This window comes from Mus musculus, chromosome 10 (genome assembly GCF_000001635.26).
Source record: "Mus musculus strain C57BL/6J chromosome 10, GRCm38.p6 C57BL/6J".
In the NCBI taxonomy this organism is placed as follows: domain Eukaryota; kingdom Metazoa; phylum Chordata; class Mammalia; order Rodentia; family Muridae; genus Mus; species Mus musculus.
In genome coordinates this window covers 97011355-97083443 of record NC_000076.6, presented here as the reverse complement: position 1 = coordinate 97083443, position 72089 = coordinate 97011355, and the positions used below count along the sequence as shown (strand labels likewise).

At 39.1% G+C, this 72089-nt stretch overlaps 1 long non-coding RNA gene across 1 annotated transcript; it reads right to left on the bottom strand.

The window, feature by feature from the left end:
* Positions 1-22384: 22384 nt before the first annotated feature.
* 4930556N09Rik (RIKEN cDNA 4930556N09 gene) lies at positions 22385-47676 on the bottom strand. Its single transcript, NR_045358.1, has 5 exons — positions 47620-47676; positions 44138-44335; positions 43009-43151; positions 30948-31077; positions 22385-22871 (listed from the first exon to the last, which is right to left on the bottom strand). It is a non-coding gene; the product is annotated as an RIKEN cDNA 4930556N09 gene (long non-coding RNA).
* Between the last annotated feature and the right edge of the window lie 24413 nt (positions 47677-72089).

The following is a 72089-nucleotide window of genomic DNA, read 5'->3' as shown; positions in this document are numbered from 1 at the left end:
AACTGCATAAAACGTTGGCAGAACTTAGTAACGTGCACTGAAATACATTTTCTCTGGGATATTTAAAACAATATAGAAATATTTCACAGTAAGAGTGTATGGAGGATGGGGTGGATAAGGTCCTGATGGTGGAAATTTTAGTAATCAGAAAGACGTAATGGTTTTCAAGAAATTTGAATTAGGATAAGCTGAAGTTCCAACTATTGCATACATCATATTTCTAAAGATTATTTAAAGTCACATTAAAAGACTGCCCGTCTCATCATTTTTCCTAGTGATAAGTCACCAGAATTTAGCAATTTTTAATCATAAAAAGTTAACATTTTTGAGCATTAATGTTGAAACTCCATAGTAAATGCCACTTGACTCAAATTTAACATATGATTAGAATAAATGTCAGACTTTAAAATCAGGAGCTGACAAGTTGGCTCCTGGGTAAAGGCACTGTGTAACCTGGTGACTGGAGTCTGAGTTCCAAGACCCATATGAAGGTAGATGGAGAGACTCAATTTCATAAAGTTGTGCTTCTGACATCATGATGTGAGCCATGATATGTGTGCCACTTACACACATCATGAACACACCTCATACTCCACAGTAACAGTAATAGAGTCAAGAAAAATAAGCAAAAACTGGTAGGTGCTTCTTATACATTCTTCTTAATGGGATGGACAGGGGTCAGCAACGAAAGCTATTATGTGCATGGTTTTTAATTAATTATTTTATTTATTTACACTCTGGTCATTACCCCCTTCCCTAACCTCCTCCCTGGTTCCTCATTCAATTCCTCCTCCCCCTTACCTCCAAGAAGGTGGTCCTCCATCCTGGGTATCCCCCTCCCCTGGGGCCTCAAGTCTCTTGAGGATCAGGCATATCTTTCTCACTGAGGCCAGACCAGGCAACTCCCTGCTATGTATGTCAGGGGCCTCAGACCAGCCTGTGTATGCTTGGTTGGTGGCTCAGACTCTGGGAGCATCCAGGGGTCAGGGTTAGTTGAGAATGCTGGTCTTCTTATGGGGTTGCCATCACCTTCAGACCCTTCAGTCTTTCCCCCAATTCCTCCATAGGGGTCCCTGACTTCAGTCCAATGGTTGGGTGTAAGTATCTGTGTCCTTTTAAAACGTGCTTTCTTCCCCTCCCTCCTCTTCCTCATACTAGTAGTACTGAGTAGATGTATGCAGCAAACACTAAAACTGAGGACATTTCTTCAGAATTCATTAACTGAAACCTGCAAAATAAGGGAAAGAATGCTTTCAAATGAAATCCTCCGCTCTAATTAATCCCAGAGAGAGGGAGAGATTGCAATGAAGTTGAATACAAATTCTTCTGTCAAGCCTCACGTTGTCTTCCTACGCTCACCACCCCCACCCCACCCCCACCCCGGGCCAGCTGAATTCAACAATTAGAAAAGGTTTATACAGTCACACATTTAGAATATCACTGATACAGAGAACTTTATAACTTTGGAGTTTCACATGATCAAATCAACACTTAATCTTCCAGGGAGTGATGCTGAGGACTTCAGTTAGGAAGCTGATTATAAGATCCCCTGATCTTTGGGGAAGGTACCGTTAAATTGACCATTGGGCATATGCTTGGTTTTAATCCCTTACATTAAATTTTGCTGAGCCAATTAACAACACTAACTTTTCCCTGTTTTATACTGAAACTTAGTGTGATAAACATATTATCCATAGGAAATAGTTTTCATGTTAAAACAGTAGACATTTATTGAATTTTCTTTACTCCAAAAGCTCTTAAAATTATCTGAAAAAATTTTTTTAGTCTTCCTATACAAATAAATAGAAATGAACAATATTTAAGAAATGCTTTTTCTACTTTGGCCTGGAGGACATTTTGGATCAAGTTGTGGGGTTGCATTTCCCTGTACTTAGCAGCATCTCTAGGCAGCATTCCACTCATTATGACAACCACAGATGTCATCAGTATTGACACATGACCCACAATTCCACCTCCCACCTTCCAAGGGACATAATTAACCTTTGCTGAGAACCACTGCTGAAAGCTACTGTTTTTCAGAACTTGTAATATAGACAGAAAGACAGCAGAATACACTCTCTTAAAATATACCCTTTGGCTATGAGGATTATTTTGAGCTGAAAAATGTTTTTAAAAATCTATTAGGTCCAATAAAGTCCTGTATGGAAGGCAGCCATCTTATCACCAGGGATTGAGAGTCAAGGTGGACAGAATTGCTTAGAGAAAACCCTGGTAAGCTGGCTTTATTTTTATGGATACTTCTCAACAATTCACTAGCCTTGGTTATGTTTTCACAATTCCTACTTCTTCTCATATAACTAAATATACAATACACATTTATATAAATTACATATAATTTTTAAATATATGTATAATATTTAGATTATAGTGTAAATGAAACATACCATAAATATAAATATAATATTATATCTATATTGTAACAAATAATATATTTTAATAGGAATATTCATAATATAAATAAAACAAAATATTCAACACATAAAAATTCAAATTGCTCATCTTCTTTAGGTCTTCCCTTCCTCAGAGGTACCAATAACGTATAACATTTAAGCACATAAACACGTTCTTCTCCTTTTATTCTGTCTGTATCAATTCTATTTATAGGTGTACCCCAAAACTCTGAGTAGAAACATAAACATTTTCCTTCCTACACCCCAAAATGAACAACGGCCCTAGACAGCAGGAAGCAGCTGCTGAGACATGACACCCTTGTTCCCTTTTCACCATCAGCTTCTCCCCTCTCTTTTTCTTTCTCTCTCTCTCTTTCTCTTTTTTTTTTTTGTTATTTTGTTTTGTTTTGTTTTGCTTTGCTTTGTTTTGTTTTTTCGAGACAGGGTTTCTCTGTATAGCCCTGGCGGACCTGGAACTCACTTTGTAGAACAGGCTGGCCTCGAACTCAGAAATCTGCCTGCCACTGCCTCCCAAGTGCTGGTATTAAAGGTGTGTGCCACCACCGCCCGGCTCCCCCTCTCTTTTTCTTTCCTTCTATTTACAATAACAAGAAGGGAGGTATATTGGCATCAGGACCTCCCAACCCTATGACATCACATAGGCAACTACGCGACCTACAACATATTCCCAGCATCTACTTGGCTCACATCCCATCTTTACCTGCGTTATGTCATTTTCCATGTAAATAAGGAGAACGCCCCTCCCTCACTCTCTCTCTTCTTCTCTTTCTTCCACCACTTTCTCTCTCTCTCCCAATAAAACCTCTTCCACGTGGAACTGTCTTGGTCTAGTGTGCTGTTGAGACATGACCCGCCATTCTAACACATCAGTTTTAGTGCAACATCAGAAAAGCAGACTGGGTAGTCTTATCACTTTTGAGTATATTCTAAAGCCCTTGCATTGGGGAATCAAAAACTTCCTTCTCTTTTATTGAGCTGTATCTGAAATATTCATTGTTTTTATTTTTTGTTTTGCTTAAGAGAAAAGAGCTGTCTTTTCCACTGCATTGAGCGGAAGAGCTCTTCATTTTCTCCATTGAAAGGATTCCTTAGCATTGTCTCAAAGGACCCATTGCAACAGAGTACTTCAAGTTGACCAGTTCTCCATGTCAGATGAGAACACAGAGACTGTGAATAAACAGCCGAGGTGCGTCTTCCTTGTTAAACTCAGTGCAGAGCGTATGCAAAGGCAGTAAGTGGCTGCTTTTTATTGATGCTCTCTTTTACAACCACACAGTTTCATGTTTTAATGAGCCCAGGCTTAAGTAGTAAAGGTCTCTTCTGACGTCCAAGGCCAGCAGTGTCTCGATTTCATAATAGTCCAATTCTTATTGAGTTCAGGAAAGAAGAGAAGTCATAATAGTCATTTTAGAAACATTTGATGGAACTTCCAAGCCCTTCTAGGCACATTTACATTACCCCCATTTGCTCGGGGTGGAAAGGCAATTACTCTGTGGAGATGGTGCAGTCAAGTCTGTAAACAGTTATTACATTTCAATTAAAGCTGCATGAAACTCTACATATTTGGTTTGCAGGAAATTAATGCAAATCTTTTTTGATGTTTCAATTCGCAAGGGTGAACTATCCCACACATTTGGCTCTAGGCATAACACTCAGGCCCTTTCAAACATCAAAGACTATTTTCCCAACGTAAAACATTTGACCTGGGGTTAAATTTTCCTAAAATACCAGTCTGTACTTAAACGCCCAAGTTTTCAAGCTGTATGGAAGTTTTGCTAAAAGAAATCAACGTAAGGTAACTTTCTAGCAGGGAACACATTTTCTGTAAAGCTTTTAGTGTCCAACATGCACTGGATCTGTTCATTGCCTTGGCTGAGAATCCATAAATCATAAACAGAAACTAGATTTTTTTTTTGCTTATGAAAGATTGAGAGGAAATAAACTAACGTGCATTAAACACCTACTATATCCGCATCACTTTTCTGGAATGGTTTTATTAAATTCACCCATTAACACTGTATGTATGTATGTATGTATGTATGTATGTATGTATGTATGTATGTATGTATGTATATGAGTACACTGTGACTGTACAGATGGTTGTGAACCTTCATGTGGTTGTTGGGAATTGAATTTAGGACCTCTGCTCACTCCGGTCAACCCAGCTCACTCCAGTTGGCCTGGCCCCCTTACTCTGGTCAACTCCGCTCAGTCTGGCCCATGGATTATTTATTATTATCCATAAGTACACTGTACATTCCTCTTTATTCAGGGAAACTTCTTAAATTACACAGGTGGGTGGTGGTACCACAAATAGATGCACAACTTTCTTTTTTTTCTGAAGCCCTTGGCATGTCTATCTTCCACCAAATGAAAATATAAGGACTGTAGTTCATGTTCACAACCATCACATGGTTTTTTGTTGTTGTTGTTGTTGCTGTTTCTAGTGCTCATTCCCTTCCCTCGGACACTCTCTATAATAGCTGAGGTGGTCATCTACTCTTTGTATGAGTAACCTCCCCCACATTTCTGTTTTAGAAAAACACACAAATAACACACACACAAATGATCAAGGGACTGTTTTCAGCCTCCCTCCCCTTCTCTCAAGATGTGTTACATATGGTGGGGTGGGGGTTGGGCAGGCAGAGCAAGACTGCAGGCAGAATAGAGGACTTCACACTTCCATCGCTTCCCATGAAAAATAACATATGGGCAGAACATTTATTTGAAAGAACAGATTTGTTTCTAGTTGCTCTCCAGCAGTTGAAAGAGAAAGAAAGAAAAAGAAAGCCTTTTAACAGCCATCTGAAAATACTCCCCCAAGGAAAGAAATAGAGTTGATCTTTTTAGGGATTACAGAATTAACATGAACAACTCTGAGTCATAAGGAGTCCACGGAAATGTATTCCCGGCGCTCCTGCTGTCGTGAATCTACCTCTCCACTAGGGATGGCAACACAGTCTGTGCTCCAGCTCATGATTTGTAATTTTTGTAGAAAAGACATTTAAACATAATGCATTTTTCTTTTAGCCATTTTTCAAATGAACCCTCTATTTTATCCCTTACTCGGCTTTTTTTTTTTTTTCAACCTTCTCAACTTCCTGATACACATACTCCAAAAGTCATTCCAGAAGATGAGAAAACAAGTCCCTGACCTCCATCATTTGTATTCCAAAGGCCATTTGTTTCCCATCATGCCAGTTTTGGTTGAGATCTGGTTGAGATCTGGACTGATTCACAACTCTTGGCACTGTCAAATTCCTCAGGCCCAGAAAAAGAAAAAAAAAAAAAAAAAGACATTGCCAGGAAACAAATTAAAAAGTTCAATTTAAAATTGTATCTACCCTCCAAGCTCCTGGTTTATAAAAGTATTCACAGCTTATGTCCAGGCTAAGATTTAATTTAAACCACATGAGAATTAAGGGGGATTAGCCTCCTGGAAGCTTGCTAATTTTTAAAAACAGAAATCAAAAGGGAATGAGAAAGCCTACAGGCATATTTGAAGAATATAAATGTGAGGGGCTGGAGAAGTGGCTCAGTGGTAAAGAGCACTTTGTTGTCTTGGCTGAGGACCTGGGTTAGGCTCCCAGCATTCCCAGGGTGGCTCCCAACCAACTACCTCCCTCTTCTTACCTCTGCAGGCGTCAGGTATGCAGGTAGATGGTACATATGTGCGTGAAAAGGCGATGAGTAAAGGCTTTCATTGATGCTCCCCTTTTACAACAACGTAGTTAGTTGTTTTAATGAAACCAGGCTTAAGTAATAAATGTCTCTTCCAAGTCCAAAGGCCAGCAGTGTCTTAATTTCATGATTGTCGAGTCCTCCTGAAGTTCACAAAAGAAGAAGACACTGTTCTTGTCAGGCATTTTAGGAACATTTGATGGGACTTCCAAACCCTTCTAGGCACATTTACATTGATCCCCCATTTATGTGGAAAAAGCATCCACACATGCAAGCAAAACACTAGCACACATAAATCTTTTTAAAAGGTTTTTTTTTTTTTTTTAAAGAATGTATGTGAACTTTTCTCATATATCCAGCATAAGTGATCACAGAAATGGACCCTCCTTTTGTGGTTGCCATGGCGCTAAGAAAGATTCATCACCTCCCTGTAGCAAACTCTGATGAGACCATTCTTTCTCCCCATCAAGATTTGCACCTTTATCAACCCATGGTTGGTGGCTGTGCACGAGGTCCCACCTTACCTGGCAATTGCTCCTTTAATTAGCTGTTTAGCTGACCATCTGAAGACCTTCCTGAAGGAAGCCTTTTAAGTGAGAGCCGATCCTAGGAAAGGCAGAACGCAACTCAGACCCGAGGAGTCAGAAAACACAAATGCTCATCAGCACACAAAGTGGGCTTGGGATAAATGCAAAATTATCATCAAGTCCTGTTGTTGAGAAAAATAAAGCAATTTTTTTTGTTTTATTGATTCAAAATTGATTTTTTTCCATATAATATATTCTGATTATGGTTTTCCCTCCCTCAGCTCCTTCCAGATCTTTCCCACCTCCCCTCCTGCTCAAATCTACACTCTTTTCTCTCTCTCTCTCTTTCTCATTAGAAATCAGGCATCTAAAAAATACTCAAATACAACAAAATAAAATAAAAGGATAAAATCAAAACAAACAAACCAAAATAAGAGAAAAGAGACAAAGCCAAGAAAAGAAAAGGGGCCAAGGAAAAGGCACACAAACACACAAGGACAGAGACACATGCCTTGGCACACGGTGGATTCCAACAGAAAGACTAAGTCAGAAACCATACTTTATGTTCAGAAGACCTGTAGGGTAAAAGGGCAAAAAGGACCTTCAAAATCACTATTGGGTTTGCTTTGTGTTGACCATTAAATTGTAGTACAGAAGGAAGATGGAAAGTACATTTTTAGCATACTAATATCTTTACAGTTGGATGATTCCAGGTGGGTTTTCACAAATGCTGATAGATTCTTATGGAATTATTCTTTCATAATTTAAAAAATATATTTGTTGTTTTGTTTTTATTTTTACATTCCTCTCTCTGTGTGTCTGTCTCTCCCTCCCTCCCCCTTCCTGTCCCCCTCCCCTCCCCTTCCTCTCTCTTTCATTCTCTCTTTCTCTTTCTCTCTCTCTCTCTCTCTCTCTCTCTCTCTCTCTCTCTCTCTCCCCTCTCTCTCTCCCTCTCTCTCTCTCTCTCTCTCTCTCTCTCTCTCTCTCTCTCTCTCTCGTGTGTGTGTGTGTGTGTGTGTGTGTGTGTGTGTGTGTGTGTACACTGGCCATTTATGTCAGGAAACATCCCCAGCCTCATGTTTATCTATCTAGTAATGCATGGTCTCTCACTGAGACCCTGATGCGGCTTGCTTTGGGGACCTTCCTGTCTCAATATTTTCATGCTGGGATTCCAGAAGGGCTCAGACACATGGAGCATTTACATTGGGCAAGATCCAAACTCCAATCCTAACACAGAAGTGACAAGCCTTTTGACTCCTGAGTGAGCTTCTCAGCCCCTGAATTTCTCATTTTGATGTTGCTATTTCAGACTGCCCAGCCTTCTCATGCAGTCTCTTCTCCACACAAAGGCTAATCGTGGCTTTGACACACTGAGGTCTGCCAAAAGGAAGCTCAAAAATATATGTATGTCTGGACCCTCGATGCTCACAAAGGCTGTATCGTGTAAGTCCATGTGGATCTAGTACCCACCATATACAAACCTGAGCTGAGAAGTTACTGTTTCAAAACATTTCCTAAAACAGTAGTAACTCCTCTTTCCACTCTTTCAGAGCAAGAGCTTTGAATTGTGACCGTTCTTGATAATGAAGAAAATCTTCTTCACTCAAGTTGTATCTCTGAATCTTGACGATCTTCCTCTGTCTCTCAATTTACTAAGTAGTTCCAAATTATCGTTGAATCATATCAAGCCATGCCCAATTCTCTTGGGCTCAATCTTGTCTTATTTTTCTCTATAAAGAAATATCATGTAATATCTCTATTGAAAGCACTCTATAAACCTTCCGTGCCGTGCACACCTTTAATCCCCAGCACTTGGGAGGCAGAGGCAGGCAGATTTCTGAGTTTGAGGCCAGCCTGGTCTACAGAGTGAGTTCCAGGACAGCCAGGGCTATACAGAGAAACCCTGTCTCGAAAAACAAACAAACAAACAAACAAACAAACAAACAATAAATAAATAAATGTATAGATAAATAAATAATCATCCATACTATGAATAGGAAAAGCCACGTCCTTTGTAACTGCTTTAAAAGTTCCATGTGTGTTACACTTCTCCCTCTCTCTCTATCTCTCTCTCTTTTGGTTTTTCCAGACAGGGTTTCTCTGTATAGCCCTGGCTGTCCTGGAACTCACTTTGTAGACCAGGCTAGCCTCACTCCCGGCTTTCATTTCTCGGTCCTTTCACTCTATATTTCCAAAAATCATGAACAGTCATGGCTCAGTTTTTCTCTCTGGACACAGTGCCCTTCCTTCATTTATTCATGCAGGTATTCTCAAGTCATCCTTCATCAGCTATCATATTGATCCTTACCAGCTCACTGAAAATTTAGTCTCTCCAGTTCTTCTCAGCCCCTTCTTTACTTGACTTTATCACAGGGCATCAAATAAACTATTGAATTCCCTTACTATCTTTCACCTCTGTTAGCTTTTGTTCAGAACTAGACCATAAGCTCTGTGAAGGTGGGACTTTTGGGGAATTTACTAATCATTCTACCCAGCACCTGAAACTGGAACTGGTACAATATGATGAATATTGATGAATAAAGAATTATAAATGCTTTTTTTTGTGAAGGGTATTTCTTAGTGTGTATCTTATAACAAGATTAATAATTGAACTAAAACCTACTTAAAAGATGATATTAGTTCTACAGACTGAATTTAACCAATATAGACCAAATCTCTGTAGGGCACAATAGAAGGAATGGATAATGGCAAAGAATAATAAGCAAAGAATAGGAAAAAAGGAACACAGAATGGGCAGTAGATAAAAACTGGCTATTCCTATTGATTTGAAGGAAAATTAAAGTGATTTGCTGGCCAGAGACCTACCTTCTATCAGTAGCTCTTTCTCCTCCTTGTTCTATAGTATGTAATTGGAGTCTCTTACTTTCTCTGTAAAACGAGTCTAATAAACCCTACCTCTATAAAACTGCCTTGAGAAGATAAAATGATATATAGTGCCTATATCTTGTCTGGCATGTAGGAGGTGCAATGTAATGAAAGCTGCCCTGCTTCTCTGTCTGCACACAGGGGCTAGAAACAGATGCCCCAGCACCAAAAAGCAAAACAAACATTCAGATCTTAGCTTTCAAATGCTGTTCTCTAATAAAAAGAGCATGGCTAATTGACAAAGAGAAGAATATTTCAGGACTGGAACAGGTAAAAAATCAACTTGAATCTAGTGTATATATTACTAGAAAGTAAGGAAATGCTAACTAATGCACCATGTGTTAGAGGATGCATATCATAGATGGGACTGTGATTGTGTAGACCCAATGGAATTCTAGGAAATCTCTGCTCACTTCTATTGTGTATCAGAAATGATTTTAAAAAATGAATAAACAGAACCTATTCAAAGTTGGTGAGAAAAAGAATGGAGGCAAGTTTTCTCTGTTACCAAAGGAACAAAGGTGGTGAACAACAAGACCTTCCACAGGCAAACCTGGAACCATTTGACCTTGAAAGTAAATTATGTTAGCATTAAAATTCTGCCACTGTTAAAGATGATTGTAAGTTAGCTTGAGAAGAGCCTAGGAGATCAATCAAGCATATGTATCTATGAAGGAGATCCCAGAAGGGACTTACCATAGGAAGAGAGCCAATCCTAAAGGACAAATCAAGATCAAATGGAGAACCCATCAGTCCAGGCAACCTCTCTCTTGTTTCTTGTTGTGTACTTATTCTGCCTGAATATCGACTTCATCAGGGACCCAAAACCAACAAAACTAAGAACTGTAGTTTGATAACTATTGCGCAGGAATAAGAACCTTGAGAAAGTAGCCTATATCAAGAATTTTGACACAGTGATGAGAAACTAATACAAAGCCAACTGCAAAACTAAATATTCGTATGCCCTTGCTTTTGTAACTAATTATCTCAGCTTGTAGTTAAGTGGAGAGAGGAGATATCTTGAGAGAACAATCCGTTGAGTATGCACAGACTTTGAGAAGAAGATCTAGAAGGCAACACCAGGACACTACAGGATTCATTGATGGATGATACTAAAAGCAATGGAGAAGCTTTGTACCTGTATAGCTTACACAAATGTGTGCTAATTCTTCTAACAGCTCCAGCTTTGTAGTCATATCTACAAAGTCCCTGAAATACCTCCTTCCAGAAGACAGAGTTTTATTCACTTATCTATGTAGAATTCTGTTTAATAATTCCTCTTAAGGACAAGAACTTGGAAGCTGATACATCATAGCTTTACAGAAGAAACCTGGTAAATAATGCCTTCACTGGGTAATTAGAAACCCAGCAAAGGACATTCATACAATAAGGAGGTAGTGGGTTTTTTGTTTATTTGTTTGTTTTTGGTTTTGTTTTTAATTGGTTATTTTATTTCTTTACATTTCAAATGTTATCCCTTTCCCTGACCCCCCCCCCACAACACCCTATCTCATTCCACTTCCTCCTGCTTCTATGAGGGTGTGGCCCCATCCACCCACTTACTCCTGCCTCCTTACCCTCACAATCCCCTACAATGGTGTTTTGAGCCTTCACAGAACCAAGGGCCTCTTCTCCCATAGATGCCCAACAAGGCCATCCTCTGCTACATATACAGCTGAAACCATGGGTTCCTCCATGTGAGCTCTGGTTGGTTGATATTGTTGTTCTGGGGAGGTAGGATTATTACATCTGTGGCATTGTTCTTCAGCATCCATCAGTTCATTCATATCGTGTGAAATTTTCAAATATGTCTTTCCATATCTTCCTTAGCAGATCCTCTGCCACAGGGATCTATACCCAAATAGCACCAGGAGGGAGCAAGCCTCCAAGGAGTGCAGATAGGCCTGTGAGTGCAGGTAAGACCACCACTGCTATTCAGAGGAACCCACCTGGAACCTTCAGAACATAGATAAGAAGGGGCCACCTGGGACAGGAGTCTTAGAGTTTCCATATGGGCCCAGAGCTGATCCTGTGACACAGAGATACATACATAAATACTGCTAAGATAGATCTGGTATCCCAGGATTGCCTACACACCTGTGAGCACAGGTAAGACTACCACTTCTCTTCAAATTCCTGGCCCAAGAGGAACGATCACAGAGCCATCAGGACACAGGAAACAAGGATCAGCTGGGGACAGGATCCTTCTGGTTTCTCTCTCTCTCTCTTCACCCCAGAGCTGACCCTGTACCACATCTCTCAATACCTAAATTCCTCCTAGAAAGAACTGGTCTCCCAGGAGTACTGACACGTGGGCTTGCAGAAGAGAAAAGCCAAAGTCAGAGACAGCAAGACCAGCTATCACCAGAGAAAACCAGATGGTGAAAGGCAAGCACAAGAACATAAGCACAGAAACCAAGACTACTTGGCATCATCAGAACTCAGTTCTCCCTCCATAGTGAACCCAGGTTACCCCAACACACCAGAAAAGCAAGGCTGTGATTTAAAAATAACATCTCATGATGATGATAGTGGAATTTAATAAGGACATAAATAACTCCCTTAAAGAAATACAAGAGATCGTAGGTAAAAAGGTAGAAGACATTAAAGAGGAAACACAAAAATCCCTTAAAGAATTACAGGAAAACACAACCAAACAGGTGAAGGAACTGAACAAAACCATCTAGGATCTAAAATTGGAAATAGAAACAATAAAGAAATCACAAAGGGAGACAACACTGGAGATAGAAAACCTAGGAAAGAGACCAGGAGTCATAGATACAAGTATCACCAACAGAATACAAGAGATAGAAGAGATAATCTCAAGTGCAGAAGATACCATAGAAAACATTGGCATAAGTACCAAAGAAAATGTGAAATATAAAAAGCTCCTAACCACAAACATCCAGGAAATCCAGGACACAATGAGAAGACCAAACCTATGGATAATAGGTATAGAAGAGAGTGAAGATTCCCAAATTATGGGCCAGTAAATATCTTCAACTTCCCTAAGCTAGAGATAGAGACGCCCATGAACAAACAAGAAGCCTGCAGAACTCCAAATAGATTGGACCAGAAAAGAAATTCCTCCTGTCACATAATAATAAAAATATCAAACTCACTAAACAAAGAAAGAATATTAAAAGCAGTAAGGGGAAAAGACCAAGTAACATATAAAGGCAGACCTATCAGAATTACACCAGACTTTTCAGCACAGACCACGAAAGCTAGAAGGTCCTGAGCAGATCTCATACAGACCCTATGAGAACACAAATGCCAACCAAGACTATTATACCCAGCAAAACTCTCAATCACAATAGACAGAGAAACCAAGATATTCCATGACAAAACCAAGTCTACACAATATCTTTCCACAAATCCAGCCCTACAAAGGATAAAAGATGGAAAACGCCAACACAAGGAGAGAAACTACACCCTAGAAAAAGCAAGAAAGTAATATTTTTTCAAAAAGTCCAAAAGAAGATAAACACACAAACATAAAAATAACATCAATAAAAACAGGAAGCAGCAATCACTATTCCTTAATATCTCTTAACATCAATGGACTCAATTCCCCAATAAAAATAAGTAGAATAACATACTGGATATGTAAAAAGGACCCAACATTTTGCTGCATACAGGAAATGCACTCAGCTTCAAAGACAAACACTACCTCAGAGTAAAGGGCTGGAAAACAATTTTCCAAGCAAATGGTCCCAAGAAACAAACTGGAGTAGCCATTCTAATATCAAGTAAACTCGAATTACAACCAAAAGTCAATAAAAAGATAAGGAAGGACACTTCATACTTGTCAAAGGAAAAAAATCTACCAAGAAGAACTCTCAATTCTGATCATCACCCACATTCATAAAAAAAAAAAAAAAAAAAAAAACTTTACTGAAACTAAAAGCACACATTGCACCTCACACAATAGTTGTGGGGAACTTCAACACCCCACTCTGATCAGTGGACAGATCAGGGAAACACAAACTAACGAGAGTCACAGTGAAGCTAACAGAAGTTTTGGACCAAATGGATTTAAAAGATATATAGAGAACAGTTCATCCTAAATCAAAAGAATATACCTTCTTCTCAGTAACTCATGGTACCTTCTCCAAAGTTAACAATATAATGGGTCACAAATCAGACCTCAACATATATAAGAAGATTGAAAAAATCCCATACCTTCTATTATATCACTATGGATTAAGGCTCATCTTCAATAGCAACAAAAAAAAACCCAAAAATCCCACATACACATGGAAACTGAGCAATGCTCTACTCAATGATAACTTTGTCAAGGAAAAAATAAAGAAAGAAATTGAAGACTTTTTAGAGTTTAATGACAATGAAGATACAACATACCCAAACTTATGGTATACAATGAAAGCAGTGCTAAGAGGAAAACTCATATCTCTGAGTGCCTCCAAAAAAGAAAATGCAGAGAGCATACACTAGCAGTTTAACAGCATACCTGAAAGCTCTAGAACAAAAAGAAGCAAATACTCCCAAGAGGAGTAGAAGGCAGGAAATAATCAAACTCAGGGCTGAAATCAACCAAGTCGAAATAAAAAGAACTATATATAGAATAATCAAAACCAGGAGCTGGTTCTTTGAGAAAATCAACAAGATAAACACTTAGCCAGACTAATCAGAGGGCACAGAGACAGTATCCAAATTAACAAAATCAGAAATGAAAAGGGAGACATTACAACCCAAACTGAGGATTCCCAAAAAATCAGATTGTACTACAATAGCCTATACCCAACAAAACTGGAAAATCTGAATGAAATGGACAATTTTCTAGACAGATACCAGGTACCAAAGTTAAATCAGGATCAGATAAATTATCTAAACTGTCCCATATCCCCTAAAGAAATAAAAACAGTCATTAATTGCCTCCCAACCAAAAAAGCCCATGACCGGATGGATTTAGAGCAGAGTTCTATCAACACTTCAAATAAGACCTAATACCCCTCAAACTATTCCAAAAAATAGAAACAGAAGGAACTTGCTCTATGAATCCACAATTTTTTTCCATTTTTTATTAGGTATTTAGCTCATTTACATTTCCACAATTACTCTGTTACCTAAACCACACAAAGACCCAACAAAGAAAGAGAACTTCAGAACAATTCCCTGATGAACATCAATGCAAAATTACTCAATAAAATTCTTGCTAACCGAATCCAAGAATACATCAAAACAATCACCCATCATGATGAAGTAGGCTTCATCCTAGGGATGCAGGGATAGTTCAGTATACAGAAATCAATGTAATCCACTATATAAACAAACTCAAAGAAAAAAGACTATATGATAATATCAATGGATGCTGAGAAAGCATTTGACAAAATCTAGCATCCTTTCATTATAAAAATTTTAGAAAGATCAGGAATTCAAGGCCCATACCTAAACATAGTAAAACAATATATAGCAAACAAGTAGCCAACATCAAACTAAGTGGAGAGACACTTGAAGCAATCTCACTAAAATCAGGGACTAGACAAGGATGCCCACTCTCTCCCTATCTATTCAACATAGAACTTGAAGTTCTAGCTAGGGCAATTAGGCAACAAAAGGAGGTAAAATAGGGATACAAATTGGAAAGGAAGAAATAAAAATATCACTATTTGCAGATGATATGATTGTATACTTAAGTGACACCAAAAAATTCTAGCAGAGAACTCCTAAAGCTGATAAACAACTTCAGCAAAGTGCCTGGATATAAAATTAATTCAAACAAATAAGTAGCCTTCCTCTACTCAAAGGATAAAATGGCTGAGAAAGAAATTAGAGAGATGACACCCTTCACAATAGCCATAAATAATATTACATACCTTGGGGTGACTCTAACAAAGCAAGTGAAAGATCTATGTAACAATAACTTCAAGTCTCTGAAGAAAGAAACCAAAGAAGATCTCAGAAGATGGAAAGATCTCCCATGCTCATGGACTGGCAGAATAAGTATAGTAAAAATGGCTATCTTGCCTAAAGCAATCTACAGATTCAATGCAATCCTTATCAAAATTCCAACTCAATTCTTCATAGAGTTAGAAAAAGCAATTTGCAAATTCATCTTGAATAACAAAACAAACAAACAACAACAACAAAAAAAAACCCACCTAGGATAGGGAAAACTATTCTCAACAATAAAAGAACTTCCCCACAATCCCTGACCTCAAGTTGTACTACAGAGCAAAAGTGATAGAAACTGCATGGTATTGGTACTGTAACATGCAGATAAATCAATGAAATAGAATTAAAGACCCAGAAATTAACCCAAACACTTATGGTCACTTGATCTTTGACAAAGGAGCTAAAACTATACAGTGGAAAAAAAGAGAGCATTTTCAACAAATGGTACTGTTTCAACTGGTGGTCTGAATGTAGAAGAATGCAAATCGATCCGTTCTTGTCTCCTTGTACAAACCTCAAGTCCAAGTGGGTCAAGGACCTCCACATAAAACCAGATACATGGAAATTAATAGAAAAGAATGAGGGGAAGAGCTTCAAGGACATGGGCACAGGGGAAATTTTCCAGAATAGAACACCAATAGCTTATGCTCTAAGATCGGGAATTGACAAATGGGACCTCATAAAATTGCAAAGCTTCTGTAAGGCAAGGGACACTGTCAATAGGACAAAATGGCAACAAATAGATTGGGAAAAGATCTTTATCAATCCTACATTCAATAGAGGGCTAATATCCAATATATACAAAGAACTCAAGAAGTTAGACTCCAGAGAACCAAATAATCCTATTAAAAATGGGGTACTGAGCTAAACAACGAATTTTCAACTGAGCAATACCGAATGGCTGAGAAACACTTAAAGGAATGTTCAACATCATTAATCATCAGGGAAATGCAAATCAAAACAACCCTGAGATTCTACCTCACATCAGTCAGAATGGCTAAGAACAAAAACTCAAGTGACACCAGATGCTGATGAGGATTTGGAGAAAGAGAAACACTCCTCCATTGTTGGTGGGATTGCATGCTGGTATAACCACTTTGGAAATTAGATTGGTGGTTCCACAGAAAACTAGACATAGTACCTGAGGACCCAGCAATATCACTCCTGGGCATATACCCAGAAGATGCTCCAACATGTAATTAGGATACATGCTCTACTATGTTTATAGCAGCCATATTTATAGTAGCCAGAAGCTGGAAAGAACCCAGATGTCTCTCAACAAAGGAATAGATACAGAAAATGTGGTATATTTGCACAATGGAGTACTAGATAGATATTAAAACAAATGAATTTATGAAACTCTTAGGCAAATGAATGAAACTAGAAAATATCATCGTGAATGGGGTAACCTGGTCACAAAAGAACACACATGGTATGCACTCACTTATAAATCGATATTAGCCAGAAGATTGGAATACCCACGATACAATTCACAGACCAAGTGAATCTCAAGAAAAAGGAAAACCAAAGTGTGGATACTTCGGTCCTTCTTAGAAGGGGGAACAAAATACCCATTGAAGGCGTTACACAGACAAAGCTTGGAGCAGAGACTGAAGGAATGACTATCCAGAGACTGCCCCACTTGGGGATCTATCCCATATATTGTCACCCAGACAGGATTGTGGATGCAAAAAGAGCTTGCAGACAGGAGCCTGATACAGCTGTCTCCTGAGGGGTTTTACTAGTGCCTGACAAATACAAAAGTGGATGCTCTCAGCCAAGCATTGGACTGAGCACAGGGTCCCCAATGGAGGAACTAGAGAAAGGACCCAAGGAGCTGAAGGGTTTTGCAGCCCCATAGCAGGAATTGCGATATGAACCAACCAGGACCCCCAGAACTCCCAGGGACTAATCCATCAACCAAAGAGTACACATGGAGGGACCCATGACTCCAGCTGCATATGTAGCAGAGGATGGCCTTGTTGGTCATCAAAAGGAGGAGAGGCCTTTGGTCCTGTGAAGGCTCTATGCCCCATTGTAGAGGAATGCCAGGGCCAGGATACAGGAGTGGGTAGGTTGATGATCAGGGGGAGGCAGCTAGGGGATTTTCGGAGGGGAAACCGGGAAAGGGGGTAATATTTGAAATGTAAATAAAGAAAATATCTCATAAAAAATAAATAAAATCTTTAAAAAAAAGAAAGAAAGAAATTTTCAGATAAATGAAATTGATGGATATGCTACAAAATACCTGATCAGGCTCTTCATGAAATCCAAAGACATGAATGAGATGGAAAAAAATATTTGTAAAGTTGTCATAAGGAAAACTATAAGCATATGGCTGTCTGATGAAAATTTAGTATTTTATACCAGAATCTAAAATCAATAAAACACATCATGAGAAACACAGGAGATCTGAATAAAAACTGTAGTTTATTTCCTTGTAATGTATAAATTTTAGTTTTATATTTTTTTGTGACTATACTATGACTAGACACGGTATCATTACCAGGAAAAGATTATATACCAGAAAAAATATGTTTTTATTATTTTTAATTCTTATTTAAAACTAAACTCATTAAAATATTTTAAAGTCTCAAAAATTGCTCAGGAATAAAGAAGATTCTGCCTACGGAAAATATTTATAAATTATATTGCACTATCTTCTTCCCTATTTATTATATAACAGCAATGAAATGAAGTGTTTAACATGGAGGTGGTGTTTATGAAGTGTCAACATGGAAGTGATTCGACCAGACCAGCCCACTAAGCCAACGGAAACAAATATCCCCAACACAGACACAAGAAATTGAACTGATAATAGCTGAGAGTAGCTCCCGAGATAACTATGACACTGTATGTTCCTCAGCCTTTAGTCTATGCCCTTTGTGGAGTACTCCAATAGAGATATACATACAGAACAGATCATGGAGGAGTTAATGTGGAAACACTAACTGTAAAATAAAATCTTTGGACTCCTTCTTAACTCTTCTTTGTTTTGATGATAAATGGGGAGGAAAAGGTATTTCAGTGATGCCGCTGCATAAGTCAAAACTATCAGAAAAATTAACAACTGTTTGGATGACAAGCTAGGTTAAGAAAGACAGTGAGAAATATGCTTTGCCACTGTACATTGATTAACCTGGAAGAAGGTAGCAACTGTCCTGTGAGGACTGACAGTCAAGATCTCCATGTGGGGAGAAACAGAAAGCTCCTGCCAACTGCCAGGATTATGTAGAAGCCCTTGGTAGCAGATCCTGCAGGTCTAAGCAAGATGATACAGATGGTACTGTCTCCAGTGACATCCTGACTATAATCTTTGAAGAGACTCTGAGGTAGGGTGACCCACTTAAGTCACAGCTCTCTTGTTGACTCAAATAAACTATCAAGCAATAGATGCTTATTGGTTTAAACCACTCACCAGGGGAACAATTACTACAGACTGGTAGATAGTGTATAAAATACTCTTTGAAAAAACGAGCAATCAATTTATGTTTAGGATAAAGGCTTCGGGCTGTTAGTCCAATAGTAGATAAAAGTTCAATGGCGTTCAGGCACAAGCTTCTTGTAAAAAGAAACTTGTTTTATTGTATTTTATTTTATTTTATTTTATTTTTGTTTTTGTTTTTTGGTTTTTCAAGACAGGGTTTCTCTGTATAGCCCTGGCTGTCCTGGCACTCACTTTGTAGACCAGGCTGGCCTCGAACTCAGAAATCCACCTGCCTCTGCCTCCCGAGTGCTGGGATTAAAGGCGTGCGCCACCACGCCCGGTTGAAACTTGTTTTGTTCTTTTTCTCTCCCCTTCTGTTTTCTTTTTATTAATCATTCCATCCGTTTACATCTCAAATGATATACGACTTCCCAGTTAACTCTCCATAACTCTCCCATCCCATATCTGTCCTTTCCTCCCTCCCCTTTGCCTCTATGAGAGTGCTCCCACACTTACTACTCTCTCCCACCTCACCGCTCCAACATCCCCCTATGTTGGGGCATCAAACCTCCAAGGTCCTCCCCTCCCATTGATGTCAGACAAGGGGCCATGGAGCCCTCCCTGTACACTCCTTGGTTGGTGGTCTAGTCCCTGGGAGCACTGGGTGGTCCCATCAGCTGATGTCTTTCTTCCTATAGGGTTATAATCGACCTCAGCTCCTCTAGTCCTTCCACCAGCTCCCTCACCTGGGTCCCTGAGCTCAGTCATTTTATGGTAATCCAGACTTGTTCAATATTTAAACCTAGTATTTTGCTGCTCCTGTGTTTCTTTTCTTTGCTGGCCTCAGTCTCCTACTCCTGCAGCCTCAGCTTGCCTTCTGCTGAGATTATAAGTATTCACCACCATGCCTTGGCTTGCTATATTTTTTTTATGCACTTGTATGCCAAGGAACAAAGAAAGCTTGGTACTAGAAGACCAAAGTAGGAGTTGTTGTGGGAAAAAAAAGCTACCAGTGACAAACTTGACAGGACATACCAGATTGTTAAAGGACAATGCTTGTAAAATACTTTTGTCTTTGCAGGGGATCTTTGTAGGGTTGTGGTTTTATTTGTTACTTCTAAGCATCAAAACATCAGTGGTCCCTTCATGGAAACACTGTTGAAAAGCTGAATTTTCATGTACAAAGTGGAGAATGAGAACACAAAGGGACCATGTTCAGGATAGAAATCTAGCTATGTCTTTGCCACTTCCAACCATATGGTTTCAGGAGTCTAACGGTCTTCTATTTTTTGTGTTGTCTATGGTCATGTGAGGATTCGGATACATGAAACACATTGACGAGCATCATGGACCGTCTCAATGTCTCAGGACTATTTCAAAAATGGGAAGTAGTATGAACATTGCTTCTTTTGAAGGAAACAACTCAGCCTCAGTGCTTCGTTAACTCAGATAAATGATGTGAATATTCCAAGAGGATCATTTGTTGAAGACAGTACCAAGGGAATGAAGGCTAAGCACTCATTTTCCAGCTTGTCCATTCTTTAAGCCTGAATCTGGAGCACAAGATTATATCTTTGTCTCCCTCCACAACCACTATTTTATGAGAAGGCTGAAGTTCTACATTTTGTCCTCTATCACTGTATTTCTGAACAGCTACTTTAAAACCGAGAAGCAATTTAGTGTGCGTCACCTGCTCTATTAGCCCAGGCCAACACTAATGACATATTTTAATAGAAAAATGGCCAGTTGGGCACCTGAACTTTACCCTGTCGTGGATCATTTTTGGCAGCTGGGTTTTTATTCATCGGTTTGATTGAAATCTCTTTCCTGAAAGAAGCAAAGAGACTCTTCTTTGTTCCGGGCTTTCCATAAAGGCGAAATGGAAGTCTGTGCAGGCAGGCTGCTATGCCTGAATTTATTTATTTTCCCGGGCTTTGAGCCACAGCAGTAAGCAAACAGACTCTTACCTACATCTTTATGTGCGACATAGGAGAGAGCAAGTTTATAAGATTAAGTAACGGTCATCTGATTTGACTATGCCCAGCCCCAATTTAAGGCACTGAACAGATTTGTATTTTTAAAATTTCCCCATGTAATGCTTAAACACTTAGCCTTGGGCTATTTAAAAAAAAATAAATTTAAACAATTTTAAAAATAAGTATGTGTGTTTTTCTCTTTCGTTTTATACACACATTGTCTATAATATTGGAGGAGAAGAGACTGGCTGATTATTGTTATTATTATTATTATTATCATCATTAAATTCTTTCTCTTTACAGAGAATTGAGCTCAAAGGGTTTCCTTTTCCAGCTTCTTAACTTCTCTTCCAAGCATAATGGTTCCAGACAGACAGAATAACTGACCAGTGATCCATCATGTTTTTAATCATTTACAGTCTGATTCCTTCACTGTGGTGTCTGATATTTGGTTTTGAAGAATGCTTTCCTGGGGAACACAGTCAACCCAATAATTCAGAATAATAAATTGCCCGTGTTCGGAGGCCTCAGACAGCCTGTATTATTTTGCCCTTATTGAAAATAATGAGCGATCTGGAACATTGCCCTTGACTGGGATTTAGAATTTAAGATAATAAATAGGACTTCAACATACCGGAATCATATCTTCACAAGAGAGCAAATAGATTGGGGTTGAAGGGGAATGAAAATGTAGGGGACTGGAGGAAGAAGTGTCAGCAGTGGCACAGGCAGATCCTTGATTTTGTCTCCGTCTATTTTTTTAAGATTGAGAAAATTTTATGTCCCTTGACCTGTGGTGTCTGCTTCCTCGACTGTAAGGTTAAAGTTACAATCGGAAGCAAGCCATGCTTCCTAGCGTGGCTGTGATCATTCTGGAGAAGCTTGCTTCTCCTGTGCAGCAGATGAGCTAACCCCTAAATGGTCCTAGCTGAAAGGCTAGCTTGGAAGGTTACCAGCCAGTGTTGATGGCATAGCTATATCACAAGATAAGCATTCTTTTTTTTTTTTTCTTGAAAATGTTTTGCCTGCAATTTGATACAAATTAATTATCACATGAAATTATAACACATTTGTTTAAATGCTTGTAGAAGGAAAAACATCTTCGCATGTATTCACACATATCCTCAAGTACAGTTAATAATTCAAGTGGGAATATTTTTGCTATAGAAATAATATATTGTGTGTACTGATTAGGTCTTTATACTAAACTTAAGTGTTCTGAACTCCTACTTTGGTTAAGGCAGAGTTTATGACTTCATTTTATAATGATGCATGGTAATGCCACACTGGGTAATGCACCATAAGCGTTAAAGGAGTTACTAACTTTTGATTCCTGGGGATTATGCCTTGAGCAACCGTCTGTGTCCTCTGGATTTCTGAAGCATTGGACAGACTGCAGCTTGTAGATTGCCACCTGTTTCAGTGCGACTTGTAAGCTAAGGATGATTTTTATATGTCTGAATGTTTTTTTTTTAAGTCAAGGAGGAATAATGTTTTATGACATGTGAATTCGCATGAAATTTAAATTTCATAGTTGATAAATAAAGTTTTATTGGAACGTGGCCATGCCCATTTGTTTGCATACTATCTCTGTCTGCCTTTTTTGCTCCTTTCGTGTTATAACTGGAAGAAAGCAGCCGTATGGCTCTTGCTGCCTGAAATAGTCGTCTGTGGCACTTTGCAGGAAAAAGTTTATCTGTCCTACCTTGGAGCACTGTTGTGGAATGGGAAGTTACATAAAGAACTTGGCAACAGGGATGCAGAGGACACATTGAGCAATCACCAACCATGAAAATCCATGTGTGGCTATATAAACAGAAGGATGTCTATGGGCCTAATACCAACGTACAGACACATCCCATCCATTAACCAGGATGTGTGTCCATGTTGTAGTGTGACCTGCAAGCAGGCAGACTGTTATTCCCAAGAGTGACTTCAGCATCCATTCTTCAAGTGAAAATTTCCCATAGGAAATATTTCCTTATTAGATGTTGATATTATTCACTCCATGGTGGAGATCACTCTGTAAATAAATAGAAGCATGTCAGCAATTATAATGATGAAAAAACATGCATTCTAAAAGCAAGCCTCCTGCTCAGACACTAGGCTACTGAAGTAACAAAGATGGATAGTCTTAATCTGCATTGCAAGATGGAACCGGAGTTCTTTCCCTTCGGTCTTCCCTAAGGAAGCCTCCCTTCGCCATGCCCCTCTTCTTTTAAGATCTACGTAGGTGTGTGTTTTTTATTTTTCTAACAGTTTTATATTTTTAAAAATGTAGATAATTGCTACTAGCAATATCTTGTATTACTATTGTGAAATGGCCTCCCATGAAACAGACACAAGGTTAGGTTCTGGGTAAGCAACAGGAAATACATCAATGACGTGTTGCTTTGATTTTACGGTTTAACAAAAGGAAGCCAATGAAAAGTACATAGAAATTAAGTAGAGGATGAAATAGAAATTAAATAGAGGATGTTTAATTTTATGTGGTGAAGGAGGCAGAGGCATACTTGAGGAGCAGGAAGGGCTGCTCAAGGGGAGGCCTTCCTTTTGAAGCTGAGTGCTGAGTCACAGGGTGCAGCCAAGTGGGAAACTGAGAGAAGAAAGAAATGAAGTGAACCAGTGGCTTGAGCAAATGCCTTGTCTGGAGATGAGTGAGGAATCCCGTGATCTGGCCAGCAAGAATCAGCCGGTCAAGAAGCAAAACAAGGAGATACCTCAAAGAATACCTGGAATTCACTTACTTGGCTCTTACTTGTTTGGAAACTGGGCGGTTCTGTTCTCAAGTTTCACTCACAAGACCGAGAGAGAGGCTGGACAGGCGCTGGGAAGCATTGTGGAATATCTACTGTACAACCAACGCTGGGGCTGCTCTTCACAGTGAGTTAAAGAAAAGATGCCCAAGGAACCCTAGGCAACGGCTAAGGATGCAGCATGCTGAAGATACCATCCGACTTTAACGGTTTAAGCCAATGTATGTGAGGAGCAAGATGAGGTTTGGAAAGGAAATACTCCGTTTTCAAACAGAATTCATAAGAAAAAGTAATGAAGGAATGAAGTCTCTATGGGTTGAAAATTAAGGTTCTCATTTTAGGCTTTGGGGCAAACAGTTATAAAATCACATAGTGTCAAAGCAAAGATCAAAGCTAGGGCACTCCCTGTAAAATCCAGCCTCAGGGACTTGATCATACCGTGTTGTGGCTTTAGAGAGAGGTAAGATGCTGTCTCAGAGACCCTCTCATCTAGATAAAAGGCCTTCCTGCTCAGTACAGATCTGAATGTAGAGTATCACAAAGAACAACATCGCAGATATGAGTGGCTAATGGGTCCGACTACAATAAGAATTTATGAGAGACTCAGAAAGCATTTAAGGTAATTGTAATTGTGGAAGCATCTAGCTTCAACTAATTTCAACAGAAATCCTTTATGTTTTTGAAAGAGATGCCTGGCTTTCCAAAGTTTATGAGCAGAAAGACTGTGAAACCATTCAGCTGTGAACACAGGCAGTAGCTAATAAGGAAGAAGACTCACCAAGAAATATGGAAAGCTGGTTTCATAAAATGAAAAAGAACACCGCCCCCCCAAAAAAGACTGGAAATAGGTGTTCTGTTGGGTTTTAAAGCTGTTCCCATCCCCCAATTGCCTATGGTATGGGTTGCAATTATAGTGGTGGCTGTTTTGTGGACAATAAAATAAGAGATGCTCAAAGAATTTTTTTTCTTGCTTACAAGCCTTCAAATAAAGAGAAGCCATTCTCAGAACTGAGAGATTTTATTCTGAGATACCTCTTATCTGTTCTGCCTTAAACAAATGTAAATAATAATAATAATAATAATAATAATAATAATAATAATAATAAATGAAGGTATGAACATAACCTTTTAAGGGATACAAATTTTGGAGGTTTTAGGAAGCAGTAAGTTAATGTGCATATAGAAAAACTGTCAAACATTCAGCTAGTGTTCAGCCAGATGGATTATAAAAAAATGTTCCTTTATCTAAATATATGAATCAAGGTTTAAGTAAAAGAACATTTTAGAGGATCTTTAAGTCATGATTGCGAAACTAGTGGAAGTGACCAAGTCGCCACTCAAACTGATATTTATCAAATTGTTAAGTAAACTGTAATATGGCCATGTAAAAGATTATTCTTCAACAATGAAAGTAAGGTATAAGGACATAGAAAGATATGAAAAACTGTAAGTACATATTCATTCTTGTTTGGTCTCTGAGTTGGGATAAGTGCATTGTCCAAACACAACATGAAGCAGAAAATGGTTTTTTTTGTTTGTTTGTTTTGGTTTGGTTTGGTTTGGTTTTTTTTTTTTTTTTTTTTTTTTTTGGCTCCATCATCAAGAAAAGCAGGCTGGATTTTAAGGCAGGAACACTACTTACACATTGGTTCCCTCTGACTTGCTCCCTTGCCTAAGGATGGCAGCACTCACAGGGAAATGGTCCCTCATTTGTCAGGGGCTGGAGAGATGGCTCAGCAATTAAGAGTACTGACTGCTCTTCTAGAGGTCCTGATTTCAATTCCCAGCAACCACATGCTGGCTCACGACCTTCTGTAATGGGATCTGACACCCTCTTCTGGTGTGTCTGAGGATAGCTATAGTGTACTCATATACATAAAATAAATAAAATCTTTTAAAAAAATAGTGCCTCATTGACGCGATCACTGACTACTCTAATTTAGACAATTCTTCCGTAGAGGTGTCCTTTTTTTTGCTCATGTGATTCTGGGTTAGGTCATATGGCTGCATCATTGAGTGAAATGAGACACAAAAGGCCATATGCATAGCAGTGTAACTGCTAGAATAGGATATGTTAAAACCAAGTTTGACTGTGAAGAAATTATCAAGTTGTCTTTCACAGTGCACCACTTTCTATTTCCACCAATCATAATTCAGTTCTTCACCCTTACCAGCAATTGATGGCAACATTTTTTTACTGTTTTTAATTCTTTGGGGGACATTTTGTGTATGATTATATCAGCTGCGAGAAAAAATAAAGTCTTATGTCTTCCTTCTATTAGCATACACTAAGTTTGTAAGATAATTGATTTCATTACCATTTTCTACATAGATTACTCTGACATTTATTTACTTCCATTAACCTCTCCTGTTTGTATTGACAGTCCTGATAGCATATTTCCTATTCTCAAATAGTCTGTTTTACTTCCATCAAATTTTAAAATCTAGATTCTACAAATGACAAAAAAAAAAGAGCATTTATTTTTTTTCTCAGTCTGATGTATTTTATTTGAACTGATGTTCTCCAATTTCACTCATTTCCTTGCCAATGACACAATTTCATTCTTTATGGTTGAATCTATCTGTATACTTTTTAATTATTTATTTTATTTATTTACATTCTAAGATGTACCCTCTCCCAGTCCAGCCTCCCAAAGTTCTTTACCCATCCCCGTCCCCTTCACCTCTGAGAGGGTGCCCACCCTTGCCAGATATCCCCCTTCCCTGGGGTACCAAGTCCCTACAGGATTAGGAACATCCTCTCTCAGTGAAGCCAGATAAGGCAGTCCTCTGCTACATATGTGCTTGGGTCCTCAGACCAGCCCATGTATGCTCTTTCTGTATACTTTAAATTCTTTTTCTTGTCTCATTATATACATTGGAACTTTTGCTATGATTTTGAATGAGTGGAAGAGACACATTCTTTTACTGGAGGAAAGCATTTAGTATCTCACAGTCAAATATATCATAGTGTATATGCTTTATATTGGTGTTCTATATCAAGTTGAGGAAACTTCCCTCTTTGCCTAGCTGCTGAGTGAATCATAAATGGACATTAAGTATTTTAAAGGGGCTTTTCTTAATGTAATGATAAGATGGTATGGAGGGTTTTTTTCTCTTTATCTCTCTAATGTGCTGAGTTCCTTTAACTGATTTTCAAACATTGAACCATCCTTAAATATATCATAAAATCCTTCCTGGCTGATTTAGATAATTTTTGACTTGCTATGTTTTATTAAGTGTTTCGTATCTGTGTTCATGAACAATATTAGTTGTCATTGGGGATTTCCTTTACATTTCTTTTTTGTTCTTAAACTTTGTAGGGTTCATGTTTTTTGCTTCTATGTGAGCTATTTATTTCTGTTATATAAAAACATTGCCTTTGCTTTTTGTCAGTAATTTAAAGTATTGTAGCAATGTGCTTTCTTATGAGAATAGTCAAGAATAGCTGTGCTCAGAATCTGGTAACATCCAGGTGCTTTGGTTTTGAAATTTTTCTTGATTATTTGTTTACTGTTTTCTCTTTATTTCTATTGTCTCCTCCTTCTATCTAAAACTGTTTTTAGTTGGTATTTGGACCTACTGGACCATACTGATGTTATTGCCTTTTCAAACCTTGTCTAATTTTCATTTCATTATTTCCTGTAATCTCTGAGCATACCATAGCTTTATTATCTAGCTCCTCTGATAAACATTTTATTTTCATTTTACTATTTCTAATTTTTAACAGCTTTATATGACTAAGTAGACATATCCTTTTCATACCTTCTTGTCAGGTACTATGACTGAGAATTATTATCTAAGAACAAAAATTACAGTTTTAGTTTTAGGTTTTATCTGCCCTTTTTATTTTCTTGTCTTGCAGGTTTCTTTTAAAGTTCTTCTCTTTAACTTTCAGGTGGTATTTTTCATGAAAAGAGGCAGAGAAAGGCTTTCCTCAAGAGTCAATGACATTGATGGTCACTGATTTTCAAAGTGAAACATTAAATGATGATTGAGGTTTCCAGCCAATAGACATCTCTCAACAATGATTGGAAGACCAAGTATTTCACATCCAAGATTCCTTTTTCCCTCCTTGAAGAAAGTCATCAATCTCCTGCCATTGTCAATCAGTATCAAGGAGCTAGTGCATCAGTACCAAGGAGCTAGTGCATCAGTACCAAGGAGCTAGTGCATCAGTACCAAGGAGCTAGTGCATCAGTACCAAGGAGCTAGTGCATCAGTACCAAGGAGCTAGTGCATCAGTACCAAGGAGCTAGTGCATCAGTACCAAGGAGCTAGTGCATCAGTACCAAGGAGCTAGTGCATCAGTACCAAGGAGCTAGTGCATCAGTACCAAGGAGCTAGTGCATCAGTACCAAGGACCTAGTGCATCAGTACCAAGGAGCTAGTGCATCAGTACCAAGGAGCTAGTACATCAGTACCAAGGAGCTAGTGCCTGTAGGGTTTGAATAGGTTAGTTTCACCTAATCCTATGTGGTGGTTTGAATGAGAATGCCCGCTTAGGTTTGTATTTGGATACTTGGTCCCAAGTTTGTGAAATAGTTTGGAAAAGATTAGGAGATGTGGCCTTGATGAAGGAAGTGTGTCACTGGCAGACAGGTTTCAGATTTCAAAACACCTCCATCCTTCTCTGTGTGACAGCTTTCAGCCTCATGCTTGTGGATCAAGATGTGAGCTCTCAGCTGTTTCTGCCACCATGTCTTTGCTCCATCACCATGTACTCTAACCCTCTGAAACTGTAAGCCAATGAGTTGCTTTCTTTTGTAAGTTGTCTTGGCCACGTTCTTTTTTTACAGCAATAGAAACATAACCAAGATATCCTCTGTGTCCAGTTTGACACCCTTGTGCTCTCTACTCTGTCCCTGAACCCATAGTCTCTTATACTGATTTGAGAATATACCTGAAGTCTCCTGCTAGACTTACAATGGTTGGAACTGCTCGCTCAACTTTGGTACCAAATATCTTACCTGTGTCCAAAAAGAAACTACCACATTTCTGACAGTAGATGCAACCCTTTCTCTGCTTAATGAGATAACTCTTTAAGAGAGCATCTAGAGGTATGGAAAGAGATTCAACTACAGTTCTTGCCTTTCTCTCCAGTCAGAAAATTTGTGGCTTTGTCATCTGTATTAAGAAATCAGTCTACTTCCCATTTTCTACAAATGGACGCCGTATGAATCTATTGGTATCTTCTCGTGTGAGTGTGTGTGTGTGTGTGTGTGTGTGTGTGTGTGTGTGTGTGTCTGTGTAATTTTTTTGTTCCCCTTTACTTTCTTTAGAAGTAAAAATGGAAGGCATGTATTAAATCAATTTTTTTTATCAGAAAACCACTGAATCATTGCAAACATACAAAATAGAAATTTGAGGTATTCTGCTGTCTTACTACAGACAGACGGAGGACATATTTGTTACTATTCCAGATATATAGTTAGTTTAAACAAGACCTATATTTAGTATAAGAATTCATGGTATTAAATACCAAAGACCTAAACTATGTAATTTCTGTGACTCTCACTCCCTAAAACTGCTATAATCACTATTGTAAATATTTTCTAGTTGATAACACTAAAAGTTGATATTTTTTCGGTAACATTATTTGAGATCTTGTTAAAATCCATGCTGGCCGAACCTAGAAATGCTGGCATTCACATATCAAGACCATACATTATCCTCAATCCATGAATATTCATCCAAGCAGAAACATCAGTAATGCACCAAAGTATCTTTAGATCCTAGGTACTCAAATTTTAATCAATGTTTTGACAATGCTTAAACTTTTTTCAATTATGTGTCGCCATTTCATGATGGAATTCCTCATTGAATACTCTAGCCATTTTCCAGTTACTGTCACTGAAAGCACTGTTGGGGATGTGTCCTATTCAGAAGAGAGACCTGTCAAGGACAATAAAGCCTGAGGTCTGCTTGCCAGGATGAGAGGTCACCTAATGGAGTTTCTGTTTCATATACAGCATTGGCTTGGACTCTATAGCAGGTAGGTCACTCAGACGTTACCTTTGATGCCTGACCGCCAGAATGGTCCTTGTGCAACCTCAGCTGAGGCAGCTTGCAGACCATATTCTGCAGCATTCCAACTGATAGGCTTCCTGTTGCCCGGCCCTTACATTTTCTGATCTCATCATTTTTTCCAAACTTGGCCTTCCCTCAGAACTGTGAGTTCATTAAATTTTACTTTAGCTCATAGAGAATGACTATTGCTTGAAACGTAATCGGTACATCAGGTACCTAAATGAAGGGATGGAATTGTGATAGTTTTGGAAGGAATTGACAATATGAGCTTGGTGACCCACTGAAAGCTGTCGAGTGCTCCCTTTGTGTATATTCTCTACCAGAGTGAGACCTTTTCCATACCATCTCCCTATGCTGCTCAACTTGCCAACACAACTCTGATTTGTACCCTAGGGACAAAAATGTACACGATCCTGGCACTTTAGGCCTAGGGCGAATGCTTTGGCTGGCTATATGCTTTGAGGATTCCTTGTCAGTACCAATAAGAACAGACAACAGTAACAGGAGCTTACAAGATGCTGGTAATATGACCAGCAAAGTAAGGAAAAACATTCGTCTCAAATTGGGTCATCTGCTCTTGGGTAAGGGAAGGGGAGGGATCTCAGACTGAAGCTTTCACTTGATCAACCAAACCATGCAGTAATGCTGTAAAAGAATCCTCCTTGACAAAAGTCGGTGACATGATGGCTCACAAAGGAAATAAAGACTTAAAACTCCAAGTTTATCCTTGTCTCAAGCACCACAAGGAAAGAAGAGATTCATTGCCACAAGGCATTTCAATACACAACATTGTTTTTATTATATTTGTTTGTGTTCGTGTGTGTGTGTTTGCATGCATGTGTGCTTGCATGTGTGCCTGCATGTGTGTTCATGTGCATGTTTGTAGATGATTCGTTCATATGCTTGTATGTCATACACCTTCCAGTTGAGGTTCTCTCTCTCTCTCCAGCTTCTCATAGTTTACTAATTCTAATGCACAATACACTAAGGGAAGAGACACAGAGTTTATCTTCCTTCCTCTCCTCTCCTCTCCTCCCCTCCCCTTCCCTCCCCTCCCCTCTCCTCTCCTCTCCTCTCCTCCCCTCCCCTCCCCTCCCTTCCCCTTCTTTCTTTCTTTCTTTCTTTTCTTCCTTTTTTTTGTTGTTGTATCTGTATGGTGGGTCAACTCTAAGACCTCATGTATGTTAGGCAAATACTCTATAACTGAACTATTTCCTCAGTGCTATCTATCTATCTATCTATCTATCTATCTATCTATCTAATCTATCCATTTATTTATATTTTTAATTTCTCCTTTTGAAAGAAAGACTGACCTTGCACCAGTTGTGGCATATAGACAAGCTTTAGTGTGTACTCTTTCTGCCTCTGACTTCGGACTAACCACCAGACTCTAGAAGATGGCAGTAAAGAGCAGTGTGGCCTTGGTTTCCAGGGAATTGTTACCTAGAGAGGAAACAGGACATAAGCAAATTCAATCTGTAAAATACTGATTCATAACAGAAATGTTATATGAACAGGGATCCAGATAATAATGGTTGCTCCAAAATGAATCAACTCTGTCAGAAAAAGCTTGCAGAATCTATAGAATAGTGAGGTCATTTTGCTTTTTTCTTTGTTTTGTTTTTTTTTTTAATTAGCTATTTTCTTCATTTACATTTCAAATGCTATCCCCTTTCCCAGGTTTCTCTCCAACAATCACCTGTACCCTCCTCCCGCCCTGTTTCCCAACCCACCCACTCCCATTCCTGGTCCTGGCATTCCCCTATACTGGGGCATATAGTCTTCACAAAACCAATGGCCTCTCCTCCCACTGATGGCCAACTAGGCCATCCTCTGCTACATATGTAGCTAGAGACACGAGCTCTGGGAGTACTGGTTAGTTCATATTGTTGCTCCTCCTATAGGACCACTTCAGCTCCTTGTGTACTTTCTCTAGCTTCTTTATTGGGGGCCTTGTGTTCCATCCAATAGATGACTGTGAGCATCTACTTTTGTATCTGTCAGGAATTGGCAGAGCCTCTCAGGAGACAGCTATATCAGGGTCTTGTCAGCAAAATCTTGTTGGCATATGCAATAGTGTCTGGGTTTAGTGGTTGTTTATGAGATGGATCCCCAGGTGGGACAGTCTCTGGATGGTCCTTCCTTCCATCTCAGCTCTGAACTTTGTTTCTGTAACTCCTTCCATGGGTATTTTGTTCCCCATTCTAAGAAGGAACAAACTATACACACTTTGGTCTTCCTTCTTGAGTTTCATGTGTTCTGCAAATTGTGTCTTGGGTATTCTAAGTTTCTGGGCTAATATCCACTTATCAGTGAGTGCATAACATGTGTGTTCTTTTGTGATTAGGTTACCTCACTCAGGATGATATCCTCCAGATCCATCCATTTTCCTAAGAAGTTCATGAATTTATTGGTTTTAATAGCTGAGTAGCACTCCATTGTTTAAATGTACCACATTTTCTGTATCCATTCTTCTGTTGAGGAACATCTGGTTTCTTTCCAGCTTCTGGCTATTATAAATAAATAAGGCTGCTCTGAACATAGTGGAGCATGTGTTCTTATTACAAGTTGGAACATCTTCTGGTTATATGCCCAGGAGAGGTATTGCTGGATCTTTCAGTAGTACTGTGTCTAATTTTTTTTTTCTTTTCATTTCTTTTTTGTTTTGTTTTGTTTTGTTTTTATTAGATATTTTCTTTATTTACATTTCAAATGCTATCCCAAAAGTTCCCTATACCCTCACCCTGCCCTGCTCCCCTACCCACCCACTCCCACTTCTTGGCCCTGGCATTCCCCTGTACTGGGGCATATAAAGTTTGTAAGACCAAGGGGCCTCTCTTTCCAATGATGGCCGACTAGGCCATCTTCTGCTACATATGCAGCTAGAGACATGAGCTCTGTGTGTACTGGTTAGTTCATATTGTCTGAGGAACCACTAATCTTTACCAATCCTAAGTCCAATAGGGGACTAATATCCAATATATAAAAAGAACTCAAGAAGCTGGACTCCAGAAAATCAAATAACCCCATTAAAAATGGGGAACAGAGCTAAACAAAGAATTCTAAACTGAGGAATACTGAATGGCTGAGAAGCACCTGAAAAAAAATTCAACATCCTTAATCATCAGGTAAATGCAAATCAAAACAACCCTGAGATTCTACCTCACACCAGTCAGAATGGCTAAGATCAAAAATTCAGGTTACAGCAGATTCTGGCAAGGATGTGGAGAAAGAACACTCCTCCATTGCTGGTGGGATTGCAACCCACAGTACAACCACTCTGAAGGTCCATTTTTAAATGCTTTGTTTCTTTGACTTCCCCTTTCGTTTATCCATTGGCTTCATTGGTCAATGGCAAATAAGGACTGCATTAAGCAGAAAATTATTTCAAATATATGTAACATCTGCTTGTGCTATCCTGATTGCACTACTGAATGGAATAGCAACTCTCTTCCATAATGCAATGAATTAAATAAGATAATATATTTGGCCTCTATGTGTTTAAATATATGTGTACAAGTTTGTATCTACATATGAATGTATATATTTTTAATACATAATTTTTTTCTAATCAGGCAAAAGAGATTAAAGATTACTGGCTTAGCATTTTTTGAAAGGATGAGAAGATAAGATGAAAAGTACCATCTGTGAGTTAGAGGCTCTCCTGTAATCTTAAGACATAGCCATCTGCAATATTAAGGACATTCTATTGTGGAAACAAGATTTGAAAGAGAATGTCTCAGCAATAGAAGGGGCCAGATTTCAGGTACCCTCAAACATTAGCATGGAGAGTATTGATCTTTGCTGCTCACACTGTCTGTTGGTATTGTAGCTTGTGACTTTAAGCTAGATCTTTAATATCTCAGAGGCTCCATGCTTCACCAGTATCAGAGTTCAAGGTGCATTCCCGTCTACAAGGGTATCCTGAGTGAACTTCTCTCTTCATTGTCATGATTTCAGTGTGAAGCACATGTGAATTTCTGAGACTCCCTTGTTCTCCAAAACAAATTCATCAACAGTGCCTTCGAGGCCCTTTACAGACAGATCAAACTTCCCTTGGACGCTGTTTCCCCCAGTTTGTCCTACTGGAACCTTGATGATATTTATTAAGAGAAATTGTTTGTCCCTTCAATGCCTGTGCTCGTTCTATTATCTATCACAACCAAAATGAAATGTGTCAGATTTCTTTCTCTCCTGCTGTACTATTACTGTATCCATGACCTTGGCTTTGTGAAGACATCCATATGCTCATTTCTGTAACCTGTGAACCTGCTAGCTTGTGGAGAGAGAAATCACTAGTGGGATTAAAGATACTGAATTGCAAGTGTGCCTTGAGTTGTCTCTGCTTGTTTATAACCATCAAAGTGACTTCAAGTCAAAAGAATCAAGAGTCAGAGTTGGTGCTGTGACCAGATAAGCAGAAGTTGGAGTGAGGCAAATTTAAGAGCCACTGAGCAAGAGAAGCCTCTAGGAGTTAGAGAATGGATTGTCCTAGAGATCATGCAGAAATACAATCCTGCTGATCTCCTGTAGACTCCTGTGGGCCTTCAGAAGGATGTGTAGTAGCTTGGCTTTGCTTTAGGCCACTGTGTTTGGGATGATCTGCTATAGCAACATCTGGAAGGAATACAGTTTACCTCCTTTTCTTTCTTACTTACTTACTTCCTTTTTTTTTTTTTTTTTTTTTTTTTTGTATGTTGCCTGATGGAGGGTGTTGGTCTGGTAGCACTGGTTTTTAAGTGGAGCCAAGAAATCACAGGTAAAAATAAAATGACCAAATAGGAAATCAACAACATCACAAGCAATTATTATGGCTTATGCAGTTCTCAGAGGTATTGACAATAGAGGGCAAGGTGGCCACCTTAAGGACTCCATGAATGTAGGAAATAATAAAAATCAGTGCAAAAATAGTACCTAAGACATTTATCAGCTGAGGAAATTGGAAAGGGTTAAATGGTACCCCAGATCCCATGAAACTCCCAATTTTTCAAAATTATACTTTTCTTATTTCTAAGATTCTTCGGTTGTTTGCTCTTTTACTATCCAGAAAGTCTATTTGAATGTGGCACCCATATCTCATTTAACAATTCCAGCATCTCTGGAGGTGTGTATCCTTAATACCCTCTCTCTTAGTAAGACAATTGTAGCTGAGACAGAAAAACTGACTTAACTAGGTCAAACAGCTGTTAAATATTATAGCCCCACAATAGCCCTAATTGGAGCAATTTAAATTGCACTTTTGAAATTTCAGTTATTTTCTTGTCTTTGTGAATTCCTTGCTTTGCTTTGCTTTGCTTTGCTTTGCTTTTCTTTTCTTTTCTTTTCTTTTCTTTTCTTTTCTTTTCTTTTCTTTTCCTTTCCTTTCTTTTCCTTTCCTTTCCTTTTCTCTTCTCTTCCTTTCCTTTTCCTTTCTTTTCTCTTCTTTTCTTTTCTTTTCCTCTCCCTCTCTGCCCCCCCCGCCATGTGTGTGTGTGTGTGTGTGTGTGTGTGTGTTTCCAGTGTCTGACAAAATTATTGTTATATAAGAGACAGTTTTGGTGGAATAAATAGGTGACATTACATGTTTGTATTTGATTCTTTCTTTGAGGGGTGAACAACCATCTGGTGGTTGGAATCCTGCCACAGTGTGCCATCTAATAATTATCAAATAATCCTTTGACCTTCACTTCATGAAGTCTATGGAAATATAAAAAGACCTTGTTACCACTATGGTTTTAATAAATCACCTAGTATGTAACAAAACGTATGGCTATTTTGTTTCAAATGGATTTTTGGTGGTCACTATTGAGCTAAGTAACAGGTTAGAAGGCAGTCTGAGAATTAACAGGGGTTCTTCAGTAGTGTGGCAAGACCTTCACAAGACTTAAATATTTAATCAAAAACATTCAGGAAAGTGGAATTGCTCCTGAAAGTCAGACCACATTTTGGCAGATTAACTGGACAGACTCCGCAAACATTTGTCTAAGCCATTATCTGGAAAATCACTTTCAACCCTAATACAATGAAAATATATTGCCCATGTTAATAACAATGTCCCATCTGTTTAAGTATTTTACAACCTACTGAAAGCCATACCTGCAGAGAGCCTTCTGGCTCTGAATTCACAAGCAGTTGCTAGTTAAATGTATGTGGTGGTATTACTAGTAAACAGGCCCTGTGAGTTTCATTTTCAAAGACCTCATTGGTTCTCTGAAGGCGCCTTTCAAAATAAACCACCCTTAATCAGTCAGGGGCAGATTTTATAAGGGCAGAGGACTATCCCTAGCCAATGATAAGTGGCTATCATGTTTTGAAGCTGTTTTAATGGAATTACTTCTCCTTCAGGACTGAAGGCTTATATGAATGTCAACACAATAAGAAGCTGGTACTAAAGAAAGTAAAACCCACTCATAAGCAGTGACTGTCTAAACACTCACTAATTGAGAACATCTTTTAAACCATCTAGTTATCCAGTGAAACAAAACTTTGAAGGGAGAGAGAGAGAGACTCTGGACCTTGATTTCAATATTAACAAAGAATGAGTAGGTATGTCTTTGCTCACTGAGTAGCGAGAAGGGCCCAGAAGTGTTCAACATTGAAGCAATCTGGGAATAAACAAATCGCCAAAAGGTCCAAAGAAAGAGTTCATCAAACAATCTGGACTAAAGCTGCAATACAATGGTTAATTCAGTTTTGCAATATAAAACTAGGCTTTCATTCTGGGAGAAGAAAAAAAATGAGGCAAGCTGTGTATGCCTGATTAGCAGCAAGAATAGTCGAATTTTAACAATAACATTCAGTTTAAAGAACATTCACAATAAATGATGTGAATTTGACAATTGTGCTTGTTGCATGGTTAAAGTCACTTTCATTTGATAGTGAGAAAGCTCAGCTATAAAGTGGTGTGTTTGATGCCTGAAAGTCACACAAATTCCAACAGCAAGGCAGAGATTCACTCCCATACTCACTGAATGTACTTTAAGATCACTGTCTCCCTTGTCTTGATTATGTAAAGGAAAAATTAGAATGCAAGAGCGTGCACCTCTGTTAATCAGATTAATCAGAAGAAATTACCTACATACTACATCTCATCAAGTAATAAATACATTAATAAGTATAAATTCTTGAAATGCTGCATAGAACTTCAAAACTACTGAAGGAAACTTTTAGCTATGATATTGTGTTTGCTCTGATAATTGCCTCTATTCTTGTGGTAGAGTCAGAGCTGAGCAATAAAATGGTTGCCTCCCATGTGCAGAAGAGAACTGGGAAATGGATGGGTTGTGTCTAGTCATGTCATGGTGTGTTAGCTAAGTTATGTTGCAGTGTAAGTCCTGGTAATTTCATTTGTATTGAATTTTAGTTTTGGTGAAGAGTTTTGGGGATTTGTTATACAGCAGTGTGAATATTTTTAAGCCTAACTGTACTGTGCAATCAAATTTATTAAAAGGGAAAAAAAGGATTTAAAGTCATTTATTCCTCCCCATATAGCCTTCTCTACCTAAAGACCTTTTTAAAAAATATCTTTGGTAACTCAACTACTGTTAACGCTTCCTAATCAGAAGTATTAAATATTTTTAAAAATTAATATATATATGTTTTACATCTTAATTAATATCTAATGTATGTATAATTGTGTTACTCTATAATAGGGCAATAGTGGCCCCACTAGACACCAGAGACTAATAAACAAAAATCCCAGTGCTGGGAATGGGTTACTTGTTTTGCTGTTATTGGCCATTGATGTCGATTAAGCCTTCAAATATTATAGGTTATTGCCAGTGCTCTTAACTAATATTATAGGCTATTGTCACTGCTTTCCTGCACCTGAAAGTAAAAGCTTATAGCTGACGACACCACATAAGTGAACAGCAGAAAATGGAAAAATGTTCTAATTTTGTTCTAATTCCATGTTATCTTAATAAGGTCTTGGAAGCTTCATTCCTATTGATGAGTTTTCAAAGTGCTGGAAGGTGCTCTGCTTTTTACTGAAGGAGAAATGTAGTCACCAGCCTTACCCAGTTGAGAACCCTGCAAACTATAATAATGACTGGCCTGCAAGACTCGACCACTAGTGCAGTAGTGGCATTCACATCATGGGAGTAACCAACTATTTTCTGATTGGATGTAAGGTTTTTTTTTTTTTCCCATAGGATGAAATCTACACTTTCGCATCCTAACTTTGGCCAAGAATCTATAGCTAAGCAAGTCATAAGCCCTAGGGAAGGGCCTATTACTACTATTTTGCTAATATAAACCAACTCCAAATGACTTGTAATTATATTCATAGACGAATGCATCTCTCAATGTCCTCAGAGAAGCTTCCATTTGCAGTAGATGGCGACTAATATAGAGAGCCACAACTGGCCAAAGTGCAAAAATAATAGACTGCAGAATGTGAAGATGTAAAGTGAACAAGTATACTGTACCCTGGCCTTCCAAGGATCATGGATCATTACAAAAGAGGATAAAAAAAATAAGAGTGTAAGACTAAGAGGCAGTGGGTAACTCAAAGGAAACACTGTCTTCAGGATATAGCAAGACAATTGAACATATGAACTTACATCAGCTGTGACAGCATGCACATTCAGGCCCATACCAGGCCAATTTCTAGCCTGGAGAAGAAAATTGGATATAGAATCTTTTCCCTAGCCTTAGAACTATTGGGAACTGTTAGGGATAGAAGGGGGATTGGAAGTTCTCTCTAATACTGTAGGCCCTGGTAGGTCAACCATGTACTGATAGAAAAACACACACACACACACAAATACTTGGGCAGTGCAGATGGGTGTATTGGTTTCTTTTAAAAGAACATGAGGTTGAGTAGACATGAAGTTGAGTAGACATGAGGTTGAGCAGATGAGTGTTGGATCTGGCAAAAGTTTCACTATGACCCAAACACATTGTAAAAAGTAGCTGTTTGTTCTAAAAACAAATTGGGAGAACTTGGAGTTAATCATGAGCTGGAAATAGCCAAATCATTGACAAGATCTGGTTTAGGGTAGTTTAATAGTGATGCATTCATTTTTTAGCTCTTAGCATGATAGACTATTTGATATACAGGTTTGAGTTGTGTATTCAGTTTGTTAGCAAAGTCAAAACATTTTCCTCTTATATAGAAATATTGCCCTAAATCCTGTGTGCAAATCAACTTGGAGTGTAGGTAAAGATATCATCAAACAATAAATCTTAAACAATGCTGGCAAAAAAATATAAAAAATTTAAAAAATAATAATTTAAAGTTGAAATCTCACCACAGCTATATTTTCCAATCTTCTGTAGCTATTCACCTCTAAGATTTTTATAGCTGTATTTATTTAACTATGTTTTCAAACATCTTAATTTTGATAATGTTTTTATATATGGTTTACAAACATTGTCATTTTGAAAAAAAATGTCCTAAAATTAAGAGGAAAAACAAACTATTAGAAACACAGTCTGGTGTCCTAACTTGTCTATCATTTTTAAACCACAGTTAAAATATTTGTAACACTGTCATATGCTACTTTGGAATAGAAACTTTAATTCTGGAGGGAGTGGCAACATAGGATTTCAACAAGAGAGGGGAGAGGAGAGGATATTCAAAAGTCCATGTGTTGCTCAACTCCAAACATCTAAGAACACTCACAGACAAGAAAATGCCCCATTTCACTTGTGCCCCAAAATGAGCAGTGAAGTCCCCAGAATAAATAGGAATAAAACAGCCTGAATATTAAGATGAAAACTAAATGTTTAAATAAGGGAAAATTGAATTCAAATGATCTAGAAGAGAAAGGAAGTGTGAAGCATAATAATATCTTATGCTTCAGAAATTCAGTATAATGAGTCAGGGAATGTTGGTTGGCCCAGGGGCATTGTTAAGTTGGCAAAATGCTTACTTGGCGTGCATAAAATCCTTGGTCAACTCTCTAGCCTCCCACAAACTCGATGTGGTGTCGAAGGTTGTGACCTCAGTACTTGGGGAGTGGAAGAAAGAGAGTCAGAAGTCCAATGATATCTTCCCTACACAGCCTGTCATTCATAACAAAGAAACACATTTGAAATAGCTGATTTCATTGAGAATAACTTTCTGTGGAATGTGGCCAGACGCTAGGTGGAGAACTTGGAAGGCATGAGGAAGTGGAGTGTAGCATTATTCTTCAAGAGGGTCCCATGAAGAGAATGAGCAGAAATGTTACCTGTTGAGAGCAAGATCACAGACCTGGGGTAGAACAGACAAAATTGGAGAGAAGATGAAAGATGCAATGGATCCAGGAGACTCTGTTCACTGATTTAAGAATAAACTTATTTTTCAGTTTTTTTATTAGGTATTTTCTTCATTTACATTTCAAATGCTATCCCAAAAGTCCCCCATACCCCCCCCACTACCCTACCCACCCACTCCCACTTCTTGGCCCTGGCGCTCCCCTGTACTGAGGCATATAAAGTTTGCAAGACCAATGGACCTCTCTTTCCACTGATAGCTAACTAGGCCATCTTGTGCTACATTTGCAGCTAGAGACACGAGCTCTGGGGGTACTGGTTAGATCATATTGTTGTTCCACCTATAGGGTTGCAGATCCCTTTAGCTCCTTGGGTACTTTCTCTAGCTCCTCTATTGGGTGCCATGTGTTCTATCCAATAGCTGACTGTGAGCATCCACTTCTGTGTTTGCTAGGCCCCGGCATAGCCTCCCTCACTAGAGAGAGCTATATCAGGGTCCTTTCAGCAAAATCTTGCTAGTGTATGCAATGGTGTCAGCGTTTGAAGGCTGAATATGGGATGGTTCCCGGGTATGGCAGTCTCTACATGGTCCATCCTTTCGTCTCAGCTCCAATCTTTGTCTCTGTAACTCCTTCCATTGGTGTTTTGTTCCCAATTCTAAGAAGGGGCAAAGTTTCAACACTTTGGTCTTCGTTCTTCTTGAGTTTCATGTGTTTTGCAAATTGTATCTTATATCTTGGGTATTCTAAGTTTCTGGGCTAATATCCATTTATCAGTGAGTACATATCATGTGAGTTCTTTTGTGTTTGGGTTACCTCACTCAGGATGATGCCCTCCATCCATTTGCCTACAAATTTCATAAATTCATTTTTTAATAGCTGAGTAGTACTCCATTGTGTAAATGTACCACATTTTCTGTATCCATTTCTTTGTTTAGGGGCATCTGGGTTTTTTCCAGCTTCTGGCTATTATAAATGTGGCTGCTATAAACATAGTGGAGCATGTGCCCTTACCAGTTGGAACATCTTCTGGATATATGCCCAGGGGAGGTACTGCAGGATCCTGCAGTACTACTATGTCCAATTTTCTGAGGAACCGCCAGACTGATTTCCAGAGTGGTTGTACAAGCTTGCAATCCCACCAACAATGGAGGAGTGTTCCTCTTTCTCCACATCCTAGCCAGCATCTGCTGTCACCTGAATTTTTTTCTTAGCCATTGTGACTGGTGTGAGGTGGAATCTCAGGGTTGTTTTGATTTGCATTTCTCTGATGATTAAGGATGTTGAACATTTTTTCAGGTGCTTCTCAGCCATTAGGTATTCCTCAGGTGAGAATTCTTTGTTTAGCTCTGAGCCCCATTTTTAATGGGGTTATTTGATTTTCTGGAGTCCACCTTCTTGAGTTCTTTATATATATTGGATATTATTCCCCTATCTGATTTAGGATAGGTAAAGATCCTTTCCCAATCTGTTGGTGACCGTTTTGTCTTATTGATGGTATCTTTTGCCTTACAGAAGCTTTGCAATTTTATGAGGTCCCATTTGTCGATTCTCGATCTTACAGCACAAGCCATTGCTGTTCTATTCAGGAATTTTTCCCCTGTGCCTATATCTTTGAGGCTTTTCCCCACTTTCTCCTCTACAAGTTTCACTGCCTCTGGTTTTATGTGGAGTTCCTTAATCCACTTAGATTTTTTACCTTAGTACAAGGAGATAGGAATGGATCAATTTGCATTCTTCTACATGATAACCACCAGTTGTGCCAGCACCATTTGTTGAAAATGCTGTCTTTTTTTCACTGGATGGTTTTAGCTCCCTTGTCAAAGATCAAGTGACTACAGGTGTGTGGGTTCATTTCTGGGTCTTCAATTCTATTCCATTGGTCTACTTGTCTGTCACTATACCAGTACCATGCAGTTTTTATCACAATTGCTCTGTAGTAAAGCTTTAGGTCAGGCATGGTGATTCCACCAGAGGTTCTTTTATCCTTGAGAAGAGTTTTTTGCTATCCTATGTTTTTTGTTATTCCAGAAGAATTTGCAGATTGCCCTTTCTAATTCGTTGAAGAATTGAGTTGGAATTTTGATGGGGATTGCACTGAATCTGTAGATTGATTTTGACAAGATAGCCATTTTTACTATATTGATCCTGCTAATCCATGAGCATGGGAGATCTTTCCATCTTCTGAGATCTTCTTTAATTACTTTCTTCAGAGACTTGAAGTTCTCATCATACAGATCTTTCACTTCCTTAGTTAGAGTCAAGCCAAGTGTGGATTTAGGTTGTGCCGCAGTCCAGTAACCTTTAATGGACTACTTAGTGTAGTTTCCATAGAAGCAAAAATTCTTTGTTCCAAATGCTACCTAGGTTCTTGATCCACTTTTTCCCATAGCATCCCTAGTATTAATGCAAAATGTCCGAGAGGAATAGCCACCAAGAACACATTTGGACACATGTAAGCTTATGTGGCAGTGGGCAGAAGTCACTTGGTTTAAATGAAAATAAGTGTCTAACACTGATCTCTCAGGAAAGCTGAAGGGAAGTTTCAGTGTACGTTGACAGGGTTACAGACACTTTCAAAATGATGTGAAGAATCCTTTTAAGACAATTGCATTAGACCTGTTTGATCTTGGGACCTTCCGAGAATAATGCGTTCCTTCATTTCTACCAATTACGAGGCCTTGACTTGAGTAAGTGCGATGCATTCCTCAGTCCAACAATTGCCTTTAATCTGCCCTTGGAAATACACCAAAGCACTACAAAGACCCAAAAGGGAATCAAATTATTTTCACACTGTAGGGTAGACTAAAAAAAGAGTCGGAAAAATGCCATGTCTTCAATGCCCATTCTTTTAAATGGCCTAGAATTGCACTCGGTGAGACTTCACTTCTTTTTCTTGCTTTCTTTCTTTTTTTTCTTTTTAGAATATTTTCCATGACATTTAGATTTACTTTTGTCCCATAAATACTTTTCTTTTTCTGTGAGTATCTCACATCACTGAAGGTTAGAGACCTCTGCCACTCAAAGCATTATACTAAATAGCCTTACCTTCTTCCCACTCCCTCTTGTAAAACTGCCACAAATCATATCGGCACAGTGCTCCTCTGCCCACAAGATAATGAGCTGGCATGTGGAGGAAAGATCAGTGTCAAGCAGGAGGAGAAGAGGCTTTTGAAGGCATCAATTCACTTACCGTGATTCCATTTGCAGAATCCGGTGCCTTTTCCCTGACAACTCTGAGTGTGCTATCACTGACGTTCCTGCTTATTAGACAATGAGGTGCTTCCCCGCACACAGAGACACATTCCATCACAGGCAAATAGAAATTCAGTCTCTCTACAAGAAAAGACAGAGACAAAGAGCAACAAAGAAATCCATTGTGTCTGTAAATGTGGAATATATGTAAGTGTACACGTGTACAAGTATGTGTTCATGTGACTACAGCCCAATAACTCATGTGATAGGAACAACACAGAGCTAGCCACATTGACTTCTGAAATCCATGGATCTAGGAGCTGAGGAGATGGCTCAGTTTTTAAAAGGCTCACTGGGCAAGCATGAGAACCTGAGTCTGGTCTCCAGAATCCACAGAAAAAGCCAGGTACATGTGTGTAATCTCTGTACTGGAGAGGCAGAGACAAGAGAGCCCCTCCTGTCTTCAGGGCCATCCATATAGCCAAATCAGTTAGCTTTAGGTCAGTGAGAGATATTGTCTCACCAAACAAAGTGGGACTTGTTAAGGTGATTGAGGGAGACACCTAATATCAAACTCTGGCCTCTGTAAATTCACACACACGTGCACACACACACCCCTTCATATAAAAGGAATTCCACATTCAGGAGGATGATAGAAACTACCACTGGATCATAGCTTACTTTGCAAATCTTCCCAAGCACATTGGTTCATATTTGTAATAAATGTCAGCCAGCTTTTGATTCCTCATGCCAATCCAAGGAGCAGAAACATAACCAGCATCTATAAATTATGTTTTAATTTATATTGAAAATATGTTTTTTAGTAGGAAAGCAGCCTGGTCATCTCAAATGATAATAATATTTCCAACAAAAGAACGGAGCTGTACGTCAGCACCCTCGTGAATGAACTTGGTAGGAGCCGATGCCTAACGAGAAGGCTTGCATCCAAAGGTAAAGGATTCCAGCTGCAGAAACCAAGAGCAAGAAGGGATGGAGAGCAGCCTGCTCCTGGATGTTCTCATCTTAGCGTGGGAAGAGCTAATGCATTCGCAAGAATGACACTGACACCCCAGTCACAAAGGAAGACGCAATGAGAATTGAGGGAGCTCAATCAGTAATGTGCTTACCACCCAAGAAGGACCAGAACAGAAGTTCAGTCACCAGAACAGATGTAAAAGTGCTGGGTTTTGAAGCCTGAACTTGTAGTCTTCTCCTGGGGAGGTAGAGACAGATCAGTCTTTAGAATTCACTGACCCCGCCAATTGAGATGAATTGGTGAGTGCAGCTCCAAGCAGAGATCCTCTCTCAATGCATAAAGTAAGAAGCTGCTGGAAAAAAAAAAAACAGCTAGTGTTTACCTTTGACCTACACACACACACACACACACACACACACAAACTCATACACATACACACACACAAACTCATACACATATGCACAGAGACACACTCACACCTACCCACTCCCTCACGTATTACACACACACATAGACACATATTCACACACACATAGACACTGGCACACATACTCATACACACCCACCCTCACACTATTCACACAGAGACACACACACAGATACATCCTCATGCTCACAGAATAGTACCCATATGAATACAAGCCGTATACTTGTACATATTTGTATGTCTGTACATCCTCACAGAGACACACACTAAGAGAGTAAACCTGGTACAGATGAATCACACCAAAATCCTATACAAGCCTGAGAATCCAAGTTTGGGTCACATGAACATACATAAAGCCAGACATAGTAGCATGTGTCTAATCCCAGTGCTCTTTCCATGAGACGGGAGGTGGAGACAAGAGAATTTTTGAGAGGTTTTAGGCCAGCTAGCCTGACATGTAGAACAGGGGAAAAGAGACCATGTATTAAATAAACACGGTGAAGGGAAGAAACAACACCTGAGGTTGTCCTGTGACTTCCACATGTTCTTCATGGCACACACATTCACAAACAGGGATGTACAAACACACACATTCACACCGCACACAAAGGGGAAGAGACAGAGACAGAGACAGAGACAGAGACAGAGAAACAGAGACAGAGACAGAGAGAAGGGGGACCTGACAGCACTCCACTCCTGCTTGTGCAAGAGTCTCATTCGTGATTCGGTACTGAGCTTAAATAAACCCTCCCAACTGAGAGATTGTCTAGCTAATTGCTCCTTCCTCCCTTCCACCCCACCCCACCCCACCCCGCCCTGTTTCATACTGTCCAGGAGGTCACAAGAAACAATAAAACTACTGATTTCAAGCCTGTCTCCCTGCTGCTTTCAAGTCTCTTTGTGAAGCAAATACAGAGTTAGGACAGGATGTCGACACAGTCCTTAATTAACTAGAGTAGGTAATAACAGCAGCAAACATTTGAAAATAAGATTTGATATGTATTTTGTTGCCAAGAAACTGCCTCTCGCTACTTTAAAACAGACCTTGGAAAAAGTCTAACTTGCCTAGACAGTATTAAAAGAGATGGAGATGAAACGGATGCCCACTCATTGAATTACTCATTGGAAAGTGTTATTCCACCCAAAGGTGATAAAGCTAATCAAACAAAACACAATGTATGAGATATGTCTACTCTCTGCAACCCATCAAATCTTTGAGTTGTCTCTGCCTGTACTGGAAAATCATTTCCTACAGTGACTTCCTGAAGGTCGGAAGCTTAGCTTCCACAGATCTCGAACACATTACAGGATCATGTTCAATAATTTTACTCCAGTAATTTGGCACCATATTCATGCTAAAGATAAAATACTACTAACAGCAAAATTTTTAGCAACTCTGAAAATGTCACTTTGTTCTCTTTTATCAACGCCCTTCAGAGAAATGAGCATACTGTCATCTGATATTCTAAAATGCTTTCTTCCTTTTTCTGCTCTTCATACTTCCTGCACTATATTGCGATTATGCTTTTATTTGTCTTATTCTCCCAGAAGAAAACATAATTAATGTTAAAATAATGGAATTTTATCACCCACGTGAAAGAAAGATCCTTGGTCACTTGCAGGAAAATAAATGGAAACAGAGATCACTGTGAAAAGAAGTTAGACTCACAAAAGTATCTCCTGCTTTCTCTCACATACTTTAGAGAGAATCTAGACCTAAAGAAGGAAAGGACATGAAAATAGATATATAACTATGCAGAAAGGAGGGAGGAAGGGGGAAGGAAGGAAAGAAGGAAGGAAAGAAGAAGGGAAGGAAGGAAGGATGGGGAGAGGGAGGGAGAGAAGGAGGAGGAGGAGAAGGAGAAGAAGAGAAGGAGGAGAAGGAGAAGGAGAAGGAGGAGAAGGAGAAGGAGAAGGAGGAGGAGGAGGAGAAGGAGAAGAAGAAGAGAAGGAGGAGAAGGAGAAGGAGAAGGAGGAGAAGGAGAAGAAGAAGAAGAAGAAGAAGAAGAAGAAGAAGAAGAAGAAGAAGAAGAAGAAGAAGAAGAAGAAGAAGAAGAAGAAGAAGAGAAGGAGGAGGAGGAGGAGGAGGAGGAGGAGGAGGAGGAGGAGGAGAAAGCAACAGTAGCAGCCAAGGAAGGCAGAATCAAGAGAGGGCAGTGAGGATGTATGATCAAGCTATGTTTATAGGCATCTATGAAAGTAACTTTTAATTAAGAGATGATCTTAGATTCTCTTTACTTCTGTATTCCCATTGCTAAAACTGTTACCTAAGATGTAATAGATTTTTGTAGGCTTTACAATGAATGAACGCGAGGACTGACTCTCTCTCCTACTCTGGGATCACCCATACTGACACACATTTCATATTTCTACTGGAATATCCATTAGGCATCCAGCTCTACAATCCACACAAAACGTTTCAGTTTTCTTTCCCTCAAAGCTTTTGATTTAATCTTTTCTTTTTCCTCTTAGGACACAGACATGTGATTACACACCTTTGCTGAGGCCAGAACTGTTCCCAGTACTTTCCTACAGGGTACTGTTCTTGGTCTCATAACTGCTCTACTGGCTGAGGGTTCTTCCCTGCCTGAAAAGCAATTCTTCGTAGAAAATGAGTGGAGGGACCCATGGCTCCAGCCACATATGTAGCGGAGGATGGCCTTATCAGGCATCAATGGGAGGAGAGGCCCTGAGGCCCCAGTGTAGGAGAATTTGAGGTCAGGGAGGTGGGAGTGGGTGGGTGGGTGGGTGGGTAGGGAGGAAGCAGGGGAAGGAGGAGGGATAAGGGGTTTAGAGGGCAGCGGGGAAGGGGACAGCATTTAAAATGTAAATAAAGAAAATATCCAACAAAAAAAGAAAGGAAAAGAAAATATCCAGTAAAAATAATTTAGACAAAAAAAAAAAAAAGAAAGAAAAGAAAAGAAAAGAAAAGAAAAGAAAAGAAAAGAAAAGAAGTTCTTCAAATGCTGGATTTTAACAGCTCTCATTTGACAACAGTGAGCAGTGGCCGTAGGCTGTCAGAAGCAACCCCAAGTAACTCTCTCTAGTGTCCCTCAGTGGCACAGGTATCAGGATCCCTTGTCAATAGCTGAAGTTTCAGCTCTCAGCCTGGGATCTAAGACCCTCGACCCTGCTGTCTTGAGTGCTCTCTGGAACAATCGTGCAGGCCATCCTCTCCAGCTCCTTGCAGTCTTTTGTCAGCTCACCATGGTCTTTGCTACCTTTTTACTTCAACTCTCCGTCTCCATGGCTATCCCGGAACTGCTCAGCTAGCTGCTGCTTCCGGTTGTCAGGCTTGCTGGCTGCTTAGCCCCTTCCATAACTCGCTGGCAGCTGCGGGGATGACTTGAGATAAGTACTCCTGCTACAAATGTGTTTGGCTGTGAGACAGGGAAATCGCTACCCTTGAAAACCTGAGCCTCCAGCGGATCTTTGGAAACTGGGAAACCTAAGCTTAGCCAGGATGACTCAAGTCATTTGCTAAGGATGGGAGCTCGGAGTGTAGACGGTGTCGTTGCACACGATCCATCACCAGAACATGCTGTTTGATCAGACTCTGTGCTGGGAAGCCGGGAACAGAGTTGGGAAACAGGCCAGACACAAGGGCACTGTTCAGAAGTCCAGCATATGGAATTGGCAGACGGGCAAGAGCCACTGGGGCACCTCTGAAGCTTCAGGGTCTTGCTTAGCTGTCACCTCTTTTGCCATTGCCTCTCTTATCTCTGCTGGTTTTTTTCCTTTGTTCATCCAGCTCAACTGAACTTCAAAAGCAGGTAAGAAACATCACTTGACAGAAGCCTTCATTAGGACTGATGGAGGGACAGCAGAGCGCAAGAAAGAACTGCCAGCAGACTTCATGCCTGAGTCAGCCCAAACTTACTGCTTAGATGGCCCAGGAGGGTGTTTGGACCAACCACAGCCACTTGTTTGAAGCATTCAAAGCCACTTAGCACCAGTTGCAGAAGTCTCTCTCCACAGGTGGAAGTGTCTTTCCTGCTCAAATTGCAAGGTCACCCAGCGTTCATCAGGGCTTGTGACAGTGGGAGAGTCATCTGCCACAAACTGCTTCCAATAGACCTGGCTCTGCTGTGCTTTCCAGAGCCGGGGCAATCAGCTATGGTTCCACACAGTTGTCTCAAGGGACGCGCATTGTTCAAGATGGGAGATGCTGGCCTCAAGATGATCCAGTTGGCTGTTAGGTTGACAATCTTTTGCTACAGGCAATTCAGACAGCAAGAAAGCTCAATATCTGGTAACTTTATGCCGGATTTCAACATCTAGCATATTTACAAGAAAAAAACCACCACCACCAACATCAGCAGAGCTTACAAATCTGTATTAGAAAAACACTGGCAAAATCTTGATAGTTTTATAACAAACACCTGCCCAGCGCCCCAAGGACGTCATATGCAGTCACCTGCATGACCTCAGGGTTGACCGGTCTGTTTCTGTTTTTTCCAGCCTGTATCTCTGTATGCTTCAGCTACCCTGGCCTCAGAGCTCCTGGGACCCAGTTTATTCCATCATGCTACTTTATTCACGAGCTGTTTCCTTCACATAAACTATTTTCCCTGGAAATCTGCTTGTGTAATATCCCTTTATGTCACTACGGTTTCAACTTTCATCCAATCCATGTTAACGCATTTCAGAGCTCCTAGCATAAATCATACCAAGATTAGTCTGTATAACACCTAGCTCCCTGTTTCTTACATTAGAAGATTGCAGTGAATTTATTCAATCTCATACTTACCTACCTGCTTTCTTACTCTGGTCTTTATTTTAAAGTGTTTAATTTCTTTCATTAATGTTAAAGGCCTTTAGTAGGTCCTTGCACATAAAATACTTTCAGCAAAGGGTATTTAAGAACAAAGAAAAAAAATTCCATGAATTTATAAATAGGTGTGTGAAGGAATGCATAAAATATTTTAATTTCTGGAAATGTATACTACTTTGATTATGTCAGTACTAATATGAAATATTTATTTTATGGTCCTTGAGCGCTCCACTTTTACAGCTTTTATATAGCTACTATAATTAATATTTTTATTAAAAAACCTATGTTGTAAGTATAAGAAAATAAAGAAAACTTGCATACTGTTTCCGCTGCCATAATTCATGAGTAAATAATACATTCTGATTGTATTAAGTTTATGCTCTTCTTCCTGCCTTTCTCTTTCCTCCACAAAACGTCTTCAGTGTTACAGAGTTCCTTCAGCCAGTTGCCCTCACAAGTCAGTGTATCCATTAGGGAGTATTATAGCATAATTTATACATTTTCAACTGATAAGAGTGGTCATATATTTGTTAAAAAAAAAGAACAACCCAAGTCCATATAACTGTACTTGATAAACCTACTTAATATGTAATAAATAAATCATGTTTTATGTAAATTATACTAGAAATATTTTTGAAGAAAACTTCATAACTTTGATGAAGTAATTAATTATTATATCAAATTCTAGCAAAAGCAATATTTTATTAAGGCAACAGATAGTATCTCTCATGAACAAACCTATAAAGGTTTATGTTTGTGTGGTGAGTTGAATAGGTGTGGCCCCCATAGACTCATATGTTTGAATGCTTGGCCCCTAGGAAGTGGCACTAGTAGGAGGTACCAGCTTATTGGAGTATGTGTGGCTTTGTTGGAGGAAGTATGTCACTGTGGAGGTCGACTTTGAAGTCTTATATATGCTAAAGCTACACTGCATGTGACACACAGTCTCCTGCTGCCTGGGGATAAAGAGATAGAACTCTCCTACAGCACCATGCTGCCTGCCTGCTGGCATGAAATAAAACCTTTCCTCCTCAAATTGCTTGTGGTCATCCTAGCTATCACAGAAATAGTAACTCTATGACAAGCTCTTAGTAAAATGTCAGGAAATCGAACCCACCAAAATGTTAATTAATAGGTGACACGCCATAGTCAAGGAGAGTTTATGTCAGTGGGAAGAGGTAGCCTAAAACCTGAAAGAAGTTAACCTGAATCATGATGTTATCTCTATCAACAACCTTTTAACATCCCATTAAATAGAGAAAAGGCATTAGAAAGAGGTCCAAAACTATTCTTTATTTTAAAAAATATAATTCTCACCAGTTCAGACATAAAAATCTGTTTTTCCAAAATAGTAAAAAAAAAAAAAAAAAAAAAAAAAAAGCCTGTACTTAACCACAGCTAATATTATTAATGATGAAGGCTTGAGTCACTCCCTAAGTTCAAGAAGGAGGCAAGTGACACACTTCTTCTCACAAGGCGACACCTCCCAATCCTTCTCGAGGGCTATCAGCAGACTCTCTGCTGACAAAGTATCCAAATATATAAGCCTATGGGTGGGGGTCCTTCTTATTCAATCATCACAATAATATCAGTGTGAAGTTAGTGAAATAAGTTAACATAGTAAAAATGAGACCAGAGAAAGACCTCTGTGTTAGGCTGATTATAGTGTTTATTATCAGTCTAACTAGACTTAGAATCGTGAAGGAGTCATGGTTTCTGAGGGTATCTGTAAGGACGTTGCCCAAAAGCAGTAAGTGATGAGAGAAAACTTACCCTGGATGTGAGTAGCACCATTGTTTAGAGTGAGGATTTAGATGGAATAAGAAGCAGGAGGAAATGGGTAGAGCATCTGCACCTGTCTCCTGCATCCTTATCTACCAGATATGGACCTGCAGCTTTATCCAGCTGCCATGACAACCACATCCATCACACCAACCATTCTCTTCCTGTCATTATGGAGGATACCCTACCACTGTGAATTAAAGCTTTCTTCTTCATGCTGACTCTTGTCTGAAATCTGAATCTAGAGATGAGGAAATTAACTACTATAGATAGGTGTATATCTGTTATATACATGTGTGTGTGTGTATATATATATATATATATATATATATATATATATATATATACACACATGTATATGTACATATACATATAGATATGTATGTATGTGTGTATATATATATATATATATGTGTGTGTGTGTGAATAAACAATTGATTTTTTTTAAAATAGAGAGGCTAGTACATGTTAGTTTATTAACACGTTTTCAAAACATAAAATGGTTGGGTTTCCATATAACATAAAATGAACTGCATATATGCTTCATACCATAAATGAAAATTGAAAATTATTTCCAAACAGATCACAGATTATATGTGCAACTGAATGTTGTAAATCACCTACAAGAAAATACAAGGGAAAGCTTTTGTGACTTGACATGAAGTAGAAGGCATATATGTAACCACTCCTGGTACATTCTTCTTAGTGAGGAACAATGTTTTTTTTTTTTTAATTGAGTATACAAATATTTTAGACCACCCCTAGAAATAAATCCTTGGAAATATTTGTGTCTAGTGTTTATGGCTCTGTTGTAAGATTTTCTTAATTTTTCCAGCTCATTATCACTACTGGGTTAAAGCTTATTTCATATAGACTAAATACAAGAAAGAACTTGTTTATTGAGAAGAGTAAAGTTAATTGGCTTCCAACAGATATGGCTAAGATCATCTTGTTCAGCTTTTCACCTTTAACACCCTCAAAATTTTCTTTACCATCTTGGCTATATCCATGTATCTGCTTTGGTTCAGTTTCTTCACAGCAAGGAAACATCATTCTGCGGTGTTTCATGAGAAAACCCAGGGATATTTCATTTTCTGAATCCATAAGAAATACCATCAAGGGCACCAACATCACCAGAAGCTGTCTGTTTGGTGATAAAAAATAGGGTTACAGAGCTGCCATTAGGACACGATAAAACCTTAAAATAAATAGAAGCCAGATGGTAACGTTGAATTATGGGAGAGCAGGTAGTTGCAATTATAGAAGTAAGCAAGGAGGTCTGAATGGCAGCCAAGAAATGGGGACAGTGCTGGGGTATGGGAGAGTTATATAACACATAGTAGCCTATAGGTAAGAGAGATGGGCACCCACAAGAGTTATTTTATTGCTCACCCCATACAATAATCATAACCCCAGGCTGGGTGATTAAAAGCTGATGGTAGCCATCACAATAGAAACCCTACCCCTTCCCAGTTTTCAGATCTGCTTCATAGTTTGGATCGCAAAGAGACTGACTAAAGAGGAAGTGAGATCCTCAGGAAAAACGCTAAAATGCTACAGTAGCTATTACATCCACTATTTCTCAATGAAAATTACAAGCCAGGCTGAAAATTACAATACAATGGGGAGAAGGTAATACTCAGACATTGCAAAGTACAATGGACAACAGATCTAAGTGCTAACAATGCACGTACCAGAAAGTTACTATTGCAATGAGGAAATATGGGGCTGACTAATATTTTTTCAGTAGATTCAGCTTACATTGGGCCTCTTGAGCTTGGCAGTCATCCATTGGGCTAAAGGGATATATAGAGAAACAATGAGACTTACTCAATGGCAGATTCACTGTATCAATTCTTTTGTCTAGTTTTTTTTTTTTTAAGTGCTATCAGAATAGATTATGAGAACTCAAAATTCTCCCCTCCCTATCCTGGACAGAAAGATAAGTGCAAACAAAACAGTGTGTAGGAGGGGGACAGAATTGGTGTCCTACTTAACAACACCGAGAGAGTGATTCTGGCTGTACCTTCCTTTAATTCACAAGTTTCGTCTCTTCCAGAGATCAGGTGCTAGAACTGATATGAAATCTTTCAGGAAGTCTTGTGGAAGAAACAAAAGCCACAGTCCAAAGTGAACAGCCACTTATTTAGAGAGATTGTCTTCTCATAGTATATACAACATTCTATAGGGCAGTTCCATAGAGCCTTCCACAACAGAGATAGAAGGGACCAGAAACCAAGTGAGTACCAATTTTCATGCTAGGACATCACCTTAGTGACTTGATCACACTAGATGAGCCAGAGATACCAATGTGCAGCAGTGATTGTTCTATAGGTTGGCATAGATGCAAGCATTCTAATTGAGTAAAGATTGTAATGCTGTTTTGTAGGGTGCTCCAGTATCTCTAACACAGGTAACATGTAAATCCTACTACTAAAAACAAAGGTCTACTAAGCCATACTGCTGTTAGGCTTGAATTGGATCCAAAGTAGTAAAAGACTTTGCAATAAGTCCAGGATACAGGGCAAACATGGCGATATCTGTGACAAACCACGGTATTCCCCATCTTAGATTTGGATTAAAATGACACTTCTGTTTTCTGTCCTGCATTAATTACTTGCTGATCAGTGCCTCCCCGCAACACACATACATGGCAATACTGATGGAGGGTGTAGAGGAGTGTTGTAATTTACATAACAAACAACAAAAAGAAAAGAAAACAAACAAACAAAATAACCTATGTTCACTCATTATGCCTGGTCCTCTGGACCTTTGTGGAAGTCTCATCCCATCACACAACCAACTTCTATTCCCCCCAGAGGTCTGCAATACTAAATACAGAGCTATACTAAAGGCCAAACAATGTCAAACAAATGTTTAATAGATCCCCGTACCAAACGTTACATTTATTTACTAATATTACTAATGTTTTTCAGTGCATATGTTCAATTGTCGCTAAATCAACCTTTCTTCTGTCCTGTGTCATTTCAGGCTTAGAATAACAAAAGCAGTGTGTTGTTCTTTGCCTCTCTGCCAATTTGATCTGTAGAGCTTAAACTCAATTCTTTTTTTTTTCTTCTGTCAATATCTGAAACTACATAAAGAACTCAATTCATACACATGTGTCTATGTATGTCCTTGTACATTCATATATATGCACATTCATTTTCTGTTTTCTTACTAGAGGTGGTGTACTACTATTCAATTGAGTATCATACAGAAAAGAAATACGGACCAAAACAACAAACACCAGCAACAAACAACAAAGGCTAATTAAGAACAGGCTATACGCTTGAATTCTGGCAGTATTTCAATTTTCAGTTCTTTGTTTATGATTCATATAATATTTTCCTTTAGATAAATTAATTAGTTGAATGTGTCAAGCTAGTTAAACTCACACTAAATATTTTCCCAAGAGAACCCAGTTGAAAGCGGGTGCTATTAAAACCTTCAAGTGAACAAAATCTGTCTTTAACAAGTCACACATTATTAATTGGAACTGGGTAGAGAGGCATATTTCTGGATGCTTGCCGAGAATAATTATGGGACTTTTTTTTTTTAATCGTAACAAGATGAGTTAATCAAGGAGACCTCATCCAGCTTCCTCTGGCTGAAACGTGGCGTCTTAGCCAACTGATCTGCTCAGTTTCAGGTAGAACTGAAAGAGCAAAAGAGGACAAGGGACCTATTAAGGTGACAGTTAATCCTTGAAAACGTCACTTAATTTCTTCATTTTTAAATACACATAATATTTGATATCTAGAAAGATAGTACTGGCCACTCAAGTATGCAGCTAGTCAGAGAACCAGTATTATAAGGTATTTACTTCCAATGTGGCTAAAACTGACTAAAATTGTATTGCCTAGTCAGTACATTTTAGTAGTTTTCAATGTACTTTAGATTTTAATAACACGTTTTAATACTATAAAATTTGTATACATTTTACGATACAGATAACTTGAAAATGGTTGAGTCATGGCAAGGATGGACTCACTGTCTGTGTAAGGGATGTGTGAGCCCTTTTCCCATCCATGCTTGCTCAGCATCCACTCCTCGCATGTCTTTGTTTTGGTGATTGAAGGAATCGACATCCCTACCTGGCACATCGTCATCTCAACTTCCTACACATTAATTAGAGTCTCAGTTTTAAGTTGTGTAATCCTTGGGCCTGTTGCTGAACCTTCTTTTCCTCAGGCTCCTTTCCATTTTCAGCCCTGTAATTCTTTCAGACAGGAACAACTATGGGTCAGAGATGTGACTGTGGGATGGCAACCCCATCCCTCACTTGATGCCCTGTCTTCCAGCTGGAGGTGGATTCTATAAGTTCCCTCTCCCTACTGTTGGGTATTTCATCTAAGGTCCCTCCCTTTGATTCCTGAGAGTCTCTTACCTCCCAGGTCCCTTGTGCATTCTGGAGGGCCCCCCCCCAACCTCCTATTTCCTAAGGTTGCCTGTTTCCATTCTTTCTGCTGGCCCTCAGGGTTTCAGTCCTTTTCCCTCACGCAATACCAAATCAGGTGGTTCCCCTCCACCTCCCCCACTGCCCCCCACATCTACTTTCCCTCCCAGGTCCCTCCATGCCTCCCTACTTGTGATTGTTTTTTTCTCTCTCCCAAGTGGGACTGAGGCATCCTCACTTAGGCACTTCAGCTTGTTGACCTTTTTGAGTTCTGTGGTCTGTATCTTGGGTATTCTGTACTCCAACTCAACAGAAGGTCCCAAGGCCTGACACTATTACTGAGCGCTCACAAAAAGGGACCTAGCATGACTGCCTTCCAAAAGACCCAACAAGCATCTGAGTCAGATGCAGATATTTGCACCCAACCAATGGACAGAAGCAGCTGACCCCTGTTGTTGAATTAGGGAAGGCTGAAAGAAGCTGAAGAGAAGGGTAATCATGTGAAGGCTGAAGAGGAGGATCAGCAGTCTCAATTAATCTGGACCCCCAAGATCTCTCAAACACTGGACCACCAAACAGAAAGCATGTACCAGCTGATATGGGGCCCCAACACATATACAGTAGAGGTCTTCCAGGCCTGTGTTCATTCAGAGATGATGTACCTACCCTTTGGGAGACTGGAGGCCCCAGGGAGTTTAGAGGTCAGGTGGTGTGGGGGTGAGGGAATACATGTGGAGACAGGGGGCATGGGAGGAAGTGTGGGGTGTGGAACATTCAGAGGGAAGATAGGGGGGATAGGGATGGAATATGGAGGATAAAAATAAATTAATTTAATAAAAAAGAGATGTGCAATCTTGGGACGTCTGATGTAAACACAGGGAAAACTGTAAACTTAAGCACATTGATTCTGGTGTTCTCATTAACCTTCTGGTTGACCTTCTGTATGCATTGACTTTTGTTGCGGTATCAAAATACCCCGAGAGAACAACATAACAGAGGAAAATGCATTTGGGCTCATGATTTTGTAGGCCCTGCTCTATGGTTATCTGGATCCATCTTTCTTGGCTTGTGGTGATGAAAACTCATGAAAGAGAAAGTATGCTGCATCAGAATTCTGCATCCCATCTTGGCTACCAAGCAGAGGAGAGAAAGAACGAAAGGAGGAGGGATGGAAGGGCATGTTTCCAGGGACCAAATCTTCTACGTGTCCATTCAGTCTTGAATGAATCAATAGATTAATTATGAAGTTAGAGCTCTGGTGATCTAGTCACTTCTCAAAAGCCCATCACTGACAATCAAGTCCTAGATAAATTAGCCTTTGGGGATGTTTGCAGATTCAAAACACCTTGCCAGTAACCTTCTCATTACCCAGACAGGTGATAGCCTCTTTTACCTGTAGGTGCTGGAATCTACGAGACTCTGATTGAAGTCTCGAGGATCCATCTTCTTTCCATTCACTCATCAATGTGAGAGGGGGGATTTTTATTTAATATTAGTTGGTGATGGCCAATTTTGAAACAAAAATATTTGCTACCAGTCTTTAATCAGATCCAATGACAGGGGCTTTTTCACCTTACCAAAGTCAAGGCAGACATAAGTAGCTCTAAAAGGAGCATAAGAGGGATGTAGGGTGGGCCAGCTAATACTGACATTACTTATTTCCATTCTTCTCCTGAAAACATCACCAAGAGACCCACTTTATTTAAGATGAACTTCTTTCTTCCTATCCTATAATAGGTAACAGAGGCAAACCAACTGTTTTGGTACAATTGCCCTTGGTATTTGTCATGCTTTTTTGCCCACCTATGGCTCTGTTTTTCTGACCTGCAAAGTGGGATATATATAAATTAAAACTAGGCCACATGTAAAATAGCAGGATGACTACCCACTGTTAGTGCTATGTCTTAAGCAGTGTCAGGATGAAGTCTGTCATTCTTCTTTGTGGAATCTTCAGCAGACACTTAGGAGATGGATAATAGCTGACTTCCCTTTATCCATCTCTTCTCAGTCGTCCTGCTAAGTTGAGAAGGAAAACTACTTTATTAAAGGTTACATGTTTTGGCCTTTCCTTCTGTCTCTGCCCCGCTCTGTGTCCCTTGTATTCCCTTTAGACAGAAGCAATTCTTGGTTAAAAATTTGGAGATGGATAGGTGGCCCCATCCCTCAACTGGGGACTATGCCTAACCTCTGGATATGGTCTCGACAGGTTCTCCCTCCCCTTTGTCAGGTATTTCAGCTAATGCCATCCTCCTCATGGGCTCCTGGGAAGCTCTTGTTGTCCTGGCATCGGGGACTTTCTGGTTGTTATCCCCAGTTCCCCATTCCCCATTGCTACACACCTCTGTTCAATTTCCTGACCCTCTGTACATCTCCTCCATCTCCTCCCATACTTGATTCTTCCCCTTTCCCCCTCCCCCTCTTCACTTCCTCCCAAGTCCCTCCCACCATCTACTTCCCTTGATTATTTTGTTTCTTCTCCTAAGTTGGACTGAAGCTTCCACTCTTTGGTCTTCCTCTTGAGCTTCATGTGGTCCCTGAGTTCTATCATGGGTATTCCATGCTATTTGCCTAATATCCACTTATCAGTGAGTACATACCATATGTGGTCTTTTGTGACTGAATTACCTCACTCAGGATGATATTTTCAAGATCTATCCACTTGCCTAAGAATTTCATGAAGTTATTGTTTTTAATAGCTGAGTAGTATTCCATTGTATAAATGTACCACATTTTCTGTATTCATTTCTCTGTTGAGGGACATCTGGGTTCTTTCCAGCTTCTGGCTATTATAAATATGGCTTCTATGAGCATAGTGGAGCATGTGTCCTTATTACATGTTGTAGCATCTTCTGGGATATGCCCAGGAGTGGGATAGCTGGGTCCTCATGTAGTTCTATGTCCAATTTTCTGAGGAACCACAGACTGATTTCCAGAGAGGTTATACCAGCTTGCAATCCCTCCAGCAATGGAGGAGTGTTCCTCTTTCTCCACATCCTCGCCAGCATCTGCTGTCACCTGAGTTTTTGATCTTAGCCATTCTGACTGGTGTGAGGGGAAATCTAAGGGTAGTTTCAGTTTGCATTTCCCTAATGACTAAAGATGTTGAAAGTTCCTTTAGGTGCTTCTCAGCCATTCAAGTTTCCTCAGTTGAAAATTCCAGAGACTGTCCCACCTGGGGATCCACTCCACATGCAGACACCAAACCTAGACACTATTGTGTATGCCAAGAAGTGCTTGCTGACAGGAGCCTCATACAGCTGTTTCCTGAGGGGCTCTGCCAGATTCTGACCAATACAAATGTGGATGCTCGCAGCCAACCATGTGACTGAGTACAGGGACCCCAGTGGAAGAGTTAGGGGAAGGATGGAAGGAGCTGAAGGGGCCTTATCTTGCATCAGTGGAGGGGAGGGTTTTGGTCCTGTGGAGGCTAGTGTAGAGAAATGTTAGAGTGGTGAGGTGGGAGTGGGTAGATAGGTGGGGGAAGCACCCTCATAGAAGCAGGGTAAGGGTAAATGGGATAGGAGGTTTGCAGAGAGGAAACCAGAAAACAGGGTAGCATTTGAAATATAAATAAATAAAATATCCAATTTAAAAACAATAAATAATAAAATAAAATTAAAAGGCTACATGTTTGCTGAGCATTCGAGCGTGCTGAAGTAAATGTGAGTGTAAGGAAGATGAGGTTTGAGCTAATCTAATCAAAAGAACATTTGAATGGTAGAAACATAAATAGCATCTACATCTGCATAGATGAAGTTTTAAAGGAGCCTTTAAAAATGCTTCCGAAATTTCATCCACTCTCCACATCATAAGACGAACTTGAAAGATAAAAGGACAAGCTAACAATTTACAAGTACAGCCTACCAGTTCTGAAGAGCCTTGGTGGTTCTATTAACACAGGCTTTGAAGTTGCTTACCATAAAGCACATATGTTGTCTATAGATTTAGCTTATGGATGGCAAATATTCCAATTAAATTAATTTTGTTAATACTAGAAAGGAAGCCTGGCAGCACATTAAAATAGCAAGATGTTTTCAGGGCTTGGAGTTGTGGTACACATGTGTAATTCTAGTACTCAAGAGACTAAGGCACAGGGTTGCTATGATTTGAGCCAACTTTTGCCATACAACTTGTGATTTGTAACCAGCCTAGGCTACAAAGTCAGACTCTGTCTCAAACTAAGACAATGTAATGTATTATATAATACATATAAATTATAATCTTATAATAGTAAAATAACAATGGCCCAAGTAATCCAAGTCTTTGTAAAAATTGCATCTCTTTAAGAAATATATTCTTAGAACTGTGAGATGCTTGTATACCACATCAACTTATTTGATTCAATATGCCAAGATTTTTTAAAGGTTTTTTTTTTCTTTCATGGCAAAATGTCAAATGACAGAAAGTACTGATAACTGTGGATTGAAAAAAATAAAAATAAAATACCATTGCAGGAATACACGTAGATATATCTGACAATTTACATTATAATAAGCTAACAATACAAGAAGCAGTTTTGGTATCTGCAGTACTCATGGTATAAGTACACAAACACACTGTTGCTGTTTTTACTAGATGTAAATGGAGTCTATAGAAAGAAACGCAATGTTTTTCATGTGTCAACTTTATTCTAACATCTGTAGTGGCAGTTTTTTTTTTTTTTTTTTTTTTTTTTTTTTTTTTTTTTTTGCTTTTCTTGAAATACAGTTTTTCATGCAATCTACTCTGAGAGTGTGGTTTTCTTTTTTTAATTTATTTTTATTAGATATTTTCTTTATATACATTTCAAATGCTATCCCAAAAGTTTCCTATACCCTCCCTCTGCCCTGCTCCCCTATCACCCACAACCGCTTCTTGGCCCTGGCATTCCCCTGTACTGGGGCATATAAAGTTTGCAATACCAAGGGGCCTCTCTTTCCAGTAATGGCTGACTAGGCCATCTTCTGCTACATATGCAGCTAGAGATACGAGCTCTCGGGGTACTGGTTAGTTCATATTGTTGTTCCACCTATAGGATTGCAGACCCCTTCAGCTCCTTGGGTGCTTTCTCTAGCTTCTCCACTGGGGGCCCTGTGTTCCATCTTGTAGATGACTGTGAGCATCCACTTCTGTATTTGCCAGGCACTGGCATAGCCTCATATGAGACAGCTATAACAGGGTCTCTTCAGCAAAATCTTTCTGGAATTGTGCAATAGTGTCTGGGTTTGGTGGCTGATTATGGGATGGATCCCCAGGTGGGGCAGTCTCTGGATAATCCATCCTTTTGTCTTAGCTCCAAACTCTGTCTCTGTAACTCCTTTCATGGATATTTTGTTACCTATTCTAAGGAGAAATGAAGTATCCACTCATTGGTCTTCCCTCTTCTTGATTTTCTTGTGTTTTGCAATCTTGTATCTTGGTTGTTCTATGTTTCTGGGTTAATATCCACTTATCAGTGAGTGCATATCTAATGACTTCTTTTGTGATTGGATTACCTCAGTAAGGATGATATCCTCCAGATACATCCATTTGTCCAAGAATTTCATAAATCCATTGTTTTTAATAGCTGAGTAGTACTCCATTGTGTAGATGTACCACATTTTCTGTATCCATTCTTCTGTTGAGGGACATCTGGGTTCTTTCCAGCTTCTGGCTATTATAAATAAGGCTGCTATGAACATAGTGAAGCAGGTGTTCTTATTACTAGTTGGAACTTCTGGGGATATGCCAAGGAAAGGTATTGCTGGATCTTAGATATATAGATAAACACACACACACACACACACACACACACACACACACATATTCACCTACCCAGAAATCCCATAAAGACTCAAAACTGAAAGAAATATGCAAAAGACCTGTAAGGAAAAACAAAACACACAGAGAGAAAGAAACCACCCTGACTTAAATCAGGATTCTAAGAACCTCCCAGTGCCTTTGAGTTCATTTTGCAGTGGTCATCTGCTTCTGGACATGGGTCTGTCCCTTAAGAGTTTATTCAGCCAGTGAGACTCCCTTAGAGAAAACTAATTTTTCATTTTCCAGTGACTATCTCTGAAGCTAGCTTCTGTATTATGGAGCAGGCTGTGTGTGTCCACTTTGGCTTTCAACTGTAGGGTTCAATCTGGTACAGAGCCACGTTGGATTTGTGTGTGTCTTTGTCACATGGTTGACAACACTGCTGTGTCTACAAGGCCTTCATTCTCTGGTGTTGTCCATTCCCTCTGACTCTTAGAACTTTTCTGTCTCCTCTTCTGCCCAGCTCCCTGAGCCCTGAGGGGAGAGACTTCATGGAGACATCTAATTTAGGACTGAGTGCTCCAAGATCTCTCAGTCTCTGTATATTGTCTGACTGCAGATCTCTATTTCCATCTCCTGCAGTAGGGAGTTTCTCTGATGATGGCTAAGCACAGTGCAGATCTATGAGTATCCAGAACATGGTTAGGAACTGTGTTTCTTTAGCAGAACAATAGTATACATTTTTACCCTAGGTCTCTGGACTTTCTAGTCTCACATTCTTGGCCACTCAAGCAGGGTCTCATTAAACTAATATAGTGGTAGGTTACTCTCACAAGTTTTGAGCCACTATTGCTCTAGTGTATTTTGCAGGCAGGTCACTCATATAGATGAAAGGTGTTATAGCTGGCTTGGTGCTTACCTTTCTTACCTTTGGTAGCATGCAGAGGACTTTCCAGTACCATGAATACTGGTCCATAGGGGTGAAAGCTCTATGTAGACACCAGTTCAACTTCTTCACATTCAAGGAGCTGTGTAGACGATGCCATCATCAGTAAGTCCCTATAATCACTTTGTAGAGACCCATCAATAGCCTTGGCAATAGCTTCAGTTGTCTGGAGTTCCATGGGACTGCTTTGATTTAAACTCAATTATATGTAACCCATTTCTAGTACTCAAAACTGCATTTGGTAACAAGAGATGGTCAGCTGGGGCTCTAACTTCCTGTTATTTGGTGACTTCATTGAGATCACCTTCACATACGTAAAGATTATAGAAATCTTCTACTGCATTAGATTTGCATAAGACCCCTCAAATAACACTTAGTTTTAGTTGTCCCTCCCTATATTCCCTTTCTAGCCTGCTCTTCCCTCTTGCTCCCTATTTGATCTTCTCCTTCCAGTACCACCATCCAACATGCAACCATTTATCCATAACTATCCTTTCTGTTTTGCTTTCTTAGGGAGATTCATCCCTTCCTCCCTAGTCCTTCACTTTCTCCTAACCTCTGTGGATACACACACACACACATACACACACACACACACACACACACACACACACACACACACACACATATGTTTGCTTATTTATCAGTGGCTTAACAGCTAACATTCACATTTCCCATTAGTCTTTCTGGGTCTGTGTTACCTCATCCAGGGTGATTTTTTCTAGTTCCCTTCTGTTGCCTATGAATTCCATGATTTCAGTTTTTAATGGCTGAGTAATATGCCACTGTGTAAACATACAACATTTTCTTTATCCATTCATTTGTTGATGAACAGCTAAGCCATTTCCCATTTCTGGGCATTATGAATAAAGCAGCAAAAAACATATTTGAGAAAGTGGCTCTGTAGTAGGATGAAGCACTTTTCGGGTATATGCCCAAGTGGTATAGTTGGATCTTGAGGTATATATAGATTCCCATGTTTTCTGAGAAACCACCAAACTGACTTTCATAATGGTTGCCCAAGTCCCCTCTCCCATCAGCAACAGATGGGTGCTCCCCTTCCTCCACATGCTCACCAGCATAAGCTGTCATTTGTTTTATTGATCTTGGCCATTCTGATGGGTATAACATGGAATCTCAAAGGAGATTTGATATGCATTTCCCACATGACTAAGGATTTTGAACATTTTTAAAGTGTTTCTCAGCCATTTGAGTTTCTGGTCATGAGAATTCTCTGATAGATCTGTACCCCACTTTAAAATTTGTGTTGTTGTTGCTTTCATGATATCCAGTTTTTAAAAATATATTTTATAAATTAACCTCCTATTAAATTCATAGTTGCTAAAAATCTTTTCCCATTTTGTAGGCTGCCATGACAGTGTCCTTTGTCATGTAGAAGCCTTTCAGTTTTATGAAGTCCCATTTATTAATTGTTGACCTTAGTTCTTGTGCTAATGATGTTCTGTTCCACATATCATTTCCTGTGCCAATGACTTCAAGACGTTCTCTTGTATCAGATTCTCTGTATCTGACCTTATGTTCAGGGCTTTGTTCCATTTAGAGTTGAGTTTTATACAGGACGACAGGTAAGGATTTACTTGCAATTTTCTACATGTGGGCATCTAATTTGACAAGAGCATCATTCGTTAAAGATGCTGGTTTTTTTCTTCCCAATGTGCAATATAACAGAATTTTTGTTGTCAATTATACCTTAATAAAACTGGTTCGGGAACTGGGGAGATGCTTATGGTACAAAGTGCTTGCCACACAAGCCTAAGGACCTGAGTTCAAATCCTTAGAAACCATGCAAACTCTTGACCAAATGCAGCGGTAAGCAATTAAAAAAAAAATGTAACCCGATCTGAAATGATATCCAAGATTGTCCTCTGACTTCTGCAATACACATTTATTGTCACTTGCACATGTGCTCATCCCTTTCTTTGTCTCTATTTCTGTCTGTCTGTCTCTGTCTCTCTGTATCTCTCTCAATACACACACACACACACACACACACACACACACACACACAGGCACTCCAATTAAATAAATAAAATTTATAATCTGGGGAAGAAGTTTACTGAAAGCTGAAAACAATGATCACTTGAAGTGATCATTGTGTGATCATATGTATGCTAGAAAACCACACTGAATCCACGCGAGTCTGAGTTCATTTACACATTATTTCAAATTGAAGAAGAGGAGTCCCAACGTCATCAAAGGAAATAATTTTTACCACAAAGGTTGCTTATTGTTTAAAGAAGGAACTGGATTAGCATGCCAGGAGAGATTTCAGAAGCCGCAAGGACCGCAGGAAGTATTTGCACTTGCCAAAGCTGAATCTGCAGCCACTGTTTAAAGCACATCTCAGCTGTGAGTTCAAGGTCTTCCATATTAAACTAACATTTTCAAATATTAAGGGCCTGCTGCCAACATTAAATCTCATTGTCAAGATCATGACTCCCTCTCAGCACTCAAAGAGTCTCCTGATCACTTCCCAGCTTCACTTTGCTTTCTTGGTATTTGCCGTACATGAGCTAGGACATTTGCCATATGCTCATGGAAACATGAGTCATATACAGACAATGTTGCTAACTATAGTCTCCTATTCCCGTTTCTTCCTGTCCAAAACCTTTAACACAGCTTTGGGAACCAATATACCCTTTCTCAGCATGATTAATGCCAGTTGTCTTATATACTTAAAGAATACCCAACATCCTCCGCACTCCCAAACAAATCTTCATAGCTTCTTTGGCTGAGATTTTTTTCCCTCGCATTTTTGTATCACAGCTCATTCCACCAGGTCATTTTCACCATCTTCTCTCCTGAGAATTTTTTTCCCCACTCAATAAAAACCTAAAGAAAACAGAGTTCCCTCTCCTTTTCTGAATCGATGCTGCTGTCCACCTCAGCCTGGGTGACTGACAAGCCACAGCAATGTACTATTCTCAGCACTGTTCTGCCAGTCTCTGATGATAATCATGAAGATTCTCTGAGAAGTACAGGGCATCCTTATGATTAACATCAGCTATGGCTCCATCCTCATAGATGGTGCTTTTTAATGTGTCCTCATATGTATGGAGGAAGGGTTTGGAACAGACCCTGCAGGCATCTAATACAATGTCGCCAATCACTTCAACATGGTTTTACCTCCATGATGTAGCCACTCCCTAAAAACTTTTTGCCTAGATTGCAATCTGTTTCAATATATAAATTTTGGAGGATACACAATTTCAAACCTTAGCACCTACCACCTGCTTAGAAATATTTACCTACCTTTATACAATGATGAATGTTTACATGTTAAGTATCTGTATCTAATATAGAATTTTTATGAGGAAGTGGGGCTTTGTCCTTTTGTTCATCTCAACATAACATATCAGAATAATATAAAGCCTATGACTGAAACTGAAAAAAATATTAATTTTTTTAGTCCAACAATAAATCCTAAATCTTTAGGTCATCATATAGCCCTTTCTAAGTGGGGGTCCCTAGGGAAATATTCAGGCTGATATATGGTAATGGAGCATCATAGAACTCTGACTTTTTCTTTGCTCCTGATAGCTCATCTAATTTATGAGGTGGGAAACTGTGGAAATTCTGTTGTCGAATGGAAAAGGCCGTCAATTCCCTGACCTTATACTTTTTAACCTCTGTAAGCCTACAATATATCAACAAGCAAGGCAAAGCAAGCATTCAAAAGATAGAGTACGGTGCTGACAGCTTAGGTGACAAATGGTAAGTTCTACAAATAAGTATTAGAAGAAGTTCTCAGAGCATTTCTGCTTACTCTGGTCAGTGTCCTATTTAATTAGTCTTAAAGCTAATTCTAGATACACCTGACATTTTCTGTATTCCTTGTCTGAAGTGGGTGCTGTCTTACAGCAGTATTAACTTCTAAGTAAAAAAAATATATATATATATATATATATATATATATATATATATATATACATATATATATATATATAATATTATCTATTTTACTTTAGAAACTTTGACTTGTAAACACAGACTTTTATTGTTTTAATGCACTTAAAATGATCCATGCATCTTAGGAAGATGTTCATTGTTTAAGATTTTTCTATCGTATGTGCATGTATTCTCAAGTAATTTTGACTTTAAATTATTCCAACTTCTCTTTACCATTCCCATAGAACTTGGTTCATAAGTGGAGGTGTTAAAAAAAATTGAGATTTTTTTTATCTAGATAAATCAATTTTAAGGTATTTTGTACTCTTCAAACTTAACTTCAGAAAATAAAGGGGGTAGTTGAGAGATAATGAAAATATGTGACAACCACAGATCTTAGATGGTAATAACTAAAAGAAAATCACAGTAGAAAAGGTAAATATGAATGAAAAACATACAATGTAGTACTTAATAATATGGCCCAAGAAAGTATCACAGAGAAGGTGCATTTCTGTTAAACACACAAATGAAATTCAAGGTACACACAAGAGTTGGGACAATTAGGGGGAATGTGCATAGGGAGAGAATATTGCAAATGCAAAATTCCCCTATAGATATGAACCTGGCACATCTGGGAACAGCTAGAATGTTGTTTGGAAAAGTAGATATTCAGGCAGAGTAGGAAGGGAGGAGTGATATGCAATGAATGGGGAGGACCAGGAAGGAGGTCATGGATTTAATTCTAAGTGAGATCTAAGCTATTGCCTGGAGGTTTTAAGTAAAGAAATGGTGTGGTCTGCCTTACCTATTAAAACAATGCATTTTATTCATTATATAAAAGAGATCATCCCAGGAAGAGACTGAAATGAGGATAGCATACAGAAATGAAGATCGTCAGTATAATCTGACATGAGATAATGGTGGATTTGAAGACAACACAAAGAACAAATTTTGAAAGGACAGTCAAACAAATGCAGTAGTAGGCCACTTGAGAGAAATGATCCAAAGTTACACAAAAGTTAATTGTCACCTCAACTAAATATGTTCTATTAATTTGTATTGGGAAATGAATGAAAGGACCAGACAGATTAGACCACCATAAGATTATCAGTTCAGTTTGGGCCATGTTATATTTAAATTATATCTTGACCTTTGAATGAAGATATTCATAAGCTATTAGACATATGTAACTGAGGCTTAGAGTAAAGGTCTGGGATGGACAGACAAAAGTTTGAAGAAAAAAGTGTCATTAAAAACTATGAGGATATGAATTAGTATATAAAGTGCTGACCACACAAACCTGAGGATCAGAGTACAGTCCCCAGCAGCCAAGAAAAGATTGAGGATGGCAGTACTGTGTTCCTGCAATCTCAGCGCTGGAGAATCACAAACAACAGGATCCCTGGCGGTAACTGGCTTGCTAATCATATTGAATTATTAAACTCAAGATTCACTGAGAGATCTAGTCTCACAATACAAGGTCAGGAGTAATTGAGGGATACATCTAAAGCCAGACTCTTCCCTCTACATGCATACACCCATAAATATGCACACACATGTGATCCCATCCACATATAAACAAAACACACACACACACACACACACACACACACACACCACAGGAAAGTTCATTGTAATGGTGAGAGTAGATGAAACCACCAAAGCTGTGACAACCGATTCAGAAGAGAGGAGAATAGGCTTAATTGATGTAAGGAACACTGCATCCTTTAGGATACAGGGAGATGAAGAAGGGAACATTAATAAAGACTGAAGGAGTGTCTTTAAACATCAATTGAGCAAGTATGTTTCTGACAGAGAATAATCCCTATATCAAAGTAATGCAAGAGAATCTCTGTTGACCATTTCCCATGACCCTTGGATACATCTAAGAATGGGACAAGGACTGTGATCTTTGTTTTAGCAAACACAGTGGCGACTTTTGGAAGTGGATGTTAAATTTCTATTATGTGAGCTCTGTGCCCTCACTGTCTATTTCTGATGTCATTTTCTTATCTATATAGCACAGCTTAAATATCTACTATAAAATATCTTGGGCAGCCAATACACACAGTGTATAAAGTTTTCCACTTGACTCCTCAGGGGGCCAGGCTGCTTATCTTTCCTTTGTTCATTCATATCACCACTTTTTGATAGCAAAAGCCATCATTTCCATACTAACACCAGATGACCATGGCATTGTTGTGTGTGCTCCTGGGATGGTGGCATGGTGGCTCTATAATCAAAGTACAAAGTTCATGGAATTATAGAATATATTTTTGTTTTATTACCTATAGCCACAAAAATTGAATCCATGGCCTCTGTCTCAACAGCATGGATAGTTGATGAGTGGGCTCAGGTAAGTCCTCATAGCTCTCACTTGGTCTTAGACACTAATGTTCTAAAAGTTAATGAAAAGAAACAGAAACAAAAACAAAAACAAAGAACAACGAATAGAGCAAATGGCTTCCAAACTAATCTACAGATTGGCAGAACACAAAAGCATCTCACATGAGTTAACCAGCCACAGGTCCTTACTGCAGTATCTCATGTAGTCCAAGCTTTTGGGACTATCTTTTCTTTTTCAGAAAGTAACGAGTCTCTTTATCTGTATAAAGACTTAAGGGTAATAGCTAAACAAGTATGAAAACTTAAAAAAAATCATTTAGTTAACAAACAGCATGTGACCATTATTCATAAAAACTGAAATTAAAACTTGTATTTTAGTTTATTAAATTCTAAACCAATGAGGTTCATGATGCTTTAAAAGCTGTGCGTTCATGCTGCAAAGTGCTTTTGTCTTATAATTTCTTTTTTTTCCCCCCACTCAGTTATCAGACAGCTGAAAATTGTAAGTTTGCAGAACAAGATGTACTTTCAGTTCTTATTTTATGGCCTCATACCATGGCATGTCCTATTATGAAAACAATTCTAAACTGTGCTTTATTATATTATATTGTGCAATTTATATTCAGACGATGCTATCAGCACCAGGGAATAGACAAATTTAATATAATAAAAATATATATTTAAAAAAACCATACACACACAATGTTCCTGTTGTCCTATTAGTTATTAAAAGAAAACTCTTCCCAGGAGATGGATTCAGTTTCAGTTTTCCTGCCTACTTTGACAGGGTACAGACAATAAGCTGACACACCATAGACCATAAAGACCTACCCAGTACTAAGCTGGGAGAAGCCTTTAGAGACGTCCAGATTAAGTCCTTCATTTTCTAGATGAATCCAAGGAGATGGAGCAAGAATAACTGATTTGGCCAGCTCAAGTCTAAGCTGTATGTAGAATCAAGTTCCTTTAATACCCAGCCTAGGAGGACTTCACTTTTATTGTCACGAGGCATAGTAAGCTAGGTCACACAAGCATTGACAAACCTATACATGTCATTCTGAAAACATCTCTGAGGGCTGTACCTTCTTCTGTTTTTTAAAAGGAGAAGACACCGTCTTGAGCGGGCAAGAAACTTAGTTATTATCTCTTCTGTTTTCATTATTTACATGCCATTGTCAGCCCCTTGACAGACCATTAAGTTCGAGGAAAGCAAGAGGAATGTAGAGGAATGTCTATTGAAGGTGTTGTGGAATTCTCTGGGCTTAAAATATGTCTAATTCATAGAATTGCTCTAATAAACATTTGTTACGTAAACAAATATAGAGGGAATGAGAAAATTTCATTAGCGTATGTAACCTATCTCTAGGACCCACAAACACCGCATATAACGAAATAAGATGAAAGGGCATTAGAAAGTAGCCTGTGATTTTTGCAGCTGCAGGGGAAGGGTGCAGGGAATTTCTTAGTAATTATGAGAATTTAGTGAAGTTACAAAGTAATGAAAATGTAGCCACTAGAATAACATAAGACTTTAACCTCCACCAGCCTGCCCCTAGCCCCCAGCTCCACCCCCTCCTCACACCCCAGCCCCATCCCACTCCCCACTCCTCTTCTCCCCTGCCCCCCAGCCCAGCTATGCTGACTGGTCCTGGGTGTCTCACGATAGGGACCCAAAGAATTGAGCCAGAGAAATTAAACCTATCTGAAGTCCACATGATAAATGAAATCTGTGGTCAGTATTTGGAAACTTGGGGAGAACTAACAAGGTGTAGTTTCAGAGTAATGACAAACAGGAAACACAAACTTTCACTCAGAGTCATAGAATAAATCCAGTGGACAAAGATTAAGAAAGAGCCTATTGATCACAGATGTGCTGTGATCCATAGCCGTAACTGCTATAAAAAGTTATGAGAAGCAAGTTAAAGTAAATAGAATGAGAGTAAAGATAAAATGGTGTGAAAGATAAAAATAAGGATAAAAAAATAAAGCAGGAGATGACTGGGGGATGGAAGGAGCGGAAGAAGCAGAGAAGAAGGGAAAGAAGGAAGGAAGAAGAAAGAAAAATGGAGGAAAGTAACATTTAGGGACACTGTATGTTCAGTGTTCAGGAACAGGGCTCAAAGGAGTTAAGTTCATCTCTCAAATACCCTTAGGCAAAGAAGAGGTGAGATCCAACTAGAACAAATCAACTCAGAAGTTCTCCCAGCATACACACATCTAATTCATTCAGTATAGTTGTTCCATGCACTACCTGTTTTGCTTTTATTTTATGTAGACAAGAAATCTCAAAATATCTTTGCATATTAATATGTGATAAAAACCCATTAGGCAGCATACAGCACATTCACCCAACACCAGAATCCTGCCAGGCTCACCCACATCTGCATCTTCATAGAACATCCTCTGGGAGGAAGCTCTTAGGCACAGATGTTTCATAGCCATCTATGCAGAACAGAGAATACAGAAACCCAGAAACAGACATGGGAGAAAAGTCCCCAAACATAAAAAACAGTACTATTTTATTTGGACATGCTTTGAACTTGTATGGTGTCGCATGTTGGTAATCCCAGCCCTTAGCAAGCTACCCTAAGTCTATATTGTAAAACATCTCTCCAAACAAACAGGGGAAAAGAAAGAAAGAAAGAAAGAAAGAAAGAAAGAAAGAAAGAAAGAAAGAAAGAAAGAAAGAAAGAAAGAAAGAAAGAAAGAAAGAAAGAAGGAAGGGGGAGGGAGGGAGGGAGGGAGGGAGGGAGGGAGGGAGGGAGGGGAGGGGAGGGAGGAAGGGAGTGAGGGAGGGAGGGAGGGAGGGAGGGAGAAAAGGTGAGAAGGAAAAAATGAAAGAAGAAACAGAGGTAGGGAGAGACCCTACATAAGTGACTTATTCTCAAATAATCATCTTTTGCATACACTTAGTAAGTCAGTGAACCTTGAGAAATTCCTTTAGAATATTAATAAGTCCACTGCAGAGCTGTGAAGCTTGTTTTTCCACTTGTTAGATGGCTCAGAGAATCTGTTGCTTCCACTGTATCAACTGGATGCAACTCTCCAGTCTGCCTAGGAAGCAAAGAACAGTAGTAGCAAAAATCTAGTAAAACTCCTACTGGCAAGATGCTTAAGAGATTCCACCGTCATGGTGGAATCGTTTCAATAACCTGTACCTGAGAGTTAAAGTCAGAAGCGGGGTTGTTTTCCAAAGCTGGAACATAGAAATTTCCCAGAAGCACAAAAACTTGATATTTACTTAGACTCCACTGGAACTTTAATACCAAAACTTTTACAGTGCGCATCTGGCAATATCCACCCACCTCTTGATCGTTTATCTATAATGATTTATTTGGTAAAACATTTTCCAGTTTTCTAAGTAGCACTTGCTCTTTTCTTCTTGAGCGCCCATAGAACTCTCTAACTCCTTTCTACCAGTCTTTAGAGTATTATACTATTCAAAGTATCAAAATGAAAAAGGTAAATATGTATGTATAATATAGTATCTATTCATACATATTAATGGCAGTTGTATACTTTTAAAAATATTTCAGTTAGTTGATTGAATATATGAAAATGATGAATATACAGTTAGTAGTGTCTATGAAATGAGAATTAGCATACGGATAAGGTCAAAAATACACACTATCTTCCTATAAACTGGAAAACCAAGAAGATGTGTGACTGAACTCAAGCTGAAGATGATGGATAGCCTTCCAGGATTAGTCAGAAAGCCTGAGAAAATATTGATATCACACTGGAATCCACAGTCCCAGGACCCAGAGAATCTGGTATTCAACACCAGGAACATACGAAT